The following is a 72089-nucleotide window of genomic DNA, read 5'->3' as shown; positions in this document are numbered from 1 at the left end:
GTAATATACCGAAATAGAATCAGAAGGGGGAGGCGAACAGGAGTGCAAGGGCAGGAAGGAGGGGGGGGGGGTAGAGATGGGAGTTTAAAAGCCGCCCGCATCTTCCCACGGGGGGAACTCGAGTAAATGCGTCGCATCTACTCGAGTCAAGCAAACCGTCACGTCAAGCGTAAGCCATGCAAAGACGCCCTTGACTGAATTCCGAACGCGCGCTCCGCCGCTTATATACGTTGAGGGGACTGCGTAAGCCGGTCCCAGTCGACGACGTTGGCGTACTTGTAAAGCGGCGTGGACTCTAGGTGTTTGAGCCAACCGCGGATGTTGCTTGGCCGGAGAACGGCACACCGGTTATATGCGCAGCGCGCCCGAAGGAGAGGAAACCGCGGAAGAGAGAGTACTGCACATGCGCCGGCCCAAGCGCGTCTGCCCCGGCTATGACGCAACGTGCCGCGGCTATGACGCAACACAATCCAACACAATCCACTTTAATCCAATCCAATCCAATCCAATCCAAGCCAAGCCAAGCCAATCCAATCCAAGCCAATCCAATCGAATCCAATCCAATGCCCCTCGCGAGAGATGTGTTCGCTTTCGCCTCGACACGACGCGCATGCGCAGTGAGCGTGCGGACTACGGACGCCAACGCGGGTGACATCGTGAGTTACTGAAATGTTCTGCATTAAAAATGGGGGACGGAGGGGGTAACCCATTAGGTTAGTGAAGGGTAGGGCAAACAAGTAGAATAACCAAGGCAAGTCGGTTGGTGACAACCAACGTCCCGATGCAAAGGGAGGGCCTCTAATCATCATCATCGTCATCATCATCATGATCATGGCTTGCCGCATTATGCACTCGTACGCCGGAGAACGCACGGATTACAGACATTGTGAGGTTTTAAGGTGCTTCGCACCTAAAAGTGAACGATGAAAGAAAGCAAAGGAGGAGAGCGTCACGAAATTGGGAGGAGAGGCCGGTTCACCATGGCGGCGCGAGCCAGCGCTCTTCAAAAGTATGCAGAGGGGAGGCGAGGGGTAGTATGCTGTGCCCTCACGAGGTGCTCGACGTCGCGACGCTGGGGCAAAAATCTGAGGGGGGCGTGTCCGTGACTATGATGTGCGACGGAGTTCGCGGTCCCATCCTGAGACTCACATCGCCCCACCATCGCCGGAGTAGCTCACCATATCTGCCGTCGAGAGAAACCGCGAGTGAGGGCTGCCTAAGCACACTGCTGCTGCGCCTTGGACTGCTGATGCGCCACCGCCACGTTTTACAAGCTGAGCTCGTCGCAACGCAAGCGTCTGCCGTATATGCCACGAAGCAGGAACAATGTTGTCGCAGCTTTGCCTAAGCGACTTGCCAGCAGGACGCCGCTCACCAAGTACACCCACAGGGCGGCTGCCGACCCGCAACTCATGCTCATTTCGCTGCAGCCTACTGTGACTTCACCAAACGATTCGCTGGCAACAAGTTCGGTTTCGTTTGCACGGTTTGGGGGCGCCTGGAGTTTCAATCGAATTCACGCAATGCTCCCTCGCGTGTAGTCCAGTGTCTCCTGTTGATGTGTCTACGGGGCCATACCGACGAAATATAAATAGCGATGTGCAAGTTCGTATCGATGCACAATGAACATTCAAATGCTCCTGCGAAAGCACCTTTCACTTTCCTGTTTTACCCATTCCTGACAAAGAACGACCAACCACATTTTTTTGCCTCACATGCGCAACACACCTAAAGAAAAAGTACACAAAAAGAAACAAAACTATCTGTGTTGATTTTGATCAGCTCAGTCGTATCTTGGAGAACACAGAAGCTGATTGCGTGAGGATGGGATACTGGTCCCCTTGTCGGTATTTTTACGATAGTTCCGTAACCAACCATTTTTACTATTGCTATCGTTAAGTCATTTCGCATATGTAATTCGAGCCCACACTCAGAGATGCCCTCACAAGTTCGCGGCAGGGCATCTCAGTGCGCGAGAAACACCGCACAGGAAGAAAATCTGGTAGGCTATGTACACTCGCATTCTGAATAACGTGAGTTTCACAACATAAACACGACGACCATAAACATCCCCTGAAAGAAACTGGGAGGCTTGCTGAGTCTGCTAGCTAAAGACGAGAAGAGGCGTGGGTCGTAGGAGGCATTCAAGAAGTACCTCAAAAACGACACGCACTCAGCCTTAGCGCGAAGTTCAGCCCAACTCCTGAACTACCTAGAGCGATCGTGGCCTCTCCTTGAACTATCTTAGTCACAAGGGTGGCAGCAAGTGTAAGCCAACAAAACTAAAAAGTGCAGCATGAAACTGCTGACGAGGAGACTGCTTTTGTGGAAGGGTAGCACGTTCTCACAGGGCGCTTACTGAAAACATCATGCTGCCTAAGAGGGTGCGATGATCTCCCATTTGGGTAAAAATATGCAACAGGTACTTGCAGTGCTATGCACTGATATCACACCTGTGGTTTCTATTATTCACTGTTTTACAAGTAGTCATTCACCACAAAAAGTTCGCCCAATCAGATTGGCCACGTCGAATGGATTGGCCCCGACGGCACCGTCTAGTGCATGAAGCCGAAAACGACCTCGTGTCCGTGAAATGCGAAACTCACTTCGGAAACCACGGCAGTCTTCTCATGCGGCATTTTGAATTAAAATACAAGCGTTGGTGTCAGGGCGGGCAACTTTGGAGTAAAATATATCTCGAAAACATGTACCTGAACAGGAGAAATATTCTGTCCTTGCAAAAGTGACTGGAGGAAAGAAATCGTGCATTTCCTCGGTGTAGGCTGCTCGCCTATGCTTCCTCGTCGACACCATTGTTTTGAGTTACGAAAATTTCGGAAAATCCAGGGGCTAGTGGCGAATCGCGGACAAAGCTCCACTGGCACTCAAGAATTGTTTTCACCAAAAACTGAAGCCCCCCAGCCAGTAACGGATAAAACTAAGATTGTAAAAAATTTACTCGCAAATGCGTTTTGTGTGAATGTGCGCGTCCGGGTAAGTGGAACTCGTTACTCGAGGGCTGCGAAATATCATTTGCATATTATCCAAGTAGCAATTCTAAACTATAGAAGAAAAACCTTGTGACGAACACGGTTAAAAAATTCTACCGAACTTTCGCGTGCTGTGAATGCAAAGCCAAGATGATGATTCAATGAATTGTGATCTTCCTGACGCCCGCTGTATTATATCCCCGAAAAAAGCAGTGTAAAAACCTAAACCATACAGGCGGTAGGCCTTCTCTAAGGTAGATTACTCGCGTGTAAGCGGCCGCGGTAACACTGCCTTATTGGTCAGCACAGCAATCAATCCAAATGTTGCCATTGGATCCCTTTATCTCATGTTCGTGTTGTCTTGGGTGGCTTTAAAATTGTCTGGGAGTGTGAAGTTGGCCTTGCCATGGACTTAACAACAATCCTGCTGGCATCGTTTCTCGCCATATTGCTTCCTATTCCGGCAAATCTAGCATACAGAAAGTTTAGTTTGTCTGCAAATGTCAAAGGCACTTGGTTTTTTGTATGGCTTGTAGGTGCATTTCCGCTGTACTTTTACCTCCGTGATGAACGGACCTCCCACCTAACCAATGCACTTCCTCCAAACTCCATTGACACTATTGGCGAACTTGAGGGAGCTTTAGAAACTGGCCTCTTGACACCGTGTATGTTGAAAGACCAAGCCCTTGAGTTATTCTTTTGGACTGAAAGACAAGACCCCCACCATCCTGAACATTATTGACAGAAAACTGGCGCTGGCATTTGAGAAAGTATCTACGCGTATGCCCCCCTCCCCGCCCCTTTGATTTCCTACGTTTCTTTGCAGCGAAAGCAAGCAATGTCAATATCAAGTGCTCTGCGATTGACAGCCCGGACGTGCTCTTAGCACCATTTATGCTATGTCTCGCGAGCCACCCATACCTATATTTGGTTTTCCTCGAGAGAAAATATTTTGTGCGAGCGAAGGCGTACCGTACACTTCCAGGTAGAATCTTCGAAACTGGGTTAGACATTTTCTCCTTCCAAAGAGATAGTTACTGTGACCATCAACTGACGAAAGGCGATATCAATCTTGAAGGAACAAATGAAGGGGACGAAAAGCAAACTTAGCAAGTGTTCAGGTTCTCCACGTTCTTCATGAACTTTAATGCTGCAGTCGCCTTAGCAAGTATCCCGAACTTGCCATAGGATCTACGCGGTATTTGCAAGCGTGATATTCGAACAACGTAACAGCCGCCCGGGAAACGACACCAATTTGATAGTGTTAGCAGCTCTGATGAGTCATCATAGTATAAAAAACGCATACAAATATCGTCCCAATATATTAAAAGTACATACTATTCGTGTAATATAGTGTATTACATAAAAGTATTGCATTGAGTTCATTTCAAGCATTTTAATGAGCCTTTAGACGAGAGAATGTCCTTCAACATACGTCGGCAAAGTGGACTAAGGGGGAGTATTTCTCGTACATAACCCGTTATTATATCATTATACCCAGTGTTTAACGAAGTTAATGCCTTTGTAGAGTTTGTCTCCAATGCAAGTATCAACTCCAAGATGCCGAAAAGTCTTTGCAGCTTTAGGACACTGCACGATACCCCCTTGGGAAGAAAAAAAGAAAAAAAGAAAAAAAAAGATGTAAATAACAAAATTTATTTCGGGCAGCCCCGACGCTGCTACCGTCAATGACAAGTGTGAACTTGATGTTACAGCAACGCGGTGTCGACTTTCGGGACGTCAGAGGCCCCGAAGGCCACGCCTCCACTGCAGAAGATACGAAACGGAAGAAAGCCGACCGGTCCCCGATCGTGCTTTCCCATTTGTGCGACGCCACGTAAACAGCTAAGACAGCCACATTCTGTTTGGGCGGGAGATGTGCGTTTATAACCCATCTTACATGGGGCTCTGACATCACATCGGTGATACTACCAGCATCAGCTACTTTAGAAAATAATGAAGGCATTCCCAACCGCTATCAGCCAAGTATCTGCTTGCTTGCTGCAATTATCGCAAAAAGACCATTGCCTTCTGCCGGCCCGGCCCTAAACCCTCTCTTTATTTCCTCTCCCACCGCTCAGGCTTTCGGCTAGTGTTACGCTTGTGGGAAGCAAAGGGGTTGGTAGGCAAAATTTAACTCGAAGATAATAAATTTTCGTGCATGAATACCTAGAGAGGAATCTGGCGATGAGAGCGTGCGCTGCAATGGACGTTATGGGCTGAACGGGATTCGGGTTGGCACTAGGGTGCTTGTGGGACAACTGTGGGCGGGATTGCGCAACCAGTTTCGTTTACGCCGTCATCTTGCTTGCAAGCCTTTGAAGCTTTAGGCAATATACGTCATGTTGGACACAGGTGTTTATAAATACGCTTCCCTGGTAACTTAGTGTCGCAGGTGCTCTGATGCCCTGCGGAATGGAAACGTTCTATAACCAGCCTGGAAAACCGGGTGGGTTATTATTTCATTGCCAGCATGAAAACACCAATGAAGGCGTTATATGCGGCAGTTTTACCTGTGAATTTGGTGCTGCGGTGTGCTCGTGCGGTAGGGGAATTTATTTTCTAAGCTCAGGGGAACTGCGACACGTCAGGTACGGCCAAACGTTCCGTCCGAATGCCGCATATGCGGCGTAGGCCACCCGCTGGTTGAATGTACGGGGTTCAGTCTGCAGCAACTTTTAGAACTAAAACATTTCCTTTTTTCAGTACAAAGATTTTCTCATAAAAAGCACTACCAGTGCCGAGACTTTCAGAAATAATTTTTTAGAAGTCATCGCGTTACTGCATTTGGCAGCAAATGCCTGACGTACTCCGGAAGCATGTTGTCTGCGCGTCGGCTATTTATCTAAGCTGGCCTTTTATTGCGCACAACACTCGTTTTAGCAACTAACCTTTCTGTGCACACAGTTATTCGTAGAAATCTAACAGCGCAATTAGTGTTTTTCTGGAAAAAAAGTGACACGTGGAGCCGCAGCAACGTATCGAGCACAGGCTATCCGGTTCCACTTTCCCCATGGTTCCGAATAAAGCTCAAGGACCGCCAGGGACTTCGCGTTGACACGAGCATTCCATTTCTACAAAAGCGACAATTTTTCCTCTTACCGTCTGGAGAATCTAATGCCAAGAATAAAATTCACTGCATATCTGCTTGCTTTGCCAGGAACGTCGTCAGAGGATGATAGACTTTAGGGCCACTGCTACGTAACATCTCCTTCTCTTTCCCCATTGCACCCGTTCATGATCTTACCCTTCAGCCTGTCTCCTCGTAAAATGGATGTATTAGAGATTTGTTCAATTCATTTAAATTTTCCTCCATCGTACATCTCATGTGCTATCTTTTCCGATCTTTATTATTTCTTTGTTTGAAACAGCTCGAGCAGACATATTTTGCTTCAATGTTTGCTTTTACCGCGCCTGTTTTTGTACAAATTTTGCTCAGTGTTTTTTCTTAATTTTGTTAAATAAGATTTTTTGAACGTGGTTTCTTAAGTACAATCATGCCCATAGATCCATAGATATCTTTCAGGAGCCCTACGTCTGTACCCCATACAAAAAGTAGACACCCCATATACAAGAGAAATGACCTTATAGAGCTTTCTCATGCAGCTATCAGCGCCGGTATCGTGTAAAAGAGAACAAAAGGTCGTGCCAGCGCCCATTCTCAATTTTAACGGTAATGCCAAGAGCAAAGAAGGCCTATAATGCTAAAATACAAATGTAAGGGCTTTTGCAGCCGATTTTTCGACTACATCCTCTTGATTGCATGTTTCCCGTTTTTCAATTTTCTCTCTATATATAACGCGCCTCCCCGCAGTCCTCGCTTGAGGCAATTTAATTCACGGGCAAATAACGTTTTTTTAGTAATACACGTTTTCATGTGTTGCCTTGTAGAACCGATGACCGATGATCGCTATGTTTTTGTTTTTTTTATACTGTTATGTAGGCCGGTGTTCTATTTCCACCAGTATAGTCGCACAAAAAAGGAGCGAAGTGTGTTGCTTAAAACACACACGGAGCAACGAATCGAAGTTAGGGTACGAGTTCTAACTCATTTATTATGCATGGCTGGGTCCAGTTGTAAAGAAATGCACGCTATGGCTTTCACTTGTTTGAATACAGCACAGTTTCCTGTGGAAAGAGCATGTAGTACCAGGAACACTCCATCCTTTAGAAGATAAGGTCTTTTGTCTGGTGTTATACTGGAATGAAATAAATTATCGAGCTGTTCTTTTGAAAAGGTGGGGTGCATTTTCTTAACACAGTTGCCTTCTATGGCGGCGCACGAATGAGAGGCCGAAACGAGGCCCAATGTTTTGGGCTTCCCGCTTTTGCGTTATCGAAGTGACCTAGGCTGGGTGAGGACAGGATGTCAATAGTCAACCTCGGTAATGTTGTTTCGTTTTGACTGTCTGCCTCATTTGTTTGAAACTCCTCCCACGCAACACATTCCGCATCTTTAATGACAGGCTCTAGTTAAAACGGCCATCCGAAGGCCATCAATAATATATTCTCTTGATTACTAGAGAATGAAGTTTATCAAACGGTAAAGGTTTCTTGCTCGTATTAAGACGCATTCTTGGATATGAGAAATTCTCAGGGCTTCTTTCGATCAGCACCATCTTGTAACGCACGCGAATAGTTCCGGAGGGCGCCCACAGACCATTGGGGGCGTAAAAAATGTTCGTACTGCTTTTTGTTGCCTACGTATGTAAGCACTTGCGTTAAATAGGATTTAAAAGCTGTTAGCCCAAGGTAGGCGTAACGGGGCAACAGTTTTCTGGCCTTTATTTTTTGTAGTCTCCAGAGCCGCAAGCCGCAAGAGCAGGTACTCAACAAGAAGCGAAACTACAAGTCATATTGTCTGCATCGCGTCATATGCTCCGCAGTGGGCAGCGTGGTATGTTCTTCAAAGGGATTCTTTCTGACACCCTTCGTAAATCTGAGAAATATTGGGTGATTGCAACGTTTTCATATTTCAGCATGAGCATGCACCTCATGTCTACTGCGTTATTCCCTCAAGTCCTAATTTGGGCTTATGGTGTCTCCGGTTTTGACACCACTCATACACTTCAGAACGGTAGCCCCGTACAGTGTATGAAACAGTGGATGCAGGCGCCTCATGAACTAGTCTATCTGAAATGCGACAAAGGCTTCGGAAACTTTGGTAATGAACTGATGTGGCACTTAACGGGGAAATACACCCGTTAGTCGCATCTTGTAGACATTTTAACCCGCGTACATGGCAAGAACATGAACTTGAACACAAGAACGGTTCTCGTGATTGCAGCAGTTGCAGTAGGAAACCCACCACGCGTTTCCTTTTTAGCTTCTGCTGGCCGGTGGTTCCTTCTCCACACAGTAATTTTATTTTATGGAAAAACTCTCTCTGGGCCAATTGAGGATCTCGTGGCTTATCGTGGAAAAGATCCATCTTGCACTGAAGTGTCGTTTGGGCCTAATACAATTGCTTACCACTCAGAAACAGTGAACGCTGAAAGAGCGAAAAGTTTACCCCACAAATGTGTTTTATTAAAAAGTCAGCGGCCTAGCACGTGGAAATCATTACTCAAAGGCTGTCAAATATGTTTCGGTTGTTGGCCCACCTGCCACAAAAAGTACAAATTCCTGTTAAAGGTATTGTACGCTGTGAATGCGACACCAAAGTTTCAGTTTTATACCGATCGAAATGCGGTCGCTCACGATCCTATTGGTGGACACGTCGATATCTTAATACATATTGTGGAATTAGGCATTACAGTGTACAGCTGGTGTGCGTTCCCGAGTGTTTTTGAATACAGCCACGAGACGATCTGCACATGGAACGGCGAAAACGAGCAGTCGTTCGTCACCACCACCATCCGCTCTAAGGTATTGATTATTTTCCTCGTTGCCACATTCATGCTGTCTTGGCTAGCGTTATATCTCGGGGAGTTCTTAGAATTCGGCTGGCATTTAGACGTTCGGGTAGCCACACACTTTGCGGAGGTTTTGTTTCAATCGTTCCTAGAAGCGTCGGTCCATATTCCACGAAAACATCCTCGCGGTAACTTTATTTGGCGTGCGAAAAGCCAAACCACTCTAATCTCTGTTTCGCTTCTTGGAATATTTCCTCTGTCTTTTTACCTCCGCGGGGAACTTACTTCCCGCCTAACCATCACAATTCCAACAGACCCCATTGACACTATTGACAAACTTGAGACAGCATTAGACAGGAACCAAATGAGACCGTGAATGGTAAGGGAAGGAGCCCTCCAGTTCTTTTTCATGATCCCGAAAGACCGCCTTGCCAGTCCTAACAATATTGACCGAAAACTTAAGCTTGCACTTGACAAGAAAGGTTCTCCTCATATCTACTCCGATTCTTCTAATTTCCTACGTTCTTGTGCAACCAGAGAAGGCTACGCGTGCATTATATACTCTCAGAATGACTGCCCGCAAAACACATATAGCGAAGGTTACTCTGTGTCTCAAGATAAACTCAGGCTGACGTTTCCTTTTTTCCCAATGAGAAACAATTTTGAACGGGCCACAGCATATGCAAATCTGCTGGGAAGAGTCTTTGAGACCGGTTTAGGTATTTACTCTTTCAACAGCCGCAGACAGTGCGCCGTGCGACGATTCGATGGTGAAACCGAACATAAACACAGGCACCGAGATGGCGAGAAGAAATCCTGAGAGATGTTTAAGCTCACCGCGTTTTTGCCACCTTTTGTGTTTCACTCTCCTTCGCGAGCATTGTGTTCTGTATTGAGGTTGCCATAGGATGGAGACACTCAACTTTAGTGCGACAACAGAAAAAGAGAATTATAGCTGACATGTAAAACTAGTATAACTCAGCAATCACGTATTGTAATTGAAGTAAGGTGCTTCATTGCTTCTTATCAGCAGATAGTGTGCACGCAGATAGAAGTCAAATTGCTCGGCTTCTGGCTGACGACTTCGAAGTAGGCTGAAAAAAAGTATGCAGTGTCTTCTAGCTTCACTGCTGATGTCATCGCAAGGTGATAGTCTCCTGATCCCCCCTCCAGTAACTTTTTCCCACTCCAGCGCCTAACCCATATGCTCTTTTCTCCCCTCTAGATGCTCTCATGATAAATTTAACAGAGGTTAGTTCCGTGCAATTTAATCTTATTGTGCTTTCCATTCTCGATCGCGATCTGGTCGAATAGCGCAAATATTTCAAAGAAGCTGTATTTTTCTTGGTAAAATCACAAAAACCTCTCGTTCCTTGAGCGTTCCTCTGACTTTGAAGCTCAGCCATAGTCAAGCCAGCGCCTTGTGCGGTTTCGGAAGAAAAGCGTCTAATTGCTCGTTCTTTCCGGGGTAAATGGTGCTGCGAAGAGGGTAGGGGGTGAGGGTGATGCGGTGATGAGAGTAGGGAAGCAGCTGAGAGGGAGGCGCTGTCTGCATCGAGGCTGACCGTGCGTTCACAGGAACAGCTGCGGCGTAGCCGAGCAGCGCTGTGCAATGGTACTCGCTGTGCAATGGTGTTGCCGCAGGAATCGTGCCTGTTGGACTTTTGAGGTTGATCTAACACGCTGTGTTATTTGTCCTGGTCGGGGAAGAGCACATTTTGTCGTCATATCTTGGCCGGCTTCGTATAAAAGTGTAGCGGTTATTTTGCGGTTGCACACTAACAGAAGTAATTGCAACACCCCTCTCACAACAATAACTCCATAACCGATGTGCATTCCCCACTCCCCCGCCTATGTTTCTTTGGACTAATTTCACGGCCTAGGGAAAGGGGTGCAGTTAGAGTAAAGGCATATCCCAAAAAACTGAATGCGTAGCCTCTAGCTTTTTGGTACTTCTATCAACGAACTTCATTTTATAACATCCTGGTAACAAGGAACACCTTTTGGTCTTCTGGCCTCCTATGTGCTAGATATTTGGTATTTACTATTTTTCTTTATGTGTACTTGTTTCAGCGTGTCGTACTTATTATTCAACTGCTACTCTTATAATTCGCGTAAAGTCTCGACCCTGCCAGTTTCGACCTGCCATCTCGTTTCATTTATATTTTTACTCTCAGGTACTGCCAAAGTTCGTCGAGCCGCTTTTAAACTTGCATAATGAGTGACACTTGCCAGTGTTTTTACAGTAAAGCTCCCAACAGTAAAGCTCCTAACAGAATAACGTCCACGTGTAGTCGTCGACGGATGCTTCTGAGAACACATCCGCCAGTATCATTTATAGGGTTTAATTATCTAGTGTTGGAATATACGTAAGCAAACTTTATTTCGTAAGATACTTCACCTCATCTGGACATGACAGCTGTCACTCGTGAAACAGTGTAGGCTATTGATGAGCAAACTATTCAGAAATTTCGAAGGGCTGTTGTTTGACTAGGAGCCGACCTAAAATGTATTCACTTACTGCTGCTCACATTCAATCCCTGCTATTGAATTGATACATCTGATTGCGTTGTTCGGCTCTATAGTAATTTTACCCTTTTGTCCCAAGGAACGACACTTTAAATGCAAGTTTCGTGGCTTGTTTTCTATTCTCAGCATGCACCTAAGTGTTCTTCGGGGCAGTCTTTTCGGACACAAGACAAGTGAGCCATGGCGGGTGATTTTTGTACAGGGGTTTCTCATCTGTGGTGTTCTGTGCTGGTTTGCGGTGCAGATGTTACAATTTTACGTCGTGTATTCTTTCTCTCTGAGTGCACGTTGCGCGGATAGGGCTCGCCGAATGCGAAAATAATATATGATTACTTAGTCACCTTTGCCATTTTCCGCGTCCTTTTAACGTCTCAAAACGCTCTGTTTGAAGTGCATCAAGTAACATATATACATGTGCCACTCAGCCTAATAGAACCCCAGGAGTGAGAAAACAATGTTTATTATTGCAATGCATTGATATACTAATAATGCCTACCGCACGGCACTACAGCGATTTTCTAAGTTCCATCGTAAGACTACGAATAGGGGGAGACATTGGTGCCCAATTTTTCTAAGCAATATACCCCTCCAGACTTTAATCCTCGCTGATATCTAACAAATAGCCTGCTGACATCAACACATAAGTTCTGTCAGTAAATTATGTTATCGTTTCTGCCTCAAGAAATTCGTTTTAGCCCGAAACCCAACACTGAATGTGTGACTCACCAAGCCCGCAAGCAAGACGGGGAGAACGCTCACATACAAGGCGAAGAGCTATTGACGTCGCAAGTATTTTCTAGAGCATATGTCACTGTAACTCAGCCGGAATAATGTGTACGCAAATAGTCATAGTAGACGCAGTTAGGCAAGCGGGTATTTTTTTTTTCTATACCTCATGGATTAATTAACTGCGTGTGTTTTTTTCAGTAGTGGGTTGTTGATTATGCCATTGATTATCATTTGTGTGCGCAAAAATAAAACGCTTTTTAGGTCGTTATATCGCCCGGTCAGTCAACGCAGCTTTTATCAATTTCCAAACAAACATACTTCACTGTATGTAGAACGAACACTCTGTTTTTTCCGCATGTGACTCTGTACAAATATGCATAAAACCAGCGTCATTTCTTGCCGGCTAGGCCCTCTAGTTGAAAAGACTGCGCAACATCCTATTAAATTTTATTCCACCCCTAACACTACACAAAACACTATTAACATAAAGTTGGCTATAAAATCGTGGGATGACGCCTTCATATCCTCAAAATAGAGGAGTCAATTAAAGTTTTTTTGTGTGAAAATTTCACCTTTGAAACAGTGATATTGCCTCCATCACTATAGTAGCGTACGCAATAATGAGCACCGTAGCGCGCAAATGCGCCAACGCAAAAAAATTGCGATGGTTTGCACGGTGCTGTCGGAATTTCGATGGCTATAATCTGGCGCTGTGGCTTCACTGCTGCTCTTTCTGCGCTGCTTGTTTTTATAAATTTTAGCGTTACGGTTTGTTGAGAGGGTACTTCTATGTGTCTGAGATGCTGTTATATTATGGTTGCAAATATTGTACATGGAAGTCGTTTAAAAGATATTATACCTTTTGAAGTGTGCGTTGAGTGTCTTAGCCGAATATTACCGTCTTTAATGCATGCTTGAAAGTGTTTAGTGCTGTGATGATGTGCCTATTCTAACTTTTGGTCTGAGTGCTTGTACGTCTCTTACTTTACTTTACTTCTTTTACTTTTTTTCGTCGCTGTGCAATTTTCGCCCCGCTTTATCGCAATAAAAAATCATTATGCCTTTTTTTGAGTCGTTATTTATAGCACTGGTTCTTCCGAAAATAAATGCTGTCTCTTATTGCCTAACAAATGAATGTTTTTAGACCTCTCTTGGTCTTTTAGAAGGATGATACCGTCCCTCACATTACACGTTGTGGTTCATGTATTATACAACAAAGCTAACCTCACCAGCGCCAAATGCCGCATTCATTCGATGGGTATTTAGGCAAGACCTTGCGCGCTTTATTTCCTCAACACGCTGTTTTTTTTTTTCATTTCTTCGTTGCGTCATTTCTAGAAGGTGCCTCGAAGTTTTATTATTTGTGAAGCTTACAGTGACCCTACCAAATTACGTATAAAGAAACAGTGTTTTCAACATACTAACGTTATTGCTGCGCCTATGGGGTTACAATTTTCGCACAGAACTTGCTGTAACGAGCATAAAGACGCAATCTCTTAAGTAATCACAAAAAACACACCTTTAGTCCGACGAATGCGCGAATTGCAATGACCTCTTAGGAATTGAACGCCTGGTGATCGGGTTGCTAAGCAATTCATCTAGGCTCACTCAAGCTCACAGCAAGCGCAGAACTCAGAACTCCTTTCTGGCACAGACCTCGAATGGACTCACAACTCACTTGGCCTCAAAACTTAAAAAGGACTCAGAACTCACTGGGGCTTACAACTCAAAAGGATCTGATAATTTCTACGTGCTCAAAACTCAAATACGAACTCAAAACTCAGACGGACTCAAATGGGCTCAGAATTCATTGTGATTCATAATGACAATTCGCGCAGTTTCAAGAAACAAACCGGCGCAAACTTGTCTACTCAGTCGCTCGCATTTGGTAAGGAAAACATGATCTCGTATCTCCAGAGACGTCGGAAACAATTGCCGCTGCAGATTTAATAAATCTATGCTTGCGTAAGTATGTATTGGATGCCATACCCATGACCGGTGTGTTCTTACAGAGAGGATTCAGGCTCGAGGGTGCGCTGGGGCGAGGGGTACAAACAAAGGCCGTTTAGCAAGGTGACGTGCTCTCAGTTCATTTGCATCGCAGCTGATTATGGTTACTGTCCAGTTCATTCATGTTGTGCATCCTCAAAAACGTCTTGTGGCAAATATAACTGTTACCACGAGTCTGTGACGTACGATGCGTTTGTGGAGCTGCCTTTGTTTTAGGAGCGAAGCTCCTTAGGAGCTAGGGTTGTCGGCATCGTCGAATCATGTAGTCACAGTACCAAAACACCGGGAAACTCGTTTTGAATGCCCCGCAATAGAACGTAACGCGTACTAAAAATTTTATGATTGATTATGCCGGTTCAAAATAAAGTGATTTAAAGATTTCTAGAACGCTCCCTGTCCGCTTCAGCAATCGCCAAGCACGTGCAGAAACTGCTTGCAGACGGGTTATAATTTGTGTTACGTTCAAATACCCACCAGCTCTCGACTCTAGACCTGATAATGTCGGGTGGTTGGTCGAAGCAAGAGAAGGCCTACTTCCCTGGTACCGGGCCTAGTTCATCACGGAGGACGAGCCACCAGGGTGAGGCGCGTGCGTTGCACTGCGCACGCGTTGACCCCTGCACTACCCCAAACTGGGGCAGATGGTGCATGCAAACTGCTTAAAGGGAAGCTGAAGCGCTTTCCAAAAAAATTGAGTTAGATTAACAGTTATATAGTTTCTTGCGCGGTGATTCCGAATATCACATTGAAATTTATCGTACATGAGTCCAAGTGGCATTTATCTTGCAAAAAGCGCGGCCCCGTTTGAAAAACGCGTGCTTTTCGTCTTTTGACGCCCCTGATTGGTTGCGCCCGTCATGACGTCAAAGGAGGAGACCCTTCGGCCGCGCGGGTTGTCGGAAGCATTGCGAACGATCGCACGGTTGCCTTTGCGGCAATTTAGCTTGCAGTTTAATTTTCGCACATGACTGGAAGTTTGTTTTATAATTTCCCGTGCTGTTGGTTCAATTATCTTGGAGCTTAAATTTGCTTTACACGACCGAGAACCCCAAAGCAGTGACTGTGACGTCGACTAGTGGGTTCCATGAAAATATTTTTGAATTAGGCAACCAGCATAGGGGGATTTTATACCTTATGTTAATATTAGGTACTGCCTTAACTGTTTCTTATTATACACAAAACCATTTATGCCGAAGATTAATCGGAGTTTTATGAACAATCTACCAGCGAAAACCACGTACGGGCACTGCGCGAAAAAATAGCGTTCATGCGCTGTAAACGTATATGCGAGACACATCTTGCCGGTACACGCATAAACCAACCAGCATACTCTGCTTTCGCATTTCCTGTGTTCGTTGTCGCCCACCCCAGCCCCGTTACTCATCCCCGTACACAGACCCACACACGCGCGCGCCATTTCGGCAGCGGCGCTACGGCGCCTCCGCGATTGCTAGCTGCACTTCGATGAGTGGCGTCTTACTGCTTCACATGCATCTATTCTGAAAACACCGCAGCATACTAGTGCCTGCTCAGCATTATTGGCTGTAGTAGGGCTTGATTTTCGCTTGTGCGTTGCGCATTCTGCTACAATATTACGGCCACCTCGTTATAATTAACAGACCAGTCGGACAAGGCAGGTACGTTGTAGTTACGTTACTTTAGGTAACAATCACCAAACGTTTGTGATAATGAATCGTTGGCCTCTTTCAGCATTTCTAGATTTAAGCATTTACCGCGCTAGTCGGACAGAGGCCGTATATTTACTCTTCGCTCCTAATTTTTTTAGTATCATCATTATATATATCACCGACTATCACTGGATCACACTTGAGGTTCAGTGACAACAAGTGCTTGCTAGGTTATAATATGCAGCCACACGGAATCTTGGGCAAGAAATTAGGCCCCCGCAGTCAACACAAATTATGGCACGGTGGTGGTTCGGAGTGGTGTTTTTTTTTAATTCCAGACAAACATCACTTTATCGTGACATGTATACTTTCAAAATAAGTATTCTAGTTGTCTTTGTTCTTGTACTTTGTAGGAATACTGTTTACCTCTTAGCCGGGAGAGAACTTCTATCAGGATTGGACCCTTGTTTTAGTTTCGCCAAAAAATTGTTTTTTTGAACACTGTCCTGAGCCCATAGGGAAAGAAAACCGACGCGTTTAACGAAACAAGTATTTCCTGAACAAATGTGACTTGGTTTCTGGAATGGAACGAAACATCCCCGGACCAAGTACAGCAGTATTCCCCATCCTTCCTAAATCTAGAATCTAATGTGAACATTCACGTCCGTCGCACCAAAAAAAAAAAGCCGCATTGGAGCGGTTTACAAAGTATTTAACGTAGTGTAGTATATTCTCTGTCATCAAGCACAGCCACCTCGCCTGTCGCTTCCGTATGTTATCAAGCATACCGGCGTGGCATTATTCTGCTTAGGAATACGGCATGATAACGTGTGCCTCGTTTGGCGTTCGTGCATACTTTTTGAACACGACAATTGTACAAATGAGTGCTATCAACCACAACAACAAGTATCATTCACAAGGAAACACGGCGAAAAGAGCATGGCCGAGGCGGCCGATCCGGCCGGAAGTCCAGGTGTGACGTTTTTCAGCCGGTTTTCGCCCGCGCTCTTCGGTCTTTTCCGCATCGCGCGGCGAGTGGGGGGGCGGGGCATCGGGCCACTTTTGTTTGCTCATTGCGCCGCTTCTATTGCATGTATTGCGAAAATATTTCGTACACATGAACTATTCAATGTGTACTGCTGCTAATCAACTTTTCTTTTAATTCTAAAACCACTTCACCTTCCCTTTAAATACGGTTCAAAGCAACAGAGGCCGCGACCGCCTAAGCAAGCATGCGATTGCTCCTCCCACCGACGCTTCTCAGGCGCCCATTCAGCGCGCTCCGTCTGACCAGAGAGAGACGACCTTTGAATACACGTGTACACTCAATGCTTCGCCCCTCCGCAGGTTTCACGTTAGTGGATGTGGCCGGGGATTTTTCGTTTGCATGTTTGTTGATTATAAATTTCCGAACCTGGTACAGTTGTAATGGCTCGCGCTTGTCAGCGCGAACTTAAACAAAGGCGAAGAAAGGGGAACCCAAGTTGCATCAACGTGCGTTTGAGAGAACATGAATTGTCATTAAGGGAACCCCCGTCATCCCATATTTCTTCACATTGTACTAAGTGCCGTGGATGTAAACCTAATTTTCCTGCCACTGACATTTTATTTAGACCCCGTGAACAAACGCCCTCGAAAAAAGGAAGTGTTCCACATAGCAGAAAAAGTAGACATGTCTGTCAGCCTAGCAACCGTGCGTCTTCGTCCCAAAGAGATTGCCTATCTGCGTGGGCCTTGACTGTAGCCGGTGTCCATCTAGTTGCCTTATCACCGTGGCTTTTGTAAACTTGTTTTGCTCATGCGCAGTGTTTTTTATTCCTTTGTGTTAAGTGTTTATATTTACTCTTCTTTTACACAAGCGGCTGCTCATGCGTTCCACTTCCTTTGTCTTTGTGTTCGAGCTGGTTTTATTCAAGAATACGCCTATCTCTCGCCTGCCGCGTATCTCTTCCCGCCATCGGGCCGCTACTCCGTGCCGTGTGCTTGCGGAAGGGGGTGTTGTTTGACCTCTAGCTCTCTAGGTCAAAACTGGTCACCCCGCGAAAGCGCCCGAGGGGGCGTACTGCATCTTTCGCTGCAAAGACAAAGAGATTGAAACGAGCGCTTCCCGTGTTTCAAAGGACAGCTCAGACTGCCAACGTAACAGCCATATCGTGAGCTATGAAAGTAAAAAAACGGCGTGCCATTGAATTCGTTTTGCTGAGACGTGAACTGACGTCATTCTTCAAGGATATTACGACAGTTGCGGCAACAGTCTGAACACGGCCTAACACATAAGTAAACAATGCAGGAGGTAGTCCATGGTAATATGCTGAAACTATGGCAAGGATTACAGTAATGAATGCTCCGCTTCCACACCTCTGTCATTTCTTTGGGACGTCGCCTTTCTTTTAGGTCATATCAAAGCCTTCTGAAATGCACATGGTGCAGGAGAAAACTGTATGCATTTATTTTACCTGTGAAAGTATATTTTATGTGCATGAAGCCTTTTTCATTGCAGAAATGTATTCCACCTAGATGAGTTTCCCTTGTGCACATCGTGCCAGTTGACACGAAATGTCATAGCATGCTGACAATCAACGAAGTGACTTCAGCGAAATACCGACATAAAAGTGTCTCTGCTTGTGTAGAAAATAAAATCAACAACAAACCGCTGGAAATATTTCATTAATTTATTAGCCATTCTAACGTTTCAAGTTCATGCTGCCGAACCATCAGGTGCAGTATGAATCCCGAAGAAGATCACAAATAAAGAAAACAATTATTGTAAAAATGCCCCAGAAACCACCCATCGGAGGGACAATACTTGCTGGCAGTACGTTTGGAACGGGTAATTGAATACGTATTGCTCCATGTTTTAGACAAGAAGACGCGTGCTCACTCTTGTTGCTATGATGCAGTCCTCGCTTCGGGTTTTCTACAGCGCATTGTTGCTGGTAGTAGCGGGCTTTCGTAAAAGAGAGAGCCACAGCCACCACCTTCACCTACCATTTCCCGCCATCTTCCTGCCCACTCAGTCGTACCTCCTTCCTTCCATGAAGTTTCCACTGCCTCTACCCTTCTCCTCTCTTTTTGCTTTTCAACATTTCCCTCTCCGTACAACCTCTGATCGGCCCACAAGCGTTTTTACGACACTGTACTCTTTCACCGTTCCTTCACCCTGCTTACCCTGAACACTTTTCTAGAAACCCCGTCCTCTTGTCGTCTTCCGCAAAGTTTGAGAAGATTGCTGAGCGTAAGACATGGGACCCGGACATATATATAAGCGAATAAAATGGACTGGGAGTGAAAATAGCTGAGACTTCTAAGCGGCTAAAATACCCAAGCTATGGTCTCTTGCATATACTCCTAACCAACAAGCCGGTCTTTAACCAAATCTGTACACCATGATCTTTCGGTACCGCTCAGTTAATACGTTGAAGCTTTAGCCAAACGCCGTTTTGAGGGTAGGCAAAGGTGAATGAAGACCCGACCTCTAAGTCTTCCTCCTGCAAAAAAAAAAACAATAAATAGTAAAGAGTTTTGTTTCACTAAGCATACGAGTGCGGAAAAAAAAGAGGTAACTATGTTAGTTTTCAAACAAGCTGCTCGGACATGGAAGCGCCAGAGATTCTCCAAGCACTGAAACAAGAAGACGACCGAACACTTTATACTGTGTTATGTAATGTTTAATGTTACCATTTTTAATTTAACACTTTGGTACCTTTCAATTTGTGGAAAAAAAGGGTGTACAAAACATTACCGAAAACACTAGAGTTACGGCGATGTGAAATGGGAAGACCAGAAGTAGCAAATAACCTCGACAGAAAAAAATGATGGAAGTTACAATACAAAAACGCACAACATTAAAACGCTGCACTGTGCTTTTAATCATGCAAACTAATGCAGTTTCGTTTTTAAGAATTATTTTTTTGTGTAAAAAGAATTTGTCCTCTTGGGCTGATCATGTTTTGTCAGTGTCCTGACATGTGTTGAAGACTAGCTTTGCCAGACACTTAATTTCCTCTAGGTATATCACTGCACGCCACGAATACTGCGCTTGCAAAAGAATCTTCTCGCACAAAACGCATCAAGCAAACGAATAGAGAGCTTTTTCCCCTTTTCCGAGTCTTCAAACATGAACGTGGTATGAAGTGGACGCTTGACTTTATATTTAATTGGTTGAGTAGGCATAAGCCAAGTGTAAGCGCACTTTGCCCTACAGGTATACCCCAGAAAATTTACTACACATATCGTGGCTCACAAAGATGTAGCAGTTGCAAGCGCATAGCACATGGAGCATAACGCCGCAGGTTTATTCCCCAGCTGCTGTGACTGTTACGTAAAAAGGTCACAAAAACACGCCCGTGTCACAAAAATCCTGTGCCTGTCACCGAGAACAAGTGGTTTAGCTTATGCGTTTTCCCTCCATGCAGTACGGAGCGCGGCAGCATCAGAGCCCAGGTGTAGGGTTGCGTGAGACCCAGATTGAAATGCTGTGTACACCGTTTTCGCAGCAAAAAACTGTCTATCCCAGGTTTTGTGAGCTGGTCTATTGCAAAACGTTTGTGAAAACCACAAAGGAATGAGAGAAATCACCCAGTAGATCGCCTAGATGTATGCAGAAAGACGTACAAAAAGCATTGTTTGATTAATGAAGCAGTTATGACGACAATGTTTATTCCAGCTAAATGCACTGGCAATTCTAACGCGGCAATAAAATCACTTGGCCGCGTAGAAGGCTCATACAACGACAGAACGCATGCAACAGCCAATTCCTAGACCCCGGACGACTGGACAAACTGAATGACGAAGCAGTAGCGCAGTACTTTTTTTTTGTATTGTTGTGACTCACCTTCATATGACGCTCGTCGAGCACGATCCTATATTTGGCCAGTAATTTTGCCATCGTCAGTTTTATCTCCATTTGAGCGAAGCGCAGTCCGATACAGTTTCTCGGTCCCTGGCCGAACGGCTGATACACCATGGGGTCGATACTGTGTTTCCTGTCGCCGCCGAACCTTACAAGGTTATAGAATAAGGGAGCTTGTCAAGCGCGAGTTGTGTGCAACACTTCCAATGCAGCAGAAGACAAGTAGTTTTGCAAGAACATTCTGGGAGATATTGTCCACGTGAAGCTTGTTGTGGGACAGTATCAGTTCGTCGGTATTGGTAGAGAGTAGTTCTGGCATTTCTTATATATATTGTGCAGCTCTGCCTTGCTACCATGTGCATGAATTACCGATTGGTGTGTTGAAGGTCGCGAATTCGGCGAATAATGATGCACGACGTGTGACCTAATTTAAGAAGGCAATAGCCACCCAGAAGCCATGCAGTAGAAAACCTCATGCCTGCGTTACGTATAGTTACAACGCTTTCATAATTTATTCTTAAAATATTGCGCCGTTTTTGCTAGTGCCGATCATGACATCGCCACAATACTTGCTGCTGGAATAGGTAGTTCATCTATGACGATTAGAGCTATAACAAAAAAACTGGAGGAGAGTTGCGCTATTTGAATACTCCGTATTACAGCCACACGAACAAAAATATACTATTTGAGTTTATGTAACTGTTCAGGACGCTTTAATACTACAATAAGTCGCTTCCGCTTTCTCTCAAATACTCGGACTGTTCTATGCTACCTTTTTCTTGTTTTCAAGCACAGTGCTCATACACGTATTTTCTTTGCCTGGGCAGTCGAAAAAAGACATTTTATGAATGTAATTATAATTTTCTCTTCAATGGCAACCACTCATGTTGTCTCCCACCCAAAAAGCCCAAGTTAATATGTTCCTAAACAACTGCACTCGAAAAAGACCGCGACGACAAAATTCAACTTGGTTTACTACATAGACCGCTTTTTCGGCTAACAATAACACCAATTTTACTTCAAACTTGATATAAACAATGACCGTATAAAGTAAAAACTTCGAAGCCCTGGCGAATCCCCAGCCACTTGCCGGTGATTTTCTTATGGCGTCACAGAACCTTCTTCGTGCGATTAACGGCCGCCCACTTTATGCATTCCCAAGAAAAGTGACTTGGTGACTGTTGTGGGACCTCTAATTCTGTTTGGTGCCATCACTTAAATTCCAACATGCTGACGGCACACTGATAACGATGTTTTTAGTGCGGGCTCCTATTACGCCACTTCTGCACATGTTACGTCATTGAATAGTGAGATTTGACATTTCTGCGCTATTTCTTCCCTTTTAAAAGATAAAAATGTATTTCGCCGCTGTAATGAAACTGCGTTACTAAGGGCTAGTTCCTTAAAATTTACTAACGTTTCATTTGGTCCTCATCGCGCGTTCAACATATTCGTGTACAAACGGAAGTGCTATGGCAGGGACGTTACCGGTCCGGATCAAACTTGTCTGGCTCATCCCAGAAGTCAGGGTCACGGCCCAAGTGATGAACGGGAACGAGGATACTGGTTCCAGCTGGTATGGTGACGTTGTTATGCATGTAATCTTTGTCGCAAGACCTGGTGACGAATCTGTCACGAATGATGATGAAAAACCTTCTTGTTACCATTCTATAATTGATATTTATGGTGTGAAAGTATCACAACCTCCACCGGTAACGAGGCTACATTTTTGCATGACCCCCGCACTGGCCACCTTGTGTATTAAAGTTACGGTAAATGGGACACCGCGGGCCCCGAGCCCCCATCTCACGCTGTTTCCAACCATGGCAATTAGTTAAAAGGTTAGGCGTGCAAGCCTTGAACAGTGGCTGTCAGAGCCATCGTCAAGCTCCGGCCTATGAGCTCCCTGTCCGTTTACAGGGCAGGGAGCTCCGGGGCGTCACTGGTATCAGGGTAAGGTAAGTGAAGAAAGTACTCCGGTACCCTGCTCGTTTACTGCGCTCTGCGTTTTTTTTTTCAAGATTCTGTAGACCCAACGATTCTGAACAAAGTAACATTCTGAACAATCTTCCAGTTATATGTCCTAACAAATATTTTGTGTCAAAGTCCGGGCGGCACTGTCAAATGTTCACGTGCAGGAAAATGGCGCGCCTCAAGGTGGCGTTTACGCTGCACATTGTTTACAGTTAAGATGACCTCCCTCCGAAAGGTGTTGCCACCAACCACGACGTGCAAATCATGTAATCTAGCAATTTTCGAATGCCAGGTCCAGCTTGGTGTTAACAGACTAGCTGGATGGGCGGATAAAAACGCTTTTAAGCTGAACTCATCTAAAAGTACTTGTGTTGTGCTCTCTAGAAAGCGCTGGATCCATGCGAACCCTTACATCGCTCTTAAAGACGTATCAAATTCTGTCAAAAAGAAACACAGGTTTTTAGGCATATTTTTAGATAAAAAACTGAACTTCATTCCACACGTTAAACCGGTCAAACAAAGATGCCTGGAAGCTGTCAGCATACTTCAGGTCCTCTCACACCAATCCTATGGTACCGACAATTTTTATATTTCTTTATACTGCTCTGGTAGGGTCCCGGTTGGACTACGGGAGTATTATGTATGTGTCTTCCACAAAAACGACCTAAAAATGCTTGACCCAGTGTGGTACTTGTGACTTCGCCTTATGTGTGGCGCTTTTCGCACCGGCCCTGGCTAGAGCCTTTACATTGATTGCGATAAATGATCCCTGCATCAGCAGAGAACATATATGGACTTGCTGTATGCTGCATAAATCATGTCTACGCCTACACATATTTTTATTTCGACCATTAATAATACATCTTCACGCTGACTTATTTTAGATCGTCCGTCTGTTTCTGTGCCTTTCTCTCTTATAGCAAAGGACGACGCTTCTGAGCTGAAAGTCTCTTTCTCAGACATTCACAACACACTCATCACTGGATTTTATACCACCCTAATTCGTGTGAAATATCCTTTACGCAGCTTGATAAAAAGAGGGCACCAAAAATTGCAATAAGGCAGAATTTCTTGTTTCTGCAGGATACGTACTGGTTTGCAAAATTTTACAGCGTCGCGTTAAATACTGCTACCGCTGTGTCTCATGCTGTGCATGGACAGAGCTTTCGTATTTGTAAAACGATGAATGTCCGCAACAATATTTTCACGCCAGAAGCATACGGTATCGTAATTGTTTTATCTCACATTGTGCAACATCGAATACCAAAGTCCATCGTGGACGAGGACTTCGCTAGCGTTGTGCGTGCGCTGTCATCCAGAAAACGTTAGCAAATTATCAATCTTCTTTTTAATGCTCTAATGTCCGTATATTCCTCAAATATCGAGAAAGCAATATGCTGCGTTCCTGGCCACTATGCGATAGCCGAGAACGAAACCGGGGATGAAATAGCCACTGCTGCTACAATCGCGAGTACAGTAGACATAACAAAATTATCCTACGCCGACCAAAAAGCCACACATAAAATTACAACTTCGCAGAAGATGGCAAACACACTGGAGGGAATAGACATACAACAAACTGCGCGTAATAAATCCACTCTTGCGACCACACACCGCCGACATACGCAACAGACAAACTAAAGTTACCTTGGCTAGGTTACGAGTCCGGCCCACACCGCTAACACACTTCCACCTACTCAGGAGAGCTCCAGTGCACCTGTGCAACAGTTGTTGAAAGCGCCTAACTGGAAATAATGTGCCATTCTAATGCAAACCACTCGACCCAACACGACACAAACACTACACCCAACGTTAGAGACAACACATCCCACTAGACCCAGCGCTTTTCCTGTCTGACGATCCCATATTTTCTGTCAAGTGCCCTTTATGCTATTTAGCAGAAGTGAAATGTTTACACCTGATATCGTACCACGCATAGCCTCGACCTGGCCTTCTACACCAGCCCTCCTCATTGTCTGTGGTTGATTTCACCTTTGTTCTTGCTGACCGATTTTGGTTTTTACGTCTTCATCTCTACCATATATCCACTGTTTTGGAGCTCTTTGCCGCAGTTGCCTTGCGCCATTAACATCAAACCATGATCATTAGGAATTAACAGCAAATGCACTGCATTTAAGTGGCAAAAAAGCGACGAGGACGAAGAAAAAGCACACCGGACGATCGCTAGACTTCAACTGAAATTTAATTGGCATACGGGAAACATAGAAAGATAACATAAAGCAACCTTTCCCGTTAATCTAGTCGCCACCTCAAACTCGCCCAACTATGTATCGCGCATGCGCCCTCGTAAAAAGCATAATTACTTTTCTGTAGACGCAACCGAATGCGTGCATGGCGAACAATTTTCGGCTTCTGTGTACATATGATATGCCCCGTTAATCTTCCGACCGGTTTGGTCGCTTCCACGTCCTAACTCACGTGTGTCCTCAAACATAAGGCGCATCCATGGCACCGCTTTCAATAATAAGCCAGGTGGGCACCCCTCGCAAGCGACGACAGCGCTGTTCGTTTCTTTCTCAATCTGTCATTTATGTACCGTCACGTCTGTCTTATGTAGCACTTGCCACAGGACAACGGAATGTGGTTGATGACCTTCTTTTCACAGGTGAGAAACCTGGGGCCGTGTTTTTTGGCCAAGCTATCGTGGTTTTGTGTTTACGGCGGTGCACATCCACATAAGATTGCCTGGTGCGGTGGCCAGTACGTCAACGCCGCACTTTTTGCCCCCTTTTTTCAGGCAGTCCATCAGCTGATGTACAAGAGGGACACAATATTGCGGAACCCACCGCGGTGACTCAGCGGCTAAGGCGTTGCGCTGCTGAGCACGAGGACTCGGGTTGGATTCCCGGCCGCGGCGGCGGCTTTTCTGGTGGAGGTGAAAAGCAAAAACGCCCGTGTGTACGAGATTTCGGCGCACGTTAAAGATCTTAAAGTGGTCAATAATTATCAGGAGCTCTCCACTACGGGCGTGCATCATCGCCTGCGTTGCGTCGGCGCGTTAAACCTTACAACCAATCAATTAATCAAACATATTCCGGAACGCGAGCGCGTGGCCAGAACTGCTGCCGCTGAGCACTCTGGAGGCACGGCGTCTGGTGCCGAGACCGACGCAGCGCACATGTGGGTCCTTTTTACTCGTATGCACGCAAGTTTTCTCGCTTTCGGTAGCCACGCTACGATTGTCAGGAACGTGCCACGGGGCAACGCCTTTGTAGCCTCCATTTCGCCGCAACAATCAGTCTACGGCCAGACGGGCCGATTCACCGGCGTTTGCGCGTGCGTTCATGTTGTGACTAATCGTCCTTCTAAAGGCTTGTTACTTCGAAGCCGTTTATGTCAAACCACTTGAGTTTTCATTCCGGTGAAGCCGATTTACTCAGTGCCGCTCCGGGGTACCTCCTCGCCGCCGCCGACCCCACTTTCTTAAGTTTTATTCCGCTCGCCAGAACCGATGGCTCTTTCACAAGTGGCCAAATCGGCTGACAACGGAGGTAGCACCGTTGTCAGGTGATTGCGGACAATCAACAGTTCCGCGCTGGGCGTTTAAACGACCACATGGCCAAGTCTCACATAGCCGAGTATCTCGTATCCCGTCTGGTGTAAGAGCAACTCGGCTGGTTGGAACGCCAGCATGAGCCCACAATTTTTCTTAAGCTTCAAAGGCTTTCCCAGCGACATTTTCATCATTCTACATCACGCCTAACTATGCGCTCATCACGGGTTGCAGGTTTATGTGTGCAAAGGTCGGGGGCGGAAGGAGGGCGGTGTGCACGCTCAGCTGAGATTCATGCCGGTACCGACAACATGCCCTTTGTGATGGTGGGAAATTTAAACGCGGAAGTCTCATGGCTCAGAGTCCCCTGTCCGCTGCTATTTATCAGCTGAAGGCGGTTTTGGGCTTATGTACCCCTTGAGCTCCAGGCGCAGACAAGATATACATACACCATAATAGAACACCTACACGCAGACACACTTGAAACACCTCTACACCTATACAATAAAATATGGCTTTAGGGGCACACACTAAATTCTCGGAGAGAGGCCATAAAAGTGGCTTTCCTGAATAAGGGGAAGCACCCGTCTTCGCCATCAGGTTATTCTCCCGTCGCCTGAGAAGCTGCCTGTGCAAGCTTCTCGAGAGGATAATAAATAAGAAACTCGTGTACTTCATAGAGTACAATGGTTTTTTTGTCAATTTCCCGGCTGGCCTCAAGGCACGGCGATATCCAAACGATCAACTTATGGCCCTTGAGTCGTACATCCAGGACGCCTTGGCTTACAAACAGTTTTTCTGTAACGGGGTTTTGAACTCGAGAAGGCTTATGCGCACTAGTAACACCACTGTGCATGTTGAGACGACTTCGTAATCAGTTCAGTAATTCCCGCATTTATGGCAACACACACGCATTTAATTTGTCAGCACTGCCTCGGGACATTTTCATGTGGAATACTTTTCCACATACCATTGCTTCCATAGCTCCAGTAAAATATTTAGGGAAAATGTGCGTCGACATTTTTATGTTAATGACGGGCAAAACAACTTTTCTAAGCCTGTCACATTTTGTGCCCTGTGCTGTTTTTGATTAGGTTTTTTTTTTAATTGCGTAGAAGGCTGCTCCTTTTTTCTGTTTGGATGCTATTTTTGGTATGAAATTGCAGACATCTTTGTTTCATTTTCGTGTGTGTTACCGCATGTTGATATTCTTGCATCCTCTTTATGAATGCGCAAATTGATTTATGCTATTTTGCCTTTTGGTATAACCGTGTCTTATACCTTTGAATAAGCTCCGATGGTTTTGTAAATACTTTTGTATTTACCCCCTCTTACTCAAGGCTCCTAGAAGCCTGTAAGTTACTGTAAATAAATTAGTTACATGATCATACGGCTTGATGCTACGGGATTCTAAGCTACCTGAACTCATTCGGTGTTTCTGGCAGCATGATGAAGACCCTTGGTAGCTGCATGTCAACGAACATTTTTCGCCCGAAGTAGGTCAGCACTCTCAAAGGTTCATGTGCAGGATAATGGCGTGCCCAAAAGCGGAGTTCATGGTAAAGGGGAACTCACTAGGTAAGGCATTGTTACGAAACATGTTTGATTCAATTTATGTTTGCGATGTTCAAATGTCTTTCAAGTCAAGTAACATGTCAGTATGTGAACGCGAAGTTTAGCTTGGTGTCAAAACATTTGCCTGCTGAGTAGATGACAAGAGGTTTGAGCTGAACTCAGGCAAAAATACTTGTGCTCTCCAAAATGCGTGGAATGCGGCCAGATCCTGACTTCAAACTGAACGCGTGTGTCTATTCCAGTGGTAAGGGAAGACAAGTTGTTGGGCGTAGTTCTTGACAGAAAACTTACGACCATCCCGCCCATCAAACAACTTAAAACAAAAGTTCCTAAAATTAATATTATTAGTCTTGTCATATCATTACTACTGTGCTGATAAAAATATTCTGCTGCGAGTTTATTCCAGCTTGCTCAGCTCCCGATTAGGCTATGGGAGTGTTGTATATGGACAAGCATCGTAAACAGCCTTAAAAATGCTCGACTACGTTTTGCCCTTAGGGCTGCGGCTTGGGTCTGGTGGTTTCCGCACTAGCCAGGCTCAAATTCCGTACTTAGAATATGACAAGTGCTGCCTAAGGTACCAACGGTAGGTTCACTTCTTTTATGTTTTAAAAATTTTATCACTGACTAGCCATCCTAATGGTACTTTCACCCTTAATGATACAGCCGCAGTAATGATAAATTCACATCCCAACCTTTTTTAAACCACTCAGGCCTTCGTGTGCCTTTCCTTTCAGGCTGAGACAGGAAGCTTCTGATCTGCCTGTCTCTTTTTTACAACAATAAAATAATCTATCCTTGAATATATACCCCCATACCACCTTCACCCTGTATCGTGTTACCTGTCTTTTACACAATTTCAGAAACACAGGGCACCACAAATTGCTACTTTGCAGCATTCCATGTATCCGAAGAAGAAATACCGAGCTTCAGAATGGTTTAGGGATGCATATAAAACTTCCATAGCGTGTCTCGTGCTGCGCACCCTCCAATGTCCAACCATGAATGTAAATACGAACATTTTTACATCGGGCGCGTGTGGTATTTTTCTTGTTGCAGGTCATATTGTTCAACATCATATTCCAAAGTTCATCATCTACACAGATTCCCTTAGCGACGTGTGCGCGTTGTCGTCCCGAAAGAACTCCACAATATTACCTCATTGCCAATTTTTAGGAGTTTTACTTAAGCGTATGACACTAATCTGGAAGTTATAAGATATTGGCTACCAGATCATTGTGGGATGACTGGAAATGGGGCAGTGCGTGAAATCGCTACTGCTGCTGCCACGAACATGAACACAATGAACATAATAACGATACCCTACACCGACATCGAGCCACACATCACACAACACCTTCAGAAAACATGGCAAGCAGACTGGAGTGAACACACAGACAACAACTTACACGTAATAAAACCCCACTTCGAAATATGCACTACCGACACAAGCAAAAGGTAAATAGAAGTCACTTTGGCTTACTAAGGATAGGCAACGAACATGCAACAAATTCGTATCTGCTCACGGGATCTTCACAATCCTTGTGTAGCACATGTGGACAGGCCCTGTTTCTAGTTCACATTTTAATTACATCCAAGGCATTCGACACCAAACGACGCAAACATTTTCCTGAACTATACAGACGCCACATCCCGATACACCCTTCATTCTTCAAGGCCGAGAGCCCAATGTTTTCAATTCGGCGTGCTTTCATATTTTTAACCGACGTCACATTTTTACAGCTCCTTACAAATCATGCATAATCACCCTGGTCTTATATACCAGTCATCTCCATAGCCTTTTTTTCGTTTCAATTTTCTTTTTACTGACATAATTTGGTATATACTTACCATTCCATCTGTGTCATTAAATAACTGTCGTTGGCTCTCTTTGCCCTAGCTCGCCTTGCGCCACCTAACACCAACTCGCACGGTATGAAACTATACGCAAAAAAGATTCTCACCAGAGCGTGCCAACACTGTAGATGACGTCTTTAACTAGATGTGCGAAGGCACAGCGTGTGCTTGCCAGCTTATAAAAATTCATATCAGGGTCGCAGTAATCCTACGCCTTCAGCAAAAATTCCACAGAAAGATCACAAAAATGACCGCAGAGTGCAATTTCGCAAAGCGCTGGTCATTGAACATGACCAGCGCCGTATGTGTAATATTTGCTGCGTACTTTTACAACCGACAAGGCTGTTAAACTTAGCTGGATCCATACATCGGCAAAAAAGGAACGTAAACTCACCCAACTATCGGTGCGTATAACCGAAGAGTTTCCGAAATAACCTGGTCCAAATAGTTCATTGCAAAAGCGTTGTCGTATGTGAAAGATCCCTGAAATGGTATTGAGGCACACATGCCAAATTAAGAGCGATAGTTCCTAAGCAAAGAAACAACGACCAAGGATAGATGTACTCACATCTCTTTTTAGAACTTCTAATACTTCTTCCCTCAATCTGTCTTGTATATCTTGATGTTTTGCCAGGAGATATGACATAAACGACAAAGTCGTGCCGGTTGTCTCAAACCTGAAACAAAAACGGCAAAGCAGTCAACATGAACCTAATTGCGACATGTTTGAGTTTCAAATACAATCTCAAATTCCTGGCACTCCCGCGGTAAGAATACTAGGAAAATGTATCCATTTTCGTCTCTTTCTTTTTCTCGTCCATATGCGTTTGGCGTTAGAACTTTTTACAATTTTTAAAATGTATAAACGTCAATCTTGTCACGAGCATCGAAAATTTTACGTACCCTGCCACGAAGAATACGTGGCCATTGGCCACAATTTCTTCATTTGTTAAGAAGCGTTTCTTCTTGTTGCTATAATTTGTCGACATCTTGCTTTCTGCAAAAAGTGGGACACTTTGAGTACGTCAATAAGAAGGTACTCATCTACTCAAAGCGGGAATTGGCCGTAGTGTTCATGAAAAAAATGACTTATAATCAGACGAAAACAGACGCACAACATCCGCAAATTATACTTCAAAAACACCAGACGCTAGGTGCAGTACAAAAGACGCCAACCCGGAATCCAACCGTCTCACCTTCTAAAGTGTTGTCCGTATCGTAGTTGGCTGTCAGAGAGTGTACATTGACTGGCGCACCTTCTTCCACTTCGGCATTCAGCATTAGTTGTAGTATGTCTGTTCTCGCCTCCTACAGTGAACCATAAATATATATGCATTTCCGTTTACTTTGTATTAGGTTTTTCTTCGTTCATGAGACCACCTCATTTTTACCGACTGATAGATTGCGCTGACCCTTCATTTAGCTGGCCCTTTCTTTATTCACCCAACAACCATCATGCTCAGCTTTCCTTTCTCAAGTTGTCTACAATGCCCACTGCAATATATAGTTCATATTTCTTTTTATTCCTCCTAAACGATATCCAACAATTAAAAATCTACACGTATGGTCTCAAAGTTAACATAAACTAGCACTAGCAACAGATCACGTAACATTAAGAAAACTTCACCGTTGCGCAACAGTCAAAAACACACCGGAAAAAGAACAAAGTAATTTGCCCGTAGTTTAAGAAAAATAGCGTTGTTGAATCAGTGAGCTCAAGACTAGCGCGAGAGTTGTGTGCTGCCCAATGGCGATCATTGGTTATAATTGAAAAATTGCAACTTTTCTCGGTATGTGAAAAATTAATGAACTTAACGATAGGATTCTAGGCCAAATGGCTGATGGCGCAAGGAGAACAAACGTGCAGAGCTAAAATGCTGCCCATTAAAGCAGACAGACAGATATTGCCTCTTACCCCGTCAATTTGGGGGATTTATATTCACGGAAAGCACTACTAAACTTGAAAAAGTCAAGCCAAAAATATTCTATTAAAAATCACGAAATCACACTGCTACAATTGTCAAGAGGAGCATTAGTGCACATGGTCTGAATGATTTATTTTTCCGCAAATGCTACGCAGCTCCATGTAAAATTTCACGGCAACTAGGCACTCTCAAAAATTTAATTTTGGAATACGCTCACAGTCCTGACCTACCACCCACATCTTCTCATTGATTTCCTAAACTGTGGTGTGTACTGTTGGCCAGCTGCCGAATGGAAGACGAGACCCTTCTTGTGACCGATGCGAAGACGACTAGAAAAACACATGGAATCCCGGACTAGAGTTTTATTACCGCTATTATACTCATTAAAATGTTTCTTTACGGCAGAGCTAATGTAGGTCCAGCCTTTTGGCCCATCCCCTGATGGTCGTGCGTACGGCACAAGTAGGAGAAGCTGGCCAGACCCGTCATCTGCCTTGCAGAAACCGGTTCTCAAACCCATCCATGGAGGGCGCAGTGGTCTCGCAAAGTCCGAGAGGAGAACGATCCTCGAACCGCTGACGTTTTGCTGCTGATTTCTTAGCGCGAACCGTAGACTTTGTGTGTTGACTGTGCCGAGAGAAGATAGCTCCGCTGTTGCACCAGATTTGATTGATTGATTGATTGATTGATTGATTGATTGATTGATTGATTGATTGATTGATTGATTGATTGATTGATTGATTGATTGATTGATTGATTGATTGATTGATTGTGGGATTTAACGCGCCGATGTTTCATAGGCGATGAGGCGCGCCGTAGTGGAGTGCTCGGGATAACTTTTGACCCCCTGGGGATCTTTAACGTGCGCCGAAATCTCGAGCACACAGGTGTTCTTGCGTTTCGCCTCCATCAGAAAATCGGGTGCCGCGGCCGGGAATCGAATCCGCGTCGTCGTTCTCAGCAGCACAACACCTTGGCCACTGAGCCACCACGGCGCGTTGCACCACATTTCCCGCTATGCAGGGGACCAAGTTTATTATTTTCTTTTCCTCCTTAAATATAATTTACACCGTCTGCACAGCAGAAAAGAGCTTACCTTAGGGTTGGCGCGACGAAACTTAACAATCTCCATCACACTGTTCAAGATGTTGTCTGTTCCTGCCTTGTGAAACCTCGCCAAAAGAGACAGAACGACGTTCCAAACCGGAGAAAACTCCGGAAAGCATGCTGCAACAATAAAAGTGATGCAAGTTCTTTGTCTCTCTAGAACCTGTTCTTGATCACATCTCAGCGTTCGCCAACACATCACTATATGCTTCATTTACGCACGCAGTGTAACGTGAACTTTGCGGACTCTTTAGTTTTCATTCCGTAAAAAAGCAATAATAGATGAAAATCTTCAGGATAGCTGCTGCACAATTAATCCTTAGGTGAAAGAGTCCATTCAAATAGTCCATTCAAGAGCCCATTCAAATACTCCAAGTGCAAAACAAATGTCTACAAATTTAAAAAACAGAAACAGTTTAATAGCTGCTCTACTGGTTTACGGTACCGTAAATTATAGGTAAAGCACATTCTCAAGCATGGGAATGAAAACATATTTTCTAATCAATCGTCGAATAGTTTAGACGGGTTGGTGGGATTTTTCGCCCGCAAACAAACCCGTTTCAAATTTTTCGGGGAACAATGGTCCGTATGCAAACCAACTCAAACATTGCTATATCTTTTTCCGCAGCTCAATAAATTTGTTTTCCGAAGCTTCCTCACAAAATTTGGCGCAATACGAGCTACTTTTGACGTGTTTTTGTTCTATCAGCAGTCAGCCATTTTTTTCTGCCGTCCATCAGCCATTTTGTGTTTCATCCGTTGGCTTTTTTGTGTGCATAGGAAACCAGATTTCAACAAAGACAGCTAAAAAAAAGTTCGCATTAAAATATAAACCCGAATATGTTCACTTGCGTGACCCAAATACACACCAAAAGAATACTCGTAATGTCGAGCGTTCAGGCGTGAAGTAGCCATCTCTAGAGAGGCTATAGTTCCTTATATCATCGCGGTGTTGCAGGGGCTGGTTTAATGCGTACTAATAGACTGGCGGTGGAGTGTGATTGCGCTGTAGTCTTAAATGCGCTGTGTATTCATATTACACCCTGAAGCCGCGTGTTTTATCTCACTCACGGCACTGCAAGTGAGAGCCAGTCTTGCTCTGGTTATTATCTAGTTAGCCTGGAATCTAGGCGTGGAGGTACAACGCGAAAATCTTCTTCAACGGAAAGAATGGCACAGTAAAAATGCTCTGTCGCCTTGCACGGGATGTGCACACGCGTCGGTTTAGCTCCTCTGCCTTTCGATGCCTGTACGGTAAAAGATACCATGCCCTCCTGTGCTTCCGACAGCTGAATGTACATATATATATACATATATACTTATATATATACATATAATGTACATATATATATATACATATACATATATATATATATATGAATGTACAAATATATTTTCATGCTTTGCGGCATTTTCTCTATGCACATCGGCGTTGTTCACACAGTTGGTTCTATTACAGTTAAACCTCGATGTACCGAACCTCTATGTGAGGAATTCCTAGATTTAACAAAGCTTTTCTATTCCCCGGTGCCACTCCCGTAGAAGCACGTATGTTTACGACCTATATGTAACGAAATCGCTGCGATGGTTAACCTTGGTGTAAAGAATTCGCTACGCCGATGAGGGATGGTTTTTTGCACTTTTTCTGGAAAATCTGCTGGAGAAATGCACCAATTTAGCGAACTTCGCCCGACACAAACTACCGTGTGTTTCTCGTGACGGCGCGGTGTCAGTTGGGTGCTGGGCCTGTCTGTCGGTGTGTAGTCGCGCGTCTCCAGTAGCATGTGTGATGTCGGTTCGTCGGTGCTGAGTTGGTGCCAGAAAACGAAAAGTGTTTCCTTATCAATACGAGCTCGCAATTTTAAATGGCGTCTCCGCGGGCGAGAAGGAAGAACGTCGCCACCCAGTACAGAATCCCAGCTGGCACCCTCTCCTCAAAAACTTTGAAGGCGGCACAGAGCATTAGGTTCGCGTAAACGCACCCTTTCAGCATAAGCTTGGTCCTTCGAACGGGTTAAATAAGACACCGAAAAGTGCCGAAAGACAAAAGTGATACTTAAGGTACGTTGCCAATACAGGGGTAAGTGACCTTGCTTCTTTGGAGTGCCGTGTATTGACTACGTTCGTGCGAAAGCTGCAGGCGCAGATCACGCAGTTTTTCAGTGTGAAATACATCCTTTAAAGGGAGTCCACCCTCACTGATATCTAGCATTATGGTTTCGTTTCTGCTCAAATCACGCGAGCCTTAACCTGAAACATGCATGTAACAAAAAATTGCGAATTTGTGTCAACTTCGTTATATCAAGGTTTAACTGTACTAATCATGAAATTGTATTATAGTCTCGTCGCCATTCGTACGCTTTAAAATCTGTCACCTAAATTGTTGTGAAAGCGACAACCTTTGCATTATAACATATAGTTTCTCCCCGTACCAGAGGAGAACGCCGAATTTTTTGGGTTGTCGCTAACTATAACCATTTTTTTGTGTAGTGTTACTGTGTGTATGGCACTGCTTACCTATAAGATAGTTCCTCCACGAATTGCGAAATTGTTCGAAGTGGTTCAAGCTGTGTTGATACAGGGCTTCTCCAATGCTGCTGTCTGCTGGCTTCTGTTGCACGTTAGACTTCAGCCCGAAGGCCGACCGAAGAATGATATCCGCCGTCAGTCGCTGGAAGAGCTCTCGTGCCTCAAAAGTCTCTGCTCGTGCCTCAAGAGCCTCGGCAATACCCAGAAACTCCAGTGTACAGTCTTCCATCAAGCCAATCATCTAGAAGTCAATCATGCGTACAACGTATTAGGTACTTTAAAATGGCCTGAGCGTATCTGGTTCCTGCAGCACGTCACATACAACACTCAATGTCACAGAACTACGCTAGACTACGTTTGCAGTGACACGTGTTTGACACATGACCGAATGAGCCGGTGAGCCCGAGCGAAGACATTTTTCGAAAAAGGCTAACATCGAAGTCAACCGAACCTCATGAGAAAGCAAGTAAAATAAAAAGAATACGACGAAGTGATTCGAAGATTTATCTGTGGATTTTTAAGAATGCGTCAGGATGTCGTCCTTATCGCTCGCGTTCTGAGGCTCCACCCTCACGCACACCATCCTTTGCTGTCCGTAATATACAACGCGAACACTCCTCGCGCAGCATGGCAACCATCCTTGGCGGTCTAACCGACTCAGAGGCGACGTTTCCTCGCTTTAGTCGCCTGTCCGTCATTTCTGTCTAGCAGAATAGTGCAACCCTTCGTCGCCGTCATTTTTTTTCCCTTGGCATCACGCACTGTCTGCAGACTCAAATGTAGATGCGTGCAAGCGGTCGCGGGAGTCCCAAGGCCCATCGAGGCAGCGGCAGCGCGGGCTCCGCGCTTCTACGTGCCTCCATGAAAACGAGGCAAAGGTTCCAATAGCTACCGCCGCGGCCCTTCCACTAGGTCATTTTTTTGCGCCCCTGTGCCTCCCGGTTCTTATGGACTGACGAGAAAATTAACACAGAACCTTTCAGATTTTGCATACATGCCGCACTGAAGGCGCAAGCTTAAACAAAAGAGAATCGCAGAAGATGATTAACCCGCTACAGCCTCAAACTAGTACGGCACCAGGTCAGAATGTTGAACCGAAGAAATAAATTGCAGGAAACCGCGGTGTCTCCTCTTCCATTCATCCTCCCAAAAAAGGAGCACATGAACCTCTGAAACACGAATGATTCACGTCAGGCTAACAACACCTGCAGAGCCGGCTTTCATTTACATGAACACCGACACTGCCCGGGGGAAAGTTCAGCTCGCGGGGAAGAAATGCATGAATAAACGGCTTTATTTAAAAAATAGGCCGGAGGCACTGCGGAATTATTGGGTGAAGAGGAAACAGAAGGCGAAGCTCCCAAGGTCTCATAGCACCCCTCAAGCACTGCGAGTTGCCCGTTTGATGGTCCAATCTTTCAAACCACTATGCACTGCATAGTAACGACCACTGGTAAGTGAATAGATTCCAGTGTACTTGCGAACAGCAGCATCGGATCGCAAGAGCTTTAAATGCGCGGTATGCGTCAGTGGCGTCGGGCAGTAAGTGGGTTATCAGCTGTAATCAGCCGCTTTTAAAGTCGGACACGAGAAAGGAACGGGTGACAGAAGATATAAAAAAGAGCATGTCGGCCAGCGCCGGCAGTCTACTTCGTAGTACGCTCAACACTCCTCTAAAACGGCGAACATAAACGCTCAAGAAGCATGTAAGACACGCAAATCACTGGCGCCCGAAATCGGCAGCAATTCAGCGTGTTCAACGGCGCCGACGTCTTCGAACGCCTAGGTATTTGAGCTTCCACATCGGAACGCACACCAAGCTTCGCTGTTGCCAGCATCGCATGTGCAAAGTAACGTCTTAACGTTGGATAGAGTAGCTGCGAACAATCAGGTGATCCATTTATTTTGCTAGTTTGTACACAGTGTACATATATTTTGGATATCATCCTTGAAAAAGTGTGAACTTGTGTGTTTTCAAATTTGTTGCATTTTTGTAACGTGGCCAACCGCAACGTTGGTTATTTGTGTTGGGCATCGATTTGAAATTCGCAGCTTGCTTTCTTCTCGTTGTTCCCGTTATAAAATAGTGTTTTGTGAGTTCGAAACACCGGCTCACTTCATCCGCTGAAAATGATGTAAGCTGGGCGTGTGCCTCGGAAATGTTAGGTCTCCAGGGACAGCAGTTTGGTTGGGAGTATATTATGTTTTAGGCATTCTTACTTCGTTAGGTGCATTTTTTTTCAGTAAGTCGTGCTCGCCCTTGTAGACATTCATTACCACAATATCCTGAAGTATTTTTGTGCATTTCTAACCGTACCATTGTACAGTTATAAACAAATAAAGCACGGATAGAAAAACATGATGCTGTACACACAAAACACAAGTTAGCCTGAATGGGAGTTTTTTGGCTGTAATACGTATTTTAAACTCCTCACGGCAGGCGGCCTGCTTCCACGTGTGGTAGTATGATGGTGGAAAAACTGCCAGTTTACACCGATGGCCACAAGCCGTCGTAAATAGGCGCATTTACCATGATTGTACCTCTTCACAAAACGCAGTATCTAGCTGTGAATACTGCGTTTGTCCTAATGGGAGTATAAAAACTCCCACGCCTCCTCTAATTCCTTCTCCTCCTCCTTCACCCTTTCCTCCTCTACGCCTCCTTACAAAATGGCTGCCAGTTGGTGTCGTTTGTCGTGTGAGCTCCAGCGTCCCCGAAAATTTATTGTCGATGTGAACTTGCGGCCGCAAGAACGGATGTGAAGTGCTTCCCGACAATCGAAGCTCGTTGCGAGCATTGTGGAACCAGCCTTCACTGACGTGCGACACACTGCAACGTCGCCTCCGTGTCACCGACCTTCGAGCAGACGGAATACGCCAGCGAGCCGACGCGAGGCCATTAAATGCAGTGATCGCTGAGAGTGGCTCGTTAAAAACAACGCGGTTGTGCCTCTGCGAGGTGGTTGAAGGTAAGATTTTAACGTTTTTTATTGTACCCAACATTTTGGGAGACTTGTGCCCCTTCCAGTGTCAAATAAACTCACCGTGTTTCCCGCGTCACTGCACGGGCGATTTTCCGCCACTGGAGGTGAGCGTTGTGCGTGAAAGACTGCGCCATGCCCAGAACGTCATAGGGGAGGACGAACGGTGTGAAAGCAATGCGTATTTGCGCGGGTCTCGAGCAGAACACTCACTCATTCACACTCGCGAGCAGAATGAAAAGTGTCCGAACTCTGAACGGCTGTTAGGTGTTTTTGTTAGGCTGTGTCTGTGGCTTACTGGCAGGAAGTTGGCCCGTCAAACGTCACAGGGCGGCCGCTTTTCTTGAGAAGTAGGTGTGGTGCCAGCCGCGCCTGCTACGAGGAGGGTGACTGCCGCGTGCCGCCGGCGAGTAATTGCTTTCACTGGAAAGGGAGAAGGTCGGGGCCCCGTGGGAGCTCTCCGTACGCTAGGCGCGTGTAACTATAACCAGAAAACGCCATTCGAGGGAGCATTCTGTAGGGTCAACGGACGACTGCTTATTTTATTTTTATTTTTTTAAAGGGGGGCAGGCGCAGGCGTCACACCGACCGAAATTTTTCCTTAACTTTGGGTGAGGGGCGAGAGGGCAGTGCGGGTGGTAAAACCTGAAGCTCGTTCCCAGAACACTACACGCAAGGAAAAGAGGGAAAGGAAGCATTTTGGGAAGTTGGTCGCCACAAGGGTCGCGCACCTTTTTGAACAGCAGAACACTTCGTTTTGACGAACTAGTGAGCGCAGGTGTCTCGGACAGAAGTGCAATTTTGCGTAGCTTTAAACAAACATTCAGACATTACGGAAAGTTGGACACAAGAGTGACAAGTTCAGCGTCTTTACAGTGCCATTTCTTTCTTCTTTTTTTTTTCAGGTCAGATGCCCAATATGCTTGTGTATTTGTTGCCGTAGATTTAAAGCGTTTTGCTATCCCTCTAATGCATGTGCTGCTGTGGCTTCCTGGGGAACGTGCCAGGAAGTGCGGCAACGTCAGCGTTTGGGAGGCAGGTGCAAGCAAACAGCGCACCGACGACATGCTGACCTCATTGTTTGCAAATGGCTTAAATTTTTTTCGTTGCGGAGTGTTGTAGTGGATAAAGTTCTTACCAAGATACCTTGTGTTCTCGATGTAGGTGTTTTGTTGATTCAGTGTTTTTATTGTCTTATTAACGTGTTCACACGTATATCGTATTTATGTCATTTTTATGCAATAAATTGATTGTGCAGAAAACAAACTTTTCACGTTTCGCCATTCAACGTTTGAAGGGAAAAAAGAATAGAAATTACGTAATCCAAAACAAAAAATGAAAATGCGGCCAGTGCGCTCAATAATAACTCCCAAATACAGTAATAAATTCCTCTGCGGCGCTTATATCAAGCGCACAAAAAAAAAACCTCGAATGCAGGTCAACACTGCTCCCGACGCGCCCCCTGAAAACTCCCAGTTGGAGGAAGCAATACATTCCCAATGGTACCCCTGAAAATTCCCATTGTAGTGGCAGTAAAATGAAACTCCCATATTCTACTGAAAAAACTGCTGAAATAATGGGTGTAAGGCGAAACTCCCATTGGAAGGAGTTTTAAAAACTCCGAATTGGTACTGAGTTATGCAACAAGCCATTTACTCCCATTCCGGCTTATTTGTGTTCTGTGTGTACACGCAACATTGAAAAATACTGTTTGCGGAGTTTCACAAATGTTGCCTTATGTTTGGAAAGCCACATTTCTCAACTTTGTTTCTGTAATACAGCCCCGCATCACTTTTATCTATACATGGAAAGAAATCGCGCTACTTCTGTGTTATGGTTCGTATTTTTGTGGTCGCGCTTCGTTTGTTCATGACTATACACAAAACAGCACTGACGATTGCTATACTCACTAATGAGAAATTTGTGCGCAGTGGGAACTGCAGTATTCTCGGTCACGGCGAATATCTGCTGCCTCTAAAAAAGTGATGACGTTATCCGCGGACATACAGCGGGGCGCGCTACTCTGCCGTTATCTTGCCGTGCGTCGCCTTCGCCGCGCACGTGGTCGAAAATCGTGTTTGAACCTCCCGCGCAAATGTAACGGGGCTCGGCTGAGCCACGAACTGGGGAGGGGCCGATGGCGACAGTGCGAGGGAGAGGGCGCACCGCAGCGGCGACGGATGGCGAAAGTGGGAGGGGAGGCAGTGAGAGGGATGACGTCGTAGCAACGCGTGCCACCCCTCAAACTTTCGCCTCACTTTCCTCCACCGTATTCTTTCTGTCTTTGCTCGCTCGGTTGCAACGCCGTCGCCGTCGCCATAGCCTCGAACAAACCAGAGTAGTGGGCGCCAAAGCGCTGCACACTAAAATTAGTACAACGATGTGCCGAACCCACATTGAGAAATACGTGAACATGAAATCTACCGGTAAAACCAAATCCCCCATTGTGATTGGCTAGGCCAACACTCCAAAATATATTGTATATATTAAGAGGGCTGCATATTTAGCAAATGCCAGTCTTTTATCTTAGCTTGTCTGCCAGATAGCTAAGACTTTGTGAAAATACAATTTTGCCCCTTTCGCGCTGTTAGCCGCGTCACTTCCGTGAGCATCTACGTGATCATACAAACGTACCACCAACATTTCAAGCCTTTGATCTGGCAGTTTCGGCTGCGCGTTGACATAGCAGAGCAGTCATTCAAACAGGAACAGCTATTCACAGATTTAAGTTCGGTCTTCTTACCCGTCCTCGTGAATAAATGCCCGTATTACGACCGTCACTGCAGAACTGCGCGGTGCGCGAAAATGCCAGAACCCGTTTAGTTTCGGTTTTCCGGTTTAACCACACCGGCAATGCGAAGGGCGGAAAAGTACGTCCCAATGTAAGGAAAAAAATCCCGCCATCTCCACGAAGTGAATGATGATGAGTGGGGCGAAGCTCCAATGCTTATCGGTAAAACCACCCACACATCATATAAAGACCTGACCAGTTGTTATAGGGGTGATTGTATATACACTTGCGGTCGCCTCTCTAACTAGCGCGCACGCCCGATTATGCAGCGGAGCAGTGGAGTACAGGTGTGTGCCGCGGCGCCCAGAGCGGCGGCGCGCCATCTAGCGGGCGACCTATGGACTATTGCGCAGCTGCGCCTCTAGCGGCCGTTTCGAGAACTAGTGGACAAGGTGCGCCGAGGGTCTTGCCCCGAGCAAGAGGAGCTTCGCCCCTAAAATTTTAATGAGTGAGCAAGAGATGCGGTGTGTCAGCAAAAGTTTTCCCAGTCGATCAGCGCACACAGAGCGATAGATGAAGAGAGAGAGACAGCACGCGCCGAAAGGGGTGACGCCCGCAGAACCGGTTGGATGCGTCTGTAAGCCCACTCTAACCCTAAGAGGATGCCCAGTCAATGCATGGAAAGATGCCCACATCGCAGTGTGTTTTACTTGGCCCTAACGCTATGTACGCATTGTGAAAGCGAGTGTGAAGTCAGTGAAAGGCTGAATAGGTGCCGAAGGAGGGTGTAATTAGAATGAAGGCCACGAAATTACGATACTGGTGGGCAACAAAACAAGCGGCAGGCAGCTAGTGCCGCTGGTAAAGCGTGTGCAAAGAGGGCCACTGAAGCGGTTAGAGCGCAAAGAATGGGTGGCATGGTGTACAAGGGGATTAAAAAAAAACGCCGTGTTGCCAAATTGTATATCCCAAATAAGGCATGCTCCCCGCATCTAATTCGCGAATTGGAGAGCTGAGATGCTTCCGCATAGCTAAAGCTCCAATAAATTATATTGGAGAGGACAGATATGAAACGAACCGTGGTAGATGAGGAGCGATCTATTTACACTAGAGTACATGGCTGCCGTCAGAGAGACTGCGCAGGCTGCGCGCCTCCCCGAACTTCGTCATCGTCGGAGGCTGTGACCACAGATATACGCGCCACTGCCATCTTCATCATCATTTCGGGACAATATCTAATTATTTTTGCCTCAAAGGACGTGTCAAAAACATCGCCGATGCTTCCAGTGTAGAGGGTGATCAAAATTAGGTCGACAGGATTTTTTTTTTCACATAACGCGCTTAGATCTACTTCACTACCACCTATACATTGAGGTTGTGCTCTCAGAGGGAGAAAGAATGAGGTGGGAATTATTGATATTGGTGGCCTACTAAACTAAAAGTGAATAATTAACGTTTTGGTGGCTGCAGTAAGCATGCATGTTTCTATCGAACAGTTAGGCGCAATCGTGTGCTATGCAGTTTTATTTCGAAACATTCTTCTAGTGCATCCGCACTCCGAGATATCGAACTATTAAATTTATTTCCCGTTTGCATGATCACGTATGCAAGACAGCGAGTACCGGCACAAAGCTCTTTCGTTTTAGGACATGTCTGCTATGTACGGTGTTTACTCTGAAAACGAGAAGGCATATATAGGCAAATCTGTTACTGGCCCCCTTTGGGTCTCGGCTGTCGTTATTGCAACCTGCAGTACTCGGAATTTCTAACGAAACACAGAACAAAAGGGAGGAGCTTTACACCGGTTTTCACTGTCTAGCGTGCGTAATGATGCGAACAGCAATAAAATATCGCAGTCAAATATCTCGGAGTACGAATGCGCTACAAGAAATCTGCCAAATGAAACTGCGAAAAAATATGATTGCGCCTTACTTTCAAATACAACCATGCCATTAAAAGGTAATTATTTAATTTTCGTTAATTAAGCACCCGATATCAATAATTACCACCTAATTCTGTGTCCCCCCGGGCGCGTAACCTCAATATACAGGTGGTCTTCCCGTATATTCCAGCGCCTAATTAAAGAAAATGCCTGTCGAAATAATTTTAATCACCCTGTATATTGCTGCGATAGTCCTCAAACTTTTTTCTGTGTAGGGCTGCGTTATACCATCTCAGAAGCCGCAACATGTGGCTTGTACTGCTTCCACGTTCAATGACTGGCGCACTCAAAAGGAGTCGAGAGATGAGATGTGGTGACAGCTCATGCAGCTTTCAACCCCATAGTACTACGTTTCTCAGGCGAAGCTTATCGGGCCTTAAGCTGTGCGCGCAGTTTTCTTGAAAATAAATTATTCTAGAACAATGTTGTTGCCTTTCCTGTCTTCTTGAAGTGGTAATATTGCCGTTTGAGAATGATAAACTTGGCATAGTACATGAACTATACATTTTACGTTGGAAGCGTTCCTTTCAGCAATAATTATATGATGTTATAACTAACACATAAGGAGTGGTATTCTGGAGATTTTTTTGTGCTAAAACGTCCGTTTTCCTTACGTTTTATTGTGACGTACGGCCAGTTGTTGGCGGGCTTGGGGTTGACATTTGCGCAGCTGTTTTTGTAAGCCCCTTTTACGCAACTAAACCCATTTTAAACTATTTTTTGTGTTTGTTTGAACGTATTTTGAAAATAACATTATAAGCTTTAAATTTAAACTTGACAAGCTAACATGACAAGCTTTAAGTTTTCGTCACAAGCGGACGAATGCCAAGTGATGGAATCTGCAGCCAGCTTTTTCCCGTGGCAATGAAGTACACAACGTTGTGACTGCTCAATTATTTTTGTCTTGACCGGATTTTTATGACGGTGACAACGAATACTGTCTATCAAGAGGATATCTTACATATGGCGGCATCGACGCACTTACGGCAGGATGACGCGATCTTTTCCAAGAGCTTGAAATGGTTTGTTACGGCGTTGGCATATCTGTTGCACTCTCCGAGTAAAAAATGTGTGAGTGGTCGGGGTTTTAATTTGTTAACTACGTGTGTGCTTTGCGTCATGTCTACAAACCTTAAGCTGGTATGTGTATTCGTAAAATACCCATAAAATTACAATGATCACGCCAAGGGCTTGTGGGATTTTGGTCGTCTTCCCGGCAGCTATCAAGCTCGCAGACGATCGTTCCTTTCATTGTGTGATTGCGACGGCCTAGATACACCGGCTCACAGAGGGCTGCGACAGCGATATCGTTTCTTCATTTCCGACCGCTGACTGAAAGCCACTGGTATCGACGAAACAAAGAGCTCATAGCACTTGGTCCTCGGCACTGAGCCCGCGCGGCCACCGGCCAAGTTCGTTTCACAGCTCGTCCCACATACACCGCACACACCTCTTCGATAGCCGGAAGGCTTCTGCGGGCATTTCGAACGACGAAACATTGCTTATGGACCTCCTATTCCGCCAACGAGCCAAGAAGCCGCGGAACAATGCAATAGCTCCGCTGTGCTTGCGTCGCGTTATCACATCCGGGTGTTCAATTTCACCCGATCAAGGCTCACTCATAACGGACACTTTCCGAACAGACACAAAACGGACAAAACTTCAGCACCCTGTCCAATATATTATTATAGCTAGACATTCTTTTAGGAACTCGTAGTGTGTTTGCGGTGGGAGATATGCCCTTACTTTTTTCATATTTCTGGTCGTGAAGGCCGGCGACAGGAGACTCCGCATTTCTTTCCAACGCTGCCCACAGGCGTTTTGGATATTCAGCTTGTTGATGTGGTGAGTGCGGGCGAATCCGGACGTCACCTGCAAGTGCAGGCCATCTTTAGGATTACACTGCGCACACCAATGCCTATTTTTATTTATGGCATCCCTATCTTGCATGTTGAATGTATCCGCCTGTGTCTACGCGCAGATGATCAATAATGCCATGGAGCTAATAACAACAGACTCAGTCTTCTCAATGGTCAATAATGGTCATCCAGTGAATATAATATATTTTCTTTTATTTAAATAAATTTTAATAAATAAGTACATAAACAACGGCAAGCTTAGGTTTCTAAATCTGCTGCAATAAAAAATGTTCACATAGCAATAAGGGCTTGAAAGTGCTTCCATAAAACAATTTCACAGCTCGTAAGGTCAGTGCTTACTTTGAGTTTCGTAGCCTGCTGGGTGTATTAACTAGTTAGACGCAAAATTGGTTAATTTTTAAAGCGAAGCCGTCTACGTTTCTTTGATGGCATGCGGCGCACGTCAAAATGCACCACAGGAAAGCCAACATTACACAGGCCCCTCAAGAAAAACACCTCCCGTGGTAGGAGTCTAACCTGGTTCCGGGGGTTACGAAGGCGATGTCTATTCGATAGCGTCGTTCCGACACTGTCGAGGGGAGCGCAATTTTAAACGAAGCTTTTTTTTGTCTCACTCATAGCACCCGGCGCACGGACGCCATCGGCATAGCACGAGGATCCACATTCGCCGTGCAGTAAATCTGACTGATATGAACAATACAGTTCCTCATTCAACGTGGTGATCAAGTAGTACTCTCAGCAATTATTCCACTAAATTCTTTCTTGCTCTGGCTTTGGTCCTTCGCCACTTAAAGCGCAAGCGAGAAAGCTTTGTGTTTCAAACATCGTCGTCATTAGCCAGAGGGGTGCTTGTGTTTTATATCTTTTCATCATGCTCTCGCGTTTTCGGACCATTGTTTTCTTATTCCTGCTTTTTTTTAATTGCACACAGCTGCATGTAGTTAACGTGTATGAGCACAGTCTCCTTGATATTTTATTTTGATCAGTCATCATGATTACCCAAATTGCTCGACATCCCAGTTCGTAAAATAATGTAATTTGTTATGGGTAACTTCCCCATAACGTCAAGAATAGCGAACCATTATGACCGCGTGTAGAAATTCGGAGAATGACATTGCTCGAACGGTAAAAGTAAAGAATCGGACTGCCGCATAGACATAGCACGATACAAAATGTCACGCAGGCCTCGCAATATGTGTCCGCACGAGATCCCGTCCTTTGCTGAAATCATTCTGATACTCATTTTTCGAAAAATTCGCTTTCTTTATCCACTGATCGGTCGCAGTCGCTATCAATCCTGCACAGCGGTAACCCATGCGGACAGGTCACACATACCACTCCGTACATTTTGTCTACTTCATGTAGCAATGTCACACGGGAGGACTTTGGATAGTGGCGGCGAAAGGCTGCTTTTTTTTAGTACTGGGAGACCTTAGCAATAGCTTCTTAGCACACAAAAAATGATTGAAAAGACATTTCAGCGCTTTTAGTCTGTTACCTTACCAGCTAAAAGAAGAAAAATTTTAAACTTGAAAGCGAGAAACTCTGCCACTGTATATTGTCACCGGGCGTAGGGGGACGATGCCCCAAGGCGCCTTGCCCACCATCGACGATGAGGATGGCAGGCGTGCAGCTTGTGCGAACCTACTCTTGGCCACATTTTAAAATTGTTAAATCGTTCGTCTATCATCTTTAATCATAGTTGGCCTTCATCCTACCGTGACGCAACAAAAATAAAAAGTATACTCACACCTCTGCCGTGAAAATTTGCAAAGTCTTTGATCAGAACATTTTTGATGAGATCCAGGTCCTTCACGATAATGACAGGATATGCGCCATTGTAGAAGCTAAAGTAAGAAGACGCATTATTCCGCATTCCAAGCTTCACATCTTAATATGCAATTCAAGCAGCAAGCTTTTGGACATACAATGTTAGGAATAACAAAAAAATCGTGAAAATTACAGTCGATCTGTAACGCTACCACAATTGGCTATAACAAATGGCCGACATTTGGCACAAACGAACTGCATTGACTGAGCCCCTCGCCGTGATTTAAATAATGTGCTAAGTACGTCTGACCAAAACGCGTGCCTGCGTAAATAATGGTAAAATGTCATTTCCACTGTTCAGTTTTTCCGATATCATGACTTCAAAAGGACTTACTATTGAATTAAAAGCACCGAATCTCTTAGAAACCGGTTTATTTAGAGCAGATGACAGGGCAAATATATCAATCTTGGTATGCAGCTTCCTAAATTTATTTTTATTTCCCAATGTGGATAACATGGGTAAATTTAATACAGAGCAGCCGTACCTTGCGGCAATGTTGGCAACGTTGTCTCGGCCGTGTGGATAAGGTGGCTCAAATGGGAGGTGGAAGTCGGTCACAGTTTCGAGGTTTTGTTTGCTAGGTTAAGCATTGACCTGGTATACCTGACCGTCAGGGCGGGTTACACTACCTTCCTAGTACTTAGCGCTCGCTCTGACAAGAGAGACTGCGTCATATTTATCGCGTTTTGCTTGCTTGTGGTTGGCGACGCTCGAGCAGACGCTAAAGTTTTTTAGTGGTGGTTCCCGTCGGTTCTCTGCAATCTTAAGTTTGGTCCAAATTGCTTGATGCTTGTCTAATATATTATCGTTAAACAAATAATATCGTTAAAATCAATCCGACCTACATTATCATGTAAAAGAACCCTATAATAACCTGTAATGACCTTACGCTCTTGCTCTAATAAGCCCAACCGCTAGAGCAGATGAAGGCAAACCCAAACTAAATCTACAACAGTGGAACACCATTATGAAGAGGCTGAAAATTGACGCACACCACATGCCGTGATATTATTTCATATTAAAAGAAGAACTTGCCCGAAAAAATTTCCGTATTGTTCTATCCATTCTTTGAAAGCCTGTACTGTGCCCTGAAACAAAAGCAACATGCATTGAAATCACTCCAACTTCAGTCTCACTAAACAGTACATCCTGACTGTAACACAACTACTTAGGTGTAACCAAGGCAGGAAAAAAAAGACATCGCTTATCTCTGCAGTAGGCGGTCACTGGCGTCTGCTCTGAAAGCCTACTTTACAGCAAGAGTCCACAAAGATGCGATGATACAAGGTTGACTATGACGGCCACTCTGCTTAATAAAAGGACCTAAACAACACTAAACAATGTGTTAAAATTCGAAGAATCGACACAGTAGCAAAAAATGGAACATCACGGCAAGAACGATGCTGCACGAAAGCGAAAGAACAGACTTTTTTCGTGGCAGCTGACGCGAAACGGCGGAATTCCATCGCCGAATGTCGATCTTTGCCACTTTCAGCTCGCAAATAGTGATAATTAAAAGGCATAAAAGTATTTTTATTACGAAAACTTATTTATTTTGCCAGCGTGGTCATGCTCGTGTGTATAGACAAAACTTCGCAGCATATTTTGTTTCATTAAAATGTTATCAGAGAAATGGCAGTCGGCCATCCTTCTAAGATCCTAAGATCACCCAGGCCTCCAAGCAGGGCGTCATTTTCTCAAACTACACAGTCTAGAAATGTACTTAACAACGAGCTACACTTGAACATAACCTCTGAAACAAAAAGCGCCCCGTATACCATGTGCCCAACTTCAGAAAAGTGAACTGGGTGCAACCTGCTTGATATTTTTCAGGTTCTTTCTTTTTATGAATTTTTCAAATGGTATCTGATTTTATTAGTGTTTGTTCTTCATTGGCTTCCTTCTCTTCGAGGCAAGGTGAGCAAAACAGCCTAACAATTCCTTTTCTCTGACTTATTACGGAGAAACAGAACTTACCAGTACGGGCAGTCGTAGCTTTGCTCAGCAAATGTTTGTTTCATTCAAGACATGAAGAAAGGCGACGCAAGCTAAAACCACCAAACACAACTTTTCGGACTCAAAGCCGCTTATGCACGTACCACCCCCTCCCTTCCCTAAAAAACACAAAAGCCGAAACAAGGAAACTTGAAAAGAACCAAATACCTTTTGAACAAGTTCTGAAAGATTTCCAGAAAGAAACTTCGGGGGAGGTCCGGGAATTCCGAGGTCATTGAAGAAAGACAGCCTTCGTTTTCGTTGCCTAAAAAAGGGTGGCCATTTATTTCTCAAAGTATTTCACAAATGTTCTGAATGTTAACAGTCCACATTCACGCCTGTGTATATTTGTGATACGGATGTAGTGCCTACACTTTTGAGGAAACATGGACTGCAAGCTTCCTAACAGCGACAAAAAATCCTTGATTCCCTTAATTCCGCTCACGTGTTTTCAAGCACAAGTCCTGGCGATACTTATCAAGAACATTTTTACTGCAACATCGTATTCACGTTTCTATCTTGGTCTCGTGGCGCGAATTACTTCAGAAGGCAAAATGGCGACACTTCACTTCACGCCACAGCTTCGCCAGAGTCAGAGTTCTCCTTAGCTGGCATGCACCTCTTCCGCTACCGGATCGTCCCCTTCACCTGTCACCGCATACCCAACAGGCTACCTTTAACTCCAGAGCTTTAAACGCGCTCTGGCAGCTCATTGGGCACTGAGTTGTGACTCGCCCGATTCGTACTATGGAGTCTCGCTTTTGGTTCACTTACAAACTGAAATGTCTTCCTATTTACTCTTTCTGTATTGCACACAACAACAAATTTTCTACTTGACAACAACTAATAAAGCAACAACGCCGCTTTATTGCACTATGACACCTTAAAGCCTCCCCCTTTAAGAATCTGTCTATAGTAGCATCTCAAACGTTAACATTAAAAGGGACGCGAACGCAGTAACAATACAATAGGACCAAATATTTTGTTTTCGTTTGGTGCCAGCTTACAAAGCTATTTTCTCTAACTATAAGACTGTACTGTGAACAGTTATGCTTCCTTTACAGACTAATACCGTTAAGTTTCAAACTACAGTTAACCCAATGTCACTGATAATGTGGGGAAAGAAATGAATACTCACGTGTAGAACCATGCCATGAAGGCGATTAGCGCAGTTACGACGGCAGCTTGTAACGTAGATGACATAGTCAAACTGCTCCATTTCAGCACAAGCGGTCCTTCCATGCTGCACTCAAGATTAACTCGTTCTTTTTCTCCGAATTCCGTCGAACCTTGTTTCCTATTAAATTTCAGTCGTGAAACAATTGATCGGGGTTTCACCACGTGTCGTAAGCCGGTCCACCAGGTTCAGTGCGATCTCCTCAGTGCCCGCGATAAATTACGAGAATTACGAGTCGCTAATGTCGTGGGCTGCTCCACGATAGGCAAAGTGCCCTTTAATTGTAGACTGCGTTGCAATAGGTAACAGGAATGCTTGTTATAATCCCGAAAAACCTCGCGGGGTAGTTTTCAGATAATATTCTGTTACTCCGAGCAGGCTGAAGTACAATCCAAGCGGAAAACTACTGTTCTTATAGATATATCTACACATAGAAGCATCCAATTTTCTAAGCGAAGTGGGACAACAAGCTTGCCTAAATGAGGTCCACCGCTGTAACTGAGTTGCTGAAGTGCTTTCACTCTAGGCAAAGAGCGTTTTTGTAGATGCGGCCAAAATGTTGGAAGAAACACTAAAATAACAAAACGTACCCTCCCCACAGGATGTCATAGGGCTCTAAAGGACACAGCTGTTTTCCGTGCTGTCTATACTTTGACAATGCCGCGTCGCATTGGTGGCAGAGTTTATAGCAGGTACGTACGTGAGCCCCTACGTTTTACTTGAAAATTGTATGTGTTGCGCGCACAGCTTCAAATCAAAGATAAATGGCATTTCCAGTGACAACGCTTGCAACAAGAAAGCCGTAAGCGACTCCAACACTTTGCCCCCCCGGGCTTTCTGCCTGCTGGAATTCCCCTCACATGGCAGAAAAAAGTTTTCTTAACAAGGCCTACACCGACGCGGCAGATACCTCAGACGTCATCGGAAAATGGTCTAACAGTGGGTGTCCATCGCTAACCTCTTGACGTTTTATTAAACGTCATGCAAATTAGCTCCAACACCCGTCAAATGCACTTTCCCTGGTGACGTCGAAACAAAACACGTCAAGCATATCGGATTCACCGACGCCCCACCCATACCTCGCACTCAATACAAGTACGCGTGGGTGGTATTTGGATTCAAATACGTTACCGCAAAGATTGCACAGTCGCGAAGCAAAAGCAAGTATTTTTCAATCAGCGTACCGCTGTTTTTTGTTAAACATTTATAGTTAAGTTCTACAATTGGTCACTGTCACTTTTCTCGGTGATTTTGGAACAAAAGATGTCAATAGTGTCTGAAAAAACATGTCCTACAAAACATTTTAATTGATGGTTTCCAGCGTTCAGTGCTTTATTTTTAAACATTCAGGTACCTCACGTTTATAGGTGCCGAATTACTGAAAAGCAGCAACCGCGAGGGGTATTCTCTCGCATATCCAAACCTCCCAGTACCAACAGTAAAATATTGCGTGTCTGCACTGACTATCGTAGCTGAGCGAACTTCTTTACTTTATTCAACTCTTTAAAATATCGCAGGTGGCATCGGGTGACACTTTTTCGTCACTTCTTTAGCCTTGACAAAAGGGTTTTGGAAATTTTAATTATTCATACTCTGCACCTATCCAGAGCCCGAACCACTCAAAATTCTCCCTCGAAGTATAGGTCGCAGGCTATAGTGCGGAAAATTCGGTATATTTTAAAATAAAGGCGCCGCGCTACACCTCCTGAGCCACAAGGATTAGGATCCACTATTACCTCAACTTTTGCCCTCAACACTGATCGGCGAACGGGGCGTGTTAGCGGATGCATCCCCAGCCCCCAATCTTCGAAACGAACGTCCCGATGCGGGTTGTTGGCGCGTTGTCACGTTGAAAGCAGTCTGCCTTGGGAAGAGAGGGCGACAAACACTTTGTTGGTTCATGACGAGAATGTCGTGGTAAGGCCGCCATCTCGTGAAGGGCACCATTAGTTTAAGATGCATTGATGTTGGATGGCCATCCTGGCGCGCTCCACCAATCGTCTGAAGACTAGAAGCTGATCTACTGCTACAGCCACTGCTTATAAATGCGGTTGGGACTTGGAGAGGGGGAGAGAGAGAGCTTTTGACAGCCTCGTGAGCAGGATAATTTTCTTAGGTCCTCCATCCCGTGAGAGGCATCCGTAGTCTCAGAACCCTTTGTCCTGGCTGGGCATCCGGGCCTCTTCCACCAGCTGACAGTAGAGTAAGGGTTTGTTAGCACTACCGTACTAAGCGTAAAGGGTGCCGGCTACAAGGCGCAAAATATTGCAGAGATCCAACACGCGGTTTTGAAGTAGGAGGATTTTATGTAGCCCAGCAGAGTCGCTCGGAGCGAGAAGCGAAAGCGAACGATCTTCTGCTCTCTACCCTGAAATCCTAGTTTGCCGAATAAGTGTTCCGGTGTGACGTAACTGACAGGTGGCGGGAAAACGTCTATCCAGGTGTCACGCCGCTGTAGTGCGAGTACGCAAAATTCACATGCTGTGCGCTGAGAAAATCAAGGAGGAACCGAGCGAGCGCCGGCGCCTAGTCTTGATAGAAAGAAAGAGATGTGCTCCTCGGGTGAAATGGGACGGAGGAAATTAGCTTAGGACGATAGCCTCTGTAATGTCGAACGTTTCCGTGAATAAGAATTAAAGATACCCACAGTTCAATTGGATGTCATGTCCGTCGAACCAATTGGAAGGGGAGTACAGTTAAACCTGTATTAACAAAGTTGACAAAAATTCGAAAGTTCTCGTTACATCCAGGTATTCGTTACATTCAGGCTTCGAGTTAAGGCTCGCGTGAATGAAGGAGAAACTAAACCAAAATGCTAGACATCAGTGAAGGTGGACTAACTCTTTAGAATTTATTTATGTTAAAAACCGCGTGATTTCAGCCTGCTGCTTTCCCACAAACTTAGCCACTATACGGCATTCCAAAGAGGCAAGGTCACTTACGCGCATATTCACAAACGTAGCTTAAGTATCACCGGTGCCTTTCGACAATTTTCAGTGCCTTAACCCGTTTCATGGACCAAACTTGTTTCTGAAAAGGCGATTTTTCTGGAACTTGATGCTCTATTCGGCACTCAGAATTGTTGACAGGGTGCTCACTGGGATACACTGGGCAGCGACGTTTTTCTTTCCCCCTGGGAGAGACAGCACTTAAAATTGCGCGCTTGTCTTGAAAAGACAAACTAACTTTTCGTTTTCCGGCAGCAGAACTCATCACCGACGAACTGACACAACATATAGTACTGGAGACACGCGACTACACGTCAACAGGCAGGCCTACCTAACCGACACCGCATTGACTCTGGAAACGCACCGTAGTTTGCGGTGCGGGCGAAGATCGCTAAATTAGTGCATTTCTCAAGCCCATTTTTCAGAAAAAGCGCCAAAAACAATGCTCATCAGCGTATCGAATTCCTTACGTCAAGGTTAACCGTCGCAACGCCTTCCTTACATAGAATTCGCAAACACATGGTTTTTAAGGGGGCTGCCATGGGAAATTGAAAAACTTCGTTAAATCCAGGAATTCGTTACATACAGGTTCGTTACATCCAGGTTTAACTGTATTACAGAGTACGAAAGTTTTAGGTGAGCAACGGAGTTGCCCAGGAAGTTGGTATTCTAGTTACCGTTCGCATTATTGCACAGAACACTCGTTGTCAAGGTTAGGGGTTGTTATCAATCGGTACATACGATATGTCGAACGAGGGCGCTGGTCTAACTGCTTTTCTTGTCGTCCTTTGAGGGAGAGTAACTATTTTACTTTACTGACTGTGCAAAAGCTGTACAAAGAGCGAGAATTTTGTTTTCTTTCTTCATCACTAAGGCCAGGATAACGTTTTGCGATGTATGCCACAAAGCAAATCACCTGCTGAACGGCTGCAAATTCTGTGCAATCGTATGTGAACAGATATTGAATTCTTCATGCCTGAAAGTGTTTTTACTCGTACCTTAACAAATCTGTTTCTAATGCCATGACTTGCAGTTCTGCCTTCCATGCATGGTTATTTCACTGATAAATCTGTGCTCGTGATATCGGCATTTGCTTGTAGCTATATTGAATTGGTGATGTTTTTAATTTTCACTTTATCACATTTTACTATCTGACTTGTGTACCAATCTAAGAGCCTCTATGGTGTATTGGAAACGCAATAAAACATGAAATAATGAACATGAATGAATGAATGTGAGTATTTAAAACTTAACAAGAAAAAAAATCCAGCTTCTAAATACCTTCAAGTGATTAGTTTTTTCATTTGTAAAATATTTCTGGGTAGTAATTAAACCTTAACAACGGAAAAAGAGCCCGTATTTAACTGGGCTTAGATCTACGCGACCCCACATTTTGTCCTCCACCTTGGCGAAAAGCAAAAACGCCCGTGTGTACGAGATTTCGGCGCACGTTAAAGATCCCCAGGTGGTCAAAATTAATCCGGAGCCCTCCACTACGGCACGCCTCATCGCCTGCGTTGAGTCGGCACGTTAAACCCTACAATCAATTGTCGTCCACCTTGTGATGGTCTCACTTATCTCGCACATAAGGGTACCGACCCTTAAAATGAACCAGAAAATAAGGAATATTTTATGACGAAGCAAAACAATGAACAATTCAAAGACGAGTGTCCTATCGCTATTTTTTTTTATTGGACATTTGTTTATTCACCCCGTCCGTCATGACGGGAAGCTTCTAGAAGCTTCCCGCCATGGCAGACGTGTTTTACATGGCAGACGTGTTTCCATGGCAGACGTGTTTCACGCGAAGTTTCACCTTTTCGTCATAAAATCTGCCTTGTGAATTCTAATTCTTTCGCAATCCTCCTTCATAACGCTATATATCACTTTTATACCAAATTTTAACCTCGTAGCACCAATGTATTTTCAGATTGCAATAACACTGAAAGGTGGGGCTAGTTGGTGACAATTCATAACTTTTGCGCACAAAAAACAAGGACTAAACGGAACGTTTAGTCCTCGGTTTTTGTGCGCAAAAGTTACAGCTATGAATATTTTCAGATATGAACGTGTAATTGTGTCCGCATGAGGGTGGCCGGGTCGAGTTAAGTGTCAAGGTAAATAAAACAAATCTAGCTCAGTTCCCCGACCAGTGGCCCTTCAAAGACCATAGTCTCGTTATCAAGGTGCTGTTCCAATAATTTGGCGAGTTAAATCAGCTCACCAGGCACATTTTTGGTGAAGTTACAGCCTAAATCCCAAATGTAAACAAACCACTGGCACAGTTAGCCCTAGTCGGCGACCCGCAGGGGCAAAACCGCAGAATAAGCAGGTGATACACCCGGGGGGGGGGGGGGCCTGTAAACAGTAGAAATAGTTTCAAAAACACATCCGCTGCCTCGCCCAGGCAGCTAGAAACAAGAAATTCTCTAAATAACAGCCACGTATGGTCCGAAAGCGATGCTAATAACAAATTAGCAGTGGCTTAGCTCGGCTGTGCCTGGATATACGTACCGTGAGCTAAGGTTCAGCTGGTTATTCTTAGCTTTGCTGGTTGTCTAGGTTTAGCTTGATTATCATGCTTACTGCTGCTTCAATGACACACACAGGGTATACGCATTATGTACAACATGTATACTTATCAAGCGGCTCCGGCGCAGCGTCACCAATCGCCCCAGAGCCAAGCTGGTTCCACAGGCGCCCGCCTGTATTGCTGCGACGCACGAGCCATCGGTTCCACACTCGGCCATCCCTCGCATGATCATCAAGTGGACCGGGCCGCCCCGTGCGAAACGGAGGTCGGCGAAGACGCTGGGCGCGTGGGGTGTGTGAGAGACGCAGGGAAACGAGCAGTGTTCTGTGCGCCGTATAACGACATTGCTCCTCGCGCATGCACAGCGCGGCTCTCCAGGAGCCACGCAAAACTGCTCAACCTGGGCCAGTGTAGCTCGGCGGAGCAGCCGGTGCCAAAACGCACAACAAGCCATTAACGCACAAGGCATTGTCTTTAAACAGCTGAAATAGGATGAAAATACTCATCGCTGCATCGCACAGGCAATAAGAAACAATAAAAGGCCAAAATAATAACAACCTAGCCGGCCCACCCGCAGGATTAAATTCGAAAAAAAGGACACTGCTTTTTAGGTAGGTTCAATGATTATTCGAAAAGCTAAAAGAAACCTTCCTCAACCTTGGCCTCTAACCTACGAATGGGAAGAGCTCTAAATAAGTTCACCGCTACGTCGAAAACTCCGTGCCCACACACAGCTGGAGGCGACCCTGGTTGACTCAGGTAACATGACTAAAATTTAAATAACTCAACAACGCTAGGGCACAGAAAAACCTATAACCACTTTCTGTGACCACCCGAGAAGGGGCTACCTAGGTTCGGCTTTTATGTAGAAAATACTGAAATAAAGTTTTTCAACCCCTGTCCCGGTCACAAGGTTTCCAGATTGTAGAGAGAACAGGGTTACCTAACTTTCGCGCAGCCCTGCCAAAATGCCAGGTTGTTCCGACAAACAGCTTTTCAGCTCCGAATTATGTTCAAGTCGCAATGATTGGTACTAATACATCCTCAGAGGCCTTTTTGGCCAGCTCAGCTTCAAGCCAGCCATTATTAGTAGCCATACACATTAGCACAGCATCGGTTGACTTTTCCAGCGCCCAGACGTCAGTGGGTCTCTCATCAGTCAGCCAGAGCCTCAGCTGGTTCCTTCAGAACCGCGCGTATAAAAAAGCAAAACCCAGAAATGCTGGCTCAGTATGACTGTAGGCGTGCGCGACAACGCAGTCCGCAAGGAACTTCTCTAGCTTTCTCTCTATTTTTTGTCCGGCCCTGGGCCGTACCCATGCTGGCATAGAGTGCTGCCTGCTCCGGCAGTAACCAGCCTGACGAATACCTAAGACGCTACGCTAGAAAGGCTCAACGGCGCTACCAAGGCTCTTGGCGACACAAACAGCACTCCCTCACCAGAGAAGGATCTGGCTGCCCTGGTGTAGGGGGCCGCCACCTGCCGCAACAGACACTCAACTCTCGCCCTAAGTGCCCAGCAGCTGTAGAGCACCTGCCGATGGCGGCGATCAGAACAGCGATAGAGTAGAGGCTGTTAATAATCTCTGGATCCGGACAGGCCGCCATTGGAACTTGACCCTGGCAACGTTCAATAGAGGCACCTTGTCAAGCCAGGGAAGCTTAGCTGTACTGCTGAAGGTGCTCTCAGACATTAAGCGGGCCATTATAGGATTAAGCGAAATTGGAAGCACAGGCGATGGCTTCACAAAGCAAACTAGTAGGTACATTGTGGGCTACAGGTGAACGCTAGCGAAGAAAGAGCACACGGTTGGATGTTTAATCCACAGAGAGAGAGAGAGAGAACAAGACTTTATTATTACTATCCGGCATGTGAGGGAGTGGGTCATGCCGCGCAGGGCCTCGCCACCCCTCTGTCTCGCTAGACCTCTATGTTGCCTGACTCATCATTGGCTACTAGGAGGAGTCTCCGTTCGCCTCTGTCGGGCCAGCGCAGCATCGAGCCGCTGGATAGCTTGGAGTTGCATCGCCTGATGGGGCGACGTGACGCACTGTTCAATGTCCGGTGGAAACGAGTCCCAGGTATTCCCCTGCACGGGAACACCACACCCCCACACCACAGAGAAATAACAGAAAACGTGGAGGAGTTTTTCAGCATTAGTGAGAGAGTCACCACGATCGTGATCATGCTAAGAAGCGATAGACGTTAAAGATGCTACAGGTCTGTGTGCGAAGAACCAGCTATCATGACGAAGACATAGGCCGCTTCTACGAGGATGTTGAATCAGCAATTAACAAGGCAACAACGCTATTCACGATTGTGTTTGGAGAGTTTAAAGCAAAGGTCAAGAAGAAGAAAATGGGGGAAAGGTTAGCAGAAAATTTCGGTACAGACAATTGAAACAGTCGATGAGTACACTAGTGGAATTTTCAGAGAGAAATATCCTGAGGTTGATGGACACCTTTTACAAACAATAAAAATCAAATGGACTTGACAAAGTCCTGATTGTACAAAAAAACAACACTGACATCATTTTCAGTGATAACCCGGGTATTGACTAAGACGTACAGAGACTAATTTAGATTCGGAATAGCAATCATAGCATGGTTTGATGCAAGCTTCAGGCTGAATGTCAAAAGAGAAAAGAGAAAAATCCTGCAAACAAAGTCACCCAGCGCCGAGTGAGGGCGAAATCGCAGGAGTTTATAGTAACTCTTCCAAACAAATTCGCGCTTCCAGAAGAGCGTTCTGCTCGTCGATAGGGTTAGTGCAGACAGGCTAAATGACAACCTAACACCAGCACTCCATGAATCAGAAGCAGCTTGGGAGCAGTAACATGTACGAAACAGAACTAATACAGAAAACGAATGAACCGATTTCCAAACGTAAGAGCATGAAAGTGTCAAGTGCGGCCGATCAGACTGAATAAGCCGAGCGGTCAAAACTGATTAGCAGAACTAAAATAAGCGATATTTGGGCATATAACATGGCAGTGATCGATGAAATGCTGCCAGTAGGGGGAAGCCTGAAAGCAGCTAAGAGAAACCTAGCCTTCGACAAAGACACGATGTGCGCACTCAGACACGAGCACGGTAACGTAACGCAGAACTTGGATGACATAGTAAAAGTAGCAGAACGGTTCCACAAAAGGCGGTATGCCAGCGACGTTAGACTTTTAGAAACTACTGAGGGTACACGCTCAACTTGACATGTCCCACTAGTAACCAAAAAGATTGTAAAGAAGGCTCTCAAAGGCATGAAAAGAGAAAAGGCTATAAATGAAGTCGGCATAACCGTGGATCTATTGAAGCAGGGAGGTCATATTGTTCCAGAAAAGCTTGCTGTAGTATTTTCGGAATGCTTTAAGACTCAGAAAGTGCCGTAGCCTAGAAGAACGGCGACATTATTCTGATTCGTAATCGTAAGAAGGAAGATCGCAAGGACCGAAAGAATTACAGACCCATCAGCCTACTTTCGGTAGTGTACCGGCTTTATACTAAAGTTATAGTTAGCCGTATAGGTGACATCCTGCATTTCCAGGAACCTAGAGAGCAGGATGTGTTTACAAAAGGGTAATCGGCCATAGATCACATTCACGTTGTCAATCAGATGGCAGAAAATTCCGCAGGATACGCTAAACCAATTTACATGGAATTTAAAGACAATGTGAAATCTCTAGATTCCGTACTCACCGCAGCCATGCTAGAAGCACTAAAACACCAGGGAATGGAGGAGACCTACATAAGACTTCTAGAAGACATGGTGCGCAGTGCACAATCAATATGTGCGGATGTGCTTTTCTGGTGCTCCGACAACAGCATGTTTCTACAGAGAAGGACAGCGGAGGACAGCTGAAGCTGAGTATTTTACTTGCACGGTTCTTTCTCGTTGTGTCGGGTTTTCAGTCGAGATGACGAGTAGAAAGCTGGCACAGTGTGGTAGCTGTCCGCGGCAAGTAGACGCAGAGGAGCTTCAGCGGTATGGCGGCGAGGCAGACGAAGGGGCAGGTACGTGTGGTTTATTGCTTAGTGGTGTCGCGGCTACAATGTGTAGAAGCGGATAACTCGGGGTTAGCTAAGGGGGCTGCAGAACTGGAGGCAGTGCTATGTAACGAACGCTACGAACGGAGGGCCGTTGAGGGAAAGTTAGATGCAGCTGAGAGGAAGCTCGAAATGAGTATCATTTCGCCAACAAATCACGAACACCTCGGGCCATGCAGCGAAGCGGAGGCAGGCACCGAGGTGACACCAGGGGTGGAAGCAACGAAAGGCAACAGCTATTCCCACATGCTGCAAGGTAGGCCAGAAAAACCAGTCGATAAGCAGGGTACCAGGAATGAGCAGCACGTGGCAGATAGCATGGTCATCAGTGCCAGAGATTCTAACATTAACAGAAGCAGCACTGCCATAGCGGAAAGGGTAAAGGGTGATAAGCGTGTGAAGGTGGGGTGTTTCCCAGGTCAAACGATGCACACGGTCATGACTGCAGCGAAGGGGCAGCTGGCCTTGTCTAGCAAAGCTAGAAACCTTGTGGTGATTGCCGCGGGGCTTAACGATGTTCTAAAGGGAGAGGAGAGAAAACTTGGCCAGGAGATAGCGAAGGGGGTAAAGGACATGCGGGCGACGGCCCCAAATGTGCTCATTGTAGTCTTCACCTTCCAGGAGGTGATGAAGCAGGGCGTGCACACCGAGCGGGCAGAACTCGCTGCTAACAGCGAGATTGTGGGGCGCGGAAGGAACTTGGGCTTGAAGTGGTAGACGTGAACAGGGTAGTGGGCAGCATCAGACATAGGCAAGCTTTTCAGTGGGACGGGATTCACTTCAGCCCCAGGCTAGGAAACAAGGTGGGGTGGCGCTTAGGTGGGAGAGCGGTAGCTTTTTTAGGGGGCCCCGCGCAGCTAAGGAAGGCAAACTAGGAGACAAAGGGGAAGCAAGGGACACATGCACACTCAACGCTGGTAGGCAGCCTGGCCTAGAGCTAAACGGAGAACCTACAGACGTAACTGAGAGCGTTGACGGAATACATTTAAGTGGAAACAATGGAGCAAACAATTTTGTTAAAGACAAAAACAGACCCCGTAAGCGAAAACGAAAAACAAATGCAATAAATATTTATTCAGCTACATAAATATGCACGGAGGCAGAAAGCCAGATAAGTGGGTGGAAATTCAAAACCAACTTGAACGGGAAGGAATAGACGTGTACGCTTTAGCCGAGACTCACCTCCGGGACCTAGAAGCCCCACCTATCATAGACAATTATGTCTGAGAAGGTTGCAACAGGACCACAGGAATGAAGAAAGGGGGAGGTATTGGCATGCTCATTAAACAAGGAACCGACTAGCAGAGAGTGCATGAAAGCTGTAAAGAGCATCTATGGGTTAGAGGCACCATAGAGGGGAAAAATACATGGTTAGGAGTAGTGTATCTGTGGACCGGAAGTAGCGCAAGGGAGAAAAATGGGGAAAGGGTAAACTGTTTGAGAAGAGATATGAATGCCCATATAGAAGGTTTGGATGGATACACAGACCACAACGGTTCTCTAGTGATCGATCTATGTCAGGAAAACCGGCTTGTAATAGTAAACACGGAAAGCAAGTGTGACGGACAAATAACGCGGGAAAGCGGTATAGACAGTCCAGCATATACTACAGTTTAGTATCCGAGACAGTATACGGAAGGCTGCGGGAAATGAGGATAGATGAAAATGGAACAGACAGCTTAGGAAGCGACCACAAGCGGTTTAGCTTGTACTTTGGAGGCACAACCCGGACAAATTTAGAAATAGGTACTACCGGAGGAACTAAGTTGAACAATGAGCTGTTAAAGATCATCTCTGATAGGATGCAACATGAAATCAATAAATACCCAGACAAAAATTGGGTTACTACGAAATGATTGTGTTTATAAAGGGTAAGATGAATGAAGCGAAACAATAAAACCGATGGAAAGGAAAGAGAAAGCCGAGGATCTGGTGGAATAAGGACAGAAACGAGGCTATTTACCAGCGAAAAAAGGCGTCGAAAGAACATAGCGGAGGCACGAAGAACTGGTATAAAACTGGAGGTAGTTAAGGAAAAAGGGGATATCTACTGGGAAAAAAGCTAGAAGTGCAGAAAATGTGCAAGCAAAGATCAAGCGAAAAGTGAACAATAGATGGCAGAAACACGGCAGAAGGACCAAAGCGCATCCAAAAAGTTTTGGAACCAAGTAAAATCATTATGCTCGAAAAACAATATCTATCAAATATTCTTGATTGATGAAGACAGGAAACATGTAGGAGAGCACGCGTTGGCGCATATTTATCGAGCGATTACTAAAAAGTTTAGGAGAGTAGAGGTAGGTAAGCCAGTACCGATAACATCAGCGCCAACGAAGACTGCGGAAAGGGAAAGACGTGACGTTTGAACAACCCTGATTGGAAAAAAGCAGAGCAAAAGTTTTCCCCAGACAGCAGTGGGCCCGGACGAAATACCAATGTAACTGATACACCTGCTTGGGCCTCAAAGTAAGGCATCGTTTATGAGGGCAATAGATAAGAGGATACAAACCAAACAAAGACCGGAGGACTGGCTGGAAAGTGGGATGAATTTAATAAATAAGGCACAGGCAACAAAGCCAGTATTGATTCATACAGACCACTCACAGTAACTTCAGTGGTGTATAGGTTAGTAATGCAGGTGATAGAGTCAGAAATTCAAGCATGGATGGATGAAAATGAAACCCTTGGGTAACTTCAGAATGAGTTTAGACGAGACAGGCGATTGGATGATAATTTGTTCGGGATAACACAACGCATTGAAATTGCGAAAGCGCAAAATTTACCATGATGGATTACGTTCTTGGACATTAAAGGAGCATATGACAATGTAAACACAGAACTGCTGTGGAGAATGCTGAAACTCCAGGGATTAGATGACGAGGTAATACAGTTCCTTATAGCAATCTATAAATTTAATATAGTGCACCTTACATGGGAAGGACAGAAATGCGCCAAGCGGGTCAACACCCATCGGCGACTGAAACAGGCATGCCATTTGAGCCCAATACTGTTTATGCTTTACATGCAGGGTTAGAAACGAAACTGGAAGAAAGTCAAGTAGGGTTCAACCTAACGTATATGCTGCAAGGCGAAGTGGTACAACAGCGTATTCCGGTAATGTTATACGCAGACGACATTATTCTTTTTGCTGATAACCAGACCGATATGCAACGGCTCTTTAATATTAGCGGCCAGGGAGCCCCCGACCTCGGTTTTAATATGAGCGCAGAAAAATGGGGAATAATGGTTTCCAATGACACTACCACTGACGTAGTGTCTCTCCAGCATGGCGAACTACCCACAGTAAAAAAATATAAAGAATTCGGAGTGTTGATAAACAAACAGGGAGCAACTTAAGGGTAAAGGAAAGTGAAACGCAGCTATAATGAAGCATAGACCTCTGTGCGGATATAACAAATATGCTGTGGCGAGAGGAATGTGGAAAGGAGCAAAGGTTCCGTGTCTCACATCTGCGAATGCAGTGCTCTGCTTAAAATCATGTGTTCTTACCGGCCTCGAAGTGAACCAGAGAACAGTAGGCGTTTGGCCTTAGGCGCGCATGAAAAAACAACTAACCAAGCAGTGAAGGGAGATATGGGCCGGGCGTCGTTTCAAGTTCGAGAAGGGCAGAGTAAAATATTCTTTGAGAGGAGGTTGAAGGCAATGGATCAACGTAGGTTGGCAGCTAAAGTGTTTAGGTACTTATACTTGAAAAGCGTGGACATGCAGTGGTTAAGGAAGACTAGAAGGCTAACGATGAAATACGGTTAGAACAGTGGAAAATCCAAAACAGCCAAGGTAACGAAAAAAGAGGCAAGGCGGATAGAAGCTGATCAATGGATAGAAAAAATGGAAGCTAAAACGTCGTTACAGATGTACAGGGCATAGAAATGGACATCAGACAGGAAAATGTCTACGATAATTCCCAGGGCAATGCTTTGCTTTTTGAGGCTACAGCAGGTTGCTTGCGAACTAAAAGCTTTTTCTGGAAGTGTTCACCAAATGATGGGTATGGGTGGTCTTCGGAAAAGAAACAGAAGCTATGCGGTACATAGTGTTAGAATGCGAGGGTATCCATCCAATACCCTCCATCCAAATCTACATAAGGGAAATATTCGGCTTCCAGAAGCCATAGGATCTAAAGGTAGCACAGAGGAAGTTAACTTCAAGGCTGTCGAGGCGACGAAATGAAGATTGCAATGCTGGTGGACGAAAAGCAGAGAGGGGAATATTGCCTAGGGCAGGTACCACCTATAACAGGAAAAAAAAAGTTTTTTTGTGCCTAACAAGTTTTTCGTGCCCGCCCTAATCAGAGCTAGTATTAAATCAAGACTGTAAAACATAAGTACATTAGTCCTTTTTGGTAAGATGGCAAGTCATCAACCCGCTACAAATTGGAAACCAATAGCAATTATCAATCATCATTACCATCATCATTCACAAATGAATGCACCGGCATGATAACCCTCCACAAGCAAAACGATAGATTCGCGATCCGGAAGGGAGGAAGACAGGGAGATACCATCTCGCGAAAACTATTTACTGCATGTCTGGGAGGGTGTTTGGAAAGCTACACTAAAAAAAAGTAGGATTTATAATAAACGCCGAGTACTTGAGCCATCTGAGCTTTGCAGACGACATCATGCTGCTGAGCGAAACTGCAGAACACCTGCAGGGAACGCTTGAAGAACTACAATCCTAAAGCAAGTCCGTGCGGCTCAAAAAAATAAGAATAAATTTAAAGCAATAAGGAACACGCATGCAAAAAACGTCCTTGTCAGCTTAGGAAATTAAACGATAGAAGAAGCAAAAAAATGTAACTACCTCGGACCGATGGGTAGTGCTGACGCCAACCACGAGAGACAAATCGAGCGCAAAATACACCTGGGTCGGGGAGCACTCGCCAAGTACTCCCAACTAATGAAAACGAAGCTACCTCTGTCACTCAAAAGAAAAATGTAATACCAGTGCGTCCGGCTGCTTACGGCATATGTAGCGCAAACGTGGCGCCTTACTAAACCACCAGACAGCAAATTTAGGTCGGCTCAATGGGCCATGGAACGAATAATGTAGGAGTAACACTCAGGGACAGATAACAGCTTCCTGGATCAGACAAAAATTAACAGTAGAGGATAGCATGGTTCAAAGAAAGAAAAAGAAATGTACTTGGGCTGGCAATGTAATTAGACGAACCGACAAGCGGTGGACATTTAGGGTAATAGAGTGGGTACAAAAAGACTGGTCTAGAAGAAGGGGAAGGCCATTAGCCGTTGGAGGGTTGAAATGAAGACATTTGGGGGTAAACTACGGACTCCAGCAGCGTGGTACTACTACTTTGACAGAACACCACCGGTCCCACAAGGAAAGATTTCGCTCTTTGTCCTGCAGTGGACATGCGTAGGGTGCTGATGATGATGGTGAGGATAATTGTGATGATAATTACGTTTTTAAAGCTTTAAAAACTAGAATACGCCTTTTCGATGGTTGCGGGATGAATGCTTCCAAATAATTTATCAAACACGGCGTTATATAACTAAAATAAGTTTATTTTCCCGAGATTCAGTTGTTATTGAGATATGGTTGCTTCAAATGAATTGAAACGCAAGGGCACGCACGATAGTTCACCCGAATGAGGGACTAACCATAGATACCAAAGACACCGAACGGTCTGGCGTAGAAACAAGCACCAGCTGCCTATAAAGTCGCAGACACTGTCGCAGACACAATACCCTTGCAACCTCCAAAAAATTCGCCCCACCTCCCCGAAGGGAATCGTGAGGAAATGCGAATGCACCGGGATCGGCCTGGCACCGCTGCCGCTTGGTCTCGGCCTCGCGCCTCTTCACCTGAGGATCGACCAAGCGAACGGGAGAGTGGGGCGAGCGTCGAGAAGAGAAGCACCAAAGCACCGAAGCACCGCGCCTGCCCTTGCCTACACTCTCCCACACACGCGGTTGCTCCGGCGAGCTCCCGCGATGCGAGCGCCCTCAAACGCCCGAGTGCGCTCCTCCTCTCCACTCACTCGCCGCTGATCCACCCGCACCACCTGCTCCGGTTGCTAGGGGAGAGGAGGAGCGCGCGCGCTCGCAACTGTTCCTATGGGAGAGGGGGTGAGAGCGGAGAGATAACACCTGCGGGCGCGTGGACGCCGCCCGGCGCCTGACATGGCTCAACTAAGAAATGCATTCGCATTTAAAAAATGGCAGCATCTCCACTCCGTGCATGATGGCGAGGGTGCGGAGTGCGGCGATTCGAAATGGCATCCAAGTTGCTCCCCGAGTGATATCCGATTTGCTTTCTTGTACCCTTTTAGGTAGTTTCCGCACAGATTTTGGCTTTATGGTGGTGTGCGCACGGATGGACGCGGACGGACATGGGGAGGTCCTAAGATACCCTGTACCGTTACAGGCGGGAAGTAAGCCGTTTGACTCTCGGCTACTAACTCACGGTCGTAGCCCAATGGGTAAGACGACTGACACTAACTCTGTCTGGTCTACCAGACGCAGGCTCGAATCCTGGCGGTACCTGTGTGATATTTTGCGATTGTAAATTCTGTGCGTAAGGACGCGCACCGACATTGTGAGGTCCAAAGATACTCCGCACCTGAAATATTTTCGACTACGTCAAATTAACCAAATTATTTCTACACCAAGCAAGCTTAATTTTAAAACGAAATCTTTCCTAGTGGGACCGGTGGTGTTCCTGCTCGGTTGACTGAATAACTTTTATAAGATGTCTGGACACACGGCGCGTACGTAAAACCGGTGTTCGATTTTGTAAAAACGGTTACTTGAACGTGGCTAAAGAGGAGCGGTTCTAGAAAACACAGTTTGCAACGCATGGTTCATGCCTCGGGAGTACAAAAGTTTACCTTTATCTCATAAGCCTCGTATTGGTATACATTTAGATCATTCCTGGGTGCGTTTACTTACTGCACGATCAATCGTCGTATGGGTTCGTTCTTCGCTAGCGATTGGCGATTTTGAAGATATAACGATCGACTGGACGCACTTTCAACGAAGGTTGCACGCACTTTTGGCTTTCGCACTTCTCTAAACTTTCTTTGCGAAGGAGTTCCAATTTTTTCTCGTATCGAATTACATTATTATTCCTCTATAAGGAACAACGTGTCAGAAGTTTTTCAATACCTGGAAGTTCTAATCAAGGACACCCAGCGTGAAACAAGTACAGATTCCGAATTAGTTCCTCGAGTAGCTACGTTTTAATGAAAATGTTTCCTTGGCTTTTGATACTCCGCTGGTGCATGCTCTACACTCAACGCCTGGAACGGCTGCATAGGATTCCGACAATAGGCCTGTACACCAGAGAGAACCTCCGTTATAAGTTCTCATCACTATCATCAACAGACTGATTGTGTCCACTGCAAGACGAAGGCGTCTTCAAAGATCTCCACCCACGTCTATTATAAGGTAACTGAATCCGCTCTTTGAACCCCAATTTTCGTAGTTCATCCCTTCATACAGGCCCGGGCTTTATTTAAGTGCGTCTATAGTCTATTTGAAAACAGCGCGGAAGACAGGATTAAGGAAGTAACAGACGACACAAGACGACACGAACACTTACTTTCTGAGCGCTTGTGTCGTCTGTTACTTCCTTATTCCCGTCTTCCGCGCTGTTTTCAAACGATATGTTTTACCAATAAGCCCTTCAGTTCACACTTATGGTCTGTTGACAGTTATTCCGTTATACGGATGGTCCTCCAGTTTTCCTTTATGCTAATGGCGTTTCCTAAAAATTCCCAAGCTTCCGTCGCTTAATGTCGAACTACCTTGTCTTCCACACCAGCCTGTTCGCTATTTCGCTGAGCTGTTTTCTTATGTCAAAGTGCGACCTCCAACGTTCTTCCTCCCATAGCCCGTTGCGCTGAGCTAGGTTTCCCTTAAAAGCGCTTTTACACCAATCCCGAAGACCTGCCACAAGTTCCATTTCGTTTATTTTCACGCAGCATCTTTGTCATTTACTTTATCTCCACATGTGCTTCGCATAAAGCGCAACAAGTAAATTCAATAGTCAGGGGCCGGAAAGCATTCCTCAAGTGTTAGGCACGGTCCACCGATACCTTTGCGGTAGGTCTCATTGTCGCAGAAGCACTGCGTTTTATTGTTTGCGCTGCAAATCTTGGTGTCCTCGTAGAAGCAGTGGCAAGGTACGCACTTGTCCGTAGGCTTCTTGTGTGCTGCAAGAATGGGAAGAAACAATGCGAATTTCTCATCAGAAGAGGTAAATATCTCGACCTATGTAATCCGTCAACATAAAGAGAAGCGAGAAACACAGTTTCATACTATTATGCACTACAAAAAAAAATGTGGCGCTACTGCCTATGGAAGCTGCGCTTCAGCGAGTTGCCGTCATGTATTGCGGAGAAGCGTTCGATCGTCATTGGCATGGGCCGCCCGCCCGCCCGCACACGTGTTGTCTGTGGCTGCAACAAAAGAACATAATAATAGGATAAAATATTATTATCAGCGGAGCTGTTTTCGCCGGGAATTTTCCATCCGTCACACCAAGGAACCTAGACTTGGGAGGGGAAGTGGTGACGAGGCAAGGAGCCCACGAGCAGTTGTTGGGAGTGCGTGTCTCACGAAGAAAATGTAGTTAGTTAGGTCCCGGGAGTCGAACCCAAGATCTTTATGCCGTAAAACCGGCAGCCTAACTATTGGGCCACTCCAAAGACCCGAGGGGTACGGGGTAGGCAGCGAAGGGGAACAGTGGCAGGGGCAGCTAATTGAATAGAAAAAAAATGGCCGTGTATCTGCTCTTTTTGTTGCATATGTCGTCAAAATACGACAGTAAATGCCTCCCTTCGCTTTCCCGCTCATCTCTCATGCTGTTCCTCTTCCGTCGCGCTCCTCCCAAGCTAAACATGATAAAGGTTTGCTCAGGTCAATTTCAATTTACCGCGTTCACTGCACCAGGGCGGGGCCCTGGATGCCAGCGCTGCCGTACGGCGTAGGCGCGTGAATTTTGGCGCTCTACTTCAACATCTATACAACCACGTTGCTCTACTCCACGTGCGTTCCAAGCACAACGTGGGACCTATTTAGTGAAACCTTTTTAACTGTTGCCTTTTGATTTCTTAAAATGACACCAGAAGTTATAGTGGCGCGGGCGACAGCAGTCTATGAACTGAATTTCTTTTTCTGCAGTGGATGTAGTAATTTCATTTCACGAAAATCAGGCATCAATTAAGTTTTTTCAAAAGGAATACTGTAAATAACACTTAGTCATTATGTTTGGGTCGTATATTTGTGTAATGTCTGGTTCTTATTCAATATAGTTAACAAGTATGAACATTTATACCGGACTTAGACGTTCACATTTGGCTGTGAGCATATAAGACTATTGCGAAGATTCTGCTCCGCTTTGGCTGGGTGGCTGACTCGAGTGCCAGACAGACAGACAGACAGACAGACAGACAGACAGACAAACCAAAATTTTCCCGTTCAAGTAGCCCAAGAAAGACTATTGTCATTAAAAAGTACTTCCCGTGGTAATCAAACATGGGTCCCTCGCATTATGAAACCGACGTCCATCCTATTGAGCTATCATCGCAATCCTGTCCCACAACATTTCTTTGAGTTAGTAGCGCGGGCGTTGACTTGGAACTTGGCTTCGGGTTCTGACGCGTACTAACGAAGCCGACTTTGGGAGAGATGTTAAAGCCTGCTGATGAAACTATCCGGGCCTGCCAGTCGTGGAGAACTTTTGGCGGCAAGTTCAGAAATTCATGTGAGATGTAACGCACGGGTCTCCTACGAAGGGACAGGGGTAATCAGCTCTGCCGTATCTTCAGCCTTGGATCACTAGTACAAGCTGCGCCAATTTATTTAAAGTTGTTTTAAAAAAAAACTGGAGTTCTAAGAGATTTATTTGCCGTGGATTATGTAGAAGCTTCATGCAGGACAAACAACCTGAAAAATGCTACCATTTTCTGTTCGCTTGACTGCAGGAGCGAAAGGACCACATGTGGCTAGCCAAGCCAGGTAGGAGAAGAACCTTTCTAGCTGCTAAGTACGCACCGTGACCGCCTGAGATTGCAGCGATTGTGGTAATTGCGATTGTGAGATTGCGACCCCGGATCCCTACACAATTGGACTTGGACAATTGAAATTTCCCGAGTACATCTATATACTGGCGTAGGGTTGAACTAAAACCGAGTTTTCGGAAAGTCCAGCCTCATGGAAGAGACGATGGAAAGTGTGTTTTCGCACAGTCAAGATCGTCTCGCTCGCGCGTTAAGACAGCAAAGGGATGTTTGCTGATATATGTACCTGTAAAACTCTTGTAAAAGAACTTAAGAGGCTTCGATCTTAGGTGCTAATCTTGGTTTAGGAATAGATTGCATGTTTGTACAGATCCTACAATACCATATTCTCGACCGATTTGTATATCAAATTGTTTTTTGTTTGCGGACAGATGCTACAGGCACAAACGTGCAAAAGAACTTGGAGGTTTTGCCCTAAGTTGCCGTTAGGAGGCGACAAGAATTTTAACAGCGGAGTGGTTTAAGCTTGAATATAATTGGGTGTAGTGAGCAAAAAAACGTCCTCCAGCGCCAGCCGCCTTGCCGTAGGGGGAAACAAGCCTCGATTGTCTATGTCGCCGCACCGAGTCCATCGTTAATACTCCCGCAAAACATTGATTGATTGTAGGGTTTAACGCACCGACGCAACGCAGGCGATGAGGTGCGGCGTAGTGGAGGGCTGCGGACTAATTTTGACCACCTGGTGATCTTTAGCGTGCGCCGAAATCTCGTACACACGGGAGTTTTTCTAATGAAATTTACTGTACGAACAAATTACGGGTAGCGACAATTCCCTGCTTAGAACAGAATCCGACCAGTTTTTGGATGCGACGCTGAGAGCATCTCTTGTCGGCGGCCCTGTCCTTACTGCGTGCGTCCGTCGTCGTCGTCGTCGGCGTCCGCACTCTCCTCCGCTCACCCCCTCTCCTCTCCGATAGCGAACACTCTCTCGCGAGGGGCATTGGCTTGGCTTGGCTTGGCTTGGCTTGGCTTGGATTGGATTGGATTGGATTTGGATTGGATTGAATTAAATTGGATTATGTTGGATTGTGTTCCGTCATAGCCGCGGCAGACGCACTGGCACCGGCGCGTGCCCAGGTGAGAGCGAACACTCTCTCTCAACATCTCTGGGTGTGCGGCCCAGCGCGCTCTCACTCCGCCGGTGGGCGGTGCTGCGCGCGGTGCTGCGCATGTGCAGTGCTCTCTCTCTCCGCGGCCTCCTCTCCTTCGGGCGCGCTGCGCATATAACCGGTGTGCCGCTCTCCGGCGGCCTTTCGGTCGACGGTTGCTCTCCGCTGGCGCTTGAACCCCCCTCAGCGTCGCCTCACACCAGGGTTCCCGCGAGGGGAGGTGGGCGTAATTTTTACCAGACTACTCGCTAAGACTTTACTCAACAAACAAGATCTCTACATTCGGAAGTTTGCTTTTGTAAACAAGTTTGCTTTTGTGAAATGATGCTTCAAAGTTTCTGAAAGTTCAACGCACTCACGTAAAAGCTTTGTTAGAGACGCATTGAATGTGTCTCAGCTCCAAAGTGGTGCCATTTGGCACCGTCGATCCAATGCCACACGGTGCACACTTCCGCCTTTTGGTTCAGAGAAAGAAATCTCGGCAAAATGGATGTGTTAAGGCTAGTTTACAGTCAAGGTGAATTTTATGGAGAAACGCGCCATACTTAATAGACGTCGCTATTAGTTTATGCACAAGGTATTGCGCATTTATTTTGCGTTCAGTCCGGCAAACGATAAGGGGAAGGAGTGCAAGGGGTGCACAGCTTACTCTAATCAAAAAGAGGGTTTGGGGAGCTTGGAACCGTTCCGTGACCGTTCTGGAACCCGTTTTCAGCACAATTCACCCTGCGCATTTGTTTTTTTTTTATTGTTTATTGACAACACAAAGTTCAACAGTGGTCTGTCTTGGAGCCAAGGCAAGAGGCGGCACTGAAATCTCGTACACGCGGGCGTTTTTGTCCCGCAAAACATGCGTCGTCCGAAGAAGTATGTAACTCCTGTGGACGAAGAAGCGTAGCAAGAACTTCGTCGTGTCGCTGGTCGAGAACATATGAGACGGCGACGATCCGCCGAAGCCACCGCGCCTAAACGGCAGTGGAAAGCGGCCTATCCCAGTACCGTGCTCGTAATGTGGAGTACAGGTGGAATCGCCCGCTAAACGAACCGGGACTTCGAGTAATTGAGAGCTTCCAACGTCAAGCACGCAAATTCATCGGTTGCGTGAATGTCCCGTCCCAGCGCGGATTCCTTATTACCGAGTTTGCACACAGCTGTCGCGTTTGCGATAGCCTGTTTGGCAAAAAGCTGCCTACGTTGAGTTCCGTTCGCGACTAACGATAAGCAGAAGGTGACGATGCAAGTTCTATGCGGGGCGTCTCCCGCCGAGTTCGGCTCAGGAAAAATTGGACATTTCCAAGACATGCCGGGAACCCTGCTTCAATGCAAACTTCCTCAGTTTAGCACAACGAGTGGCTTCGTTGACCACTGGCTCCGCTGTTTCTTCAGCCTTTTGTGCAAGCTCCGCCATTTTTTCCTAAATTGCACCTTAAACTTAGTGAAAACGACGAACAGGTCATCTTGATGCACAGCCAAACTGCTGCACCAAGAGGCTTGAACTTTCGGAAGTACATTCCTCCACGCTGAAGTAGCTTTTATTCCTGAATGATTTAAACAAGTACGCCACTGAAGGAGGGAAATAGTCATAAAAATGTTTTTAACGAGAAAGAATTTTTGTTGGGACCAATGATATCCTGTTAAAAATATTGCATTTCCCTATTAACCGGTTGGTCGAACAAAAAGCTCTCATAAGATCCCTGGTCCCGCGGCACCGGGCGTGAAGTCGGGCTTCCACAATGTCATAACGGTTACTTAAAAATAGCGAAAAAGAAGCGGTTGTAGAT

The 72089-nt window shown here is 45.5% G+C and overlaps 1 protein-coding gene and 1 long non-coding RNA gene across 2 annotated transcripts; both read right to left on the bottom strand.

Annotated features, from left to right (window-relative positions):
- Positions 1-18438: 18438 nt before the first annotated feature.
- On the bottom strand, positions 18439-46484 carry LOC144139627 (cytochrome P450 3A41-like). The gene is made up of 9 exons (XM_077671923.1): positions 46359-46484; positions 44475-44600; positions 35063-35315; positions 30417-30510; positions 30082-30190; positions 29908-29996; positions 22082-22222; positions 20576-20741; positions 18439-19229 (listed from the first exon to the last, which is right to left on the bottom strand). Exons 1-9 carry the CDS (start codon positions 46482-46484, stop codon positions 19146-19148), a joined length of 1188 nt encoding a protein of 395 aa, XP_077528049.1. The 3' UTR covers positions 18439-19145.
- A 990-nt stretch (positions 46485-47474) lies between these two features.
- On the bottom strand, positions 47475-49820 carry LOC144139141 (uncharacterized). The gene is made up of 3 exons (XR_013316070.1): positions 49573-49820; positions 48603-48699; positions 47475-47527 (listed from the first exon to the last, which is right to left on the bottom strand). It is a non-coding gene; the product is annotated as an uncharacterized LOC144139141 (long non-coding RNA).
- Between the last annotated feature and the right edge of the window lie 22269 nt (positions 49821-72089).

Source organism: Haemaphysalis longicornis, unplaced genomic scaffold (assembly GCF_048455015.1).
Source record: "Haemaphysalis longicornis isolate Haplotype H1 unplaced genomic scaffold, Haemaphysalis longicornis Haplotype H1 scaffold_5, whole genome shotgun sequence".
In the NCBI taxonomy this organism is placed as follows: Eukaryota; Metazoa; Arthropoda; class Arachnida; order Ixodida; family Ixodidae; genus Haemaphysalis; species Haemaphysalis longicornis.
The sequence above is the reverse complement of the archived record's forward strand: the minus strand, read 5'-3'. Positions and strand labels throughout refer to the sequence as shown.

Coding starts and splice junctions, on each gene's coding strand:
- LOC144139627 (XM_077671923.1), bottom strand. CDS start 46,484: ATGCGGAATAATGCGTCTTCTTACTTTAGCTTCTACAATGGCGCATAT. Junction 35,316..44,474: donor CGACCAGAAATATGAAAAAA/GTAAGGGCATAT, acceptor ATTGACTTCTAG/ATGATTGGCTTGATGGAAGA. Junction 22,223..29,907: donor TTATACGCACCGATAGTTGG/GTGAGTTTACGT, acceptor CATTCGTGACAG/ATTCGTCACCAGGTCTTGCG.